Source organism: Oenanthe melanoleuca, chromosome 12, assembly GCF_029582105.1.
Source record: "Oenanthe melanoleuca isolate GR-GAL-2019-014 chromosome 12, OMel1.0, whole genome shotgun sequence".
Lineage (NCBI taxonomy): Eukaryota > Metazoa > Chordata > Aves > Passeriformes > Muscicapidae > Oenanthe > Oenanthe melanoleuca.
The window spans coordinates 9,788,328-9,860,416 of NC_079346.1; the positions used below are offsets into that span (position 1 = coordinate 9,788,328).

The window sequence follows — 72,089 nt, forward strand, 5'->3', positions numbered from 1 at the left end:
TCAATTTTCTCCCTGTTCCCTACCTCTGCCACCTGGATTTCAGCAGTGCCAAGAGACCTCATGTCCAACCAGCTTCAGTTTTGAGAGTGATATTAAAAATTCTCACTTTTTACTATCTCACTTAAGCAATTTAAATCGGCAATCTGTCGCCACTTTATCTCTTCTGAGCCCTGCAAACCTCAAGACTGGTGCTCAGCCCCACCAGCAGGAACCAGCAAAGCCCGTGCCCCACCTCCCGGCTGCCGGGCAGCACTGCGGGGATCCCGCTGCAAAAATCGGGACCTCAGCAAAGAGTCTCAGCTGCCATGACTTTACAAATTACCGACCTTTCTTGGGTGGGGAAGTAAAAAGAAAATATGTATTTATGGATATAAATGTAAAAAATGCATAATATATTTATTTATGTAATTTTTACATACAGATATAAATTAAATAATATATATATATAATACACAAAAAGATGTAAAATATATAAATATATTAAATATATAATTATATAAAATATATAAATACATAAAATATATAAAATACATAAAATATATAAATATATTTATAAATATTTAAAATATTTTATATTTATTATATTATATATATAAAATATATAGAAATATATGGAACATATAAAATATATAAAATATATGAAATATATGAAATATATAAAATATATAAAATATATAAAATGTAAATATATATATATACATATATAAAATATATAAAATACACAACGATATGTGAAATATATAAAATATATATACCTATACACACTCATATATATGTATATATAAATATATGTACTCACACTAGCATCCTCTGCAAAGATCAGTATTGCAGAAAATTGTTTGTCCTTCCAAAATTTAACAAATCTGAAGCACTATTAATTTCTTTATTTTATTTATAAGCTGGTTTTCAAGGTACCTCAGTGTGATGCTGTCATCAGAAAGTGTCTCAAGTGGAGAGGAAGCTCAAATTCTCCTGATGTGGGGTAGCTGATCCTCTCAGCATGAGGTGACATGGGGAAAAAGCTCTGTAGAGAAGCTGGCAGGTAGTGTAAGGAGATGGAAGGAATTACCCTTGGAAATGAAAGGAAGGAAGAGCAAGGTAAATATTTGTGTCAGGGAAAGAGGACAAGGAACACAAGTGATGTAAAACACAAGCAAATATTCAGACTTGACCATCACACCACACCAACCAGTGCACATCTTCCCAGGTCTACAGTTTTGCAGATTTTAGGACCTTCAGTGTAGACAGGCTCCACAGCGAGTTAATTACAAGTTTTCTTCTTTCACCTACCAAGAGATGATTCATTAATTTTCTCACAAATTGCAATGAGAAAATTAATTCTTAACTCTACTAATTTGTGTGTAAATGTGACAAAGGCAGCTGACCTTGCCTGCAGGAATAGCTAAATGTGCTCACAAGACAGTCTTGATGCCTTTAACCATCCTGTGATCCCAGCCTGCACTCACAGAAAAATAAACATATTTCAAGGAAACAATTGTGTGAGCACACAACATAATTTATCCTGCTATGGGTCATTAGAGTCCCAGCACAGTGACTAATGTGTCATTCCCTGTAAGTTATACTGAGTGAGCAACAATTGTGGAAAGTACCTATTCTAGGATAGAATAGTCCATATGGATCACAGGAACTTTCTTCTTATCACAAGCATTTCTCAGGAGTTTCCTACATTCTGTAATCTCTCAGTATGGACTATTTCAGGAAATCTGTAGGATTTTCTTTTAACATTAAAAAAAACCCAAACCCACAACACAGAAAAAACTCCCCAAAAATACACAAGAGCTATAAAATCAAAGCTTTTCAAAGTCCTTTCCAGTGTGACTTCATTCCAAGAGACACATGCTAGGAAAGGAGCAGTGTGAGTTTCTGTGTTTCATCATCATTCAGGAATTTTGTTCAGCAATAACATTCTTTCATTGTCCAACTCTAGTCTGAGTGCATCAGGGGCTTTTTCACATCCTACACAAGAGCAAACAGAGAACTCAGCTGTGGAAACACCTACAGGTCCAGCAGGGAGTGTCTGGTGTCTGCCTCACTGGGAAAACCCTTACTTGTTCTGACATTTCTCTTTCTGGGACCTGTAAACTTCCCTGGAATAATCTTCTTAGCCATAATTAAAAGGCAAGTTTAAGCATTTATTGTATAATGAAGTGACATTGTAAGCACAGCAACATCAGGTCTGTCAGCCAGGAACGCAGCTCTAGAGTACACAGGTATAGAGTCATATCTGACTTACTCACTGCTATGAGAGACCAAGCAGCATCTAAGAGGTCTTCACATCCCTTGGGTTCTCAAAGATCCAAATCTGTGCAGATTTTTATATCTGCTCTTTGCAAAGTCTTCAATCAATTACTATGATGTCAGCAGAAAAATGCTTTCTCTTCCTCAAGGATCTCAAAAACACTGGCTGGGCCAGACACTACCTTGAGGAAGTTTACATGGCAAAGATGAGAAATGGACAAGCAGAGCACTTCACCCTGGTAAATCTCAATGAAGAGAATTCAACCCCTCAAATCTAAACCATTGCAGTTACAGTTCATTTTGCTTCTGAATTCATAGACCAAAGTACACATATTTACACTAATAATGTGGACAGGGATATCACCTTTAAATCCCAGTTTATATTTTTTATGAATCCTGTGCCTTCTCCAAATAGAATTTTCTATCTGCCAAAAGGGCTTAAAAAAAAAAAAAAAAAAAAAAAAAAAAAAAAAAAGAATCTGTTTTGGCTCTCTCTTCACTTCTGATTCTTGTTCCTTGCTGGATGTATTCTGAAGGTGTCTCTAACAAGGGATTAATTTTCAGTGTCAACAACCTAAAAAAAAGCATATAAGACAAGGCACTAGCAGAAAGAAAAGCCTGCTTTACACTTGTTTCCTAAGCCAACAGCCTGTGACATGCCAGGGCCAGTAAGCATTGATTATAAACAAAAAGGTGCCATCTCAGATTCCCAGAGTGAGCCTGGCTCTCAGCATCCTCTGACAGTGTGACACTTCCTACCAGCAGCTCCTTTGTGTAGGGAGAGCAGAACAAGCAAACCAAACAAAACCACAGAAAAGCCTTGGAGGCAGCGACAGCATAATCCCACTTATTCATAGCTCAGCTGAAGTGCTGCCTATAAAACCCTCTGCAGTGATTTATTTCACTCTCATTTCCATATTGCCAAGAACCCTGCTTTCCTGCCACAAATCTGCCTCCCTTTTCCCACAGAATAACCCAAACAAATACAGAAACGCTGAGGCTAATAAATTCTGCCCTGGATTTAGGTGCATGTATTAAACTCGATGTATATTTTCCAGCTCCCTCCTGCAATGGCAAAGCTGGTTCCACCAGCAGATGTCACCCGGAGCAGGGAAATGCCCGGCAGAGCATCCCGGTTGTTCACAGTGTGTGCAAAGGCAGCTCCCCAAAAGCAGAGGTCTGGGGAGGAACCCGAGCAGAAGGATGGCAAAGCACTCGTGGTTCATCAGGGTTTCTGCAGGGGGACACGGTGACACCCCGAGCTCTGCACATCCATCACCGTGGGTCCCTGCAAACCTGTTCCTCAGGTGCTGCTCCCTACAGACCTCGGCAAAGGAGATTCCAAACAAAGGAGTTCCCAGATCCCTGCCACCTGCAGCCCTTGGCCCCGGTGATTATTCAAATTGTCTGTCACAATCATTCCTTTGGATAAGCAGGAGGCAATCCCCGAGTGGGTTTTGCATTTGGCTGCTCTGAGCTGAGTCCAGGATCACTGTGGTGGTTCCTGACAAAGCACTCATCAGGCTGGGCAGGGGCAATATGGAATTTCTGGGTGATTAAACATCAACATTCCTCCAAGAATGGGGGTTATAAAACAATTCTAAATGCCTTTAAAACCCACCCCCACCTGCAGAGAATCCAGCCCACACACCTTCACCTCTATGGTGCACAAACCCAAAACCAGTTAATGGCAGCAGAAATCTCAATGAAAAAATATTTTCTCCACCAGTGAATAAAATTCAGATATGAAGTTTAGGTGAGACAAATACTACACAAGAAAGACCATCAGCTGTACCAAATAGTTTAATGAATATATTTTGTTATGCCTCTTTACATCAGAACAAGAAAAAGAAAATTGAGACTAAAAATGCAAAGGTGAAACTCCAGGCTTTCAAGCTCCCTACCTACAAAAAGAGATGCATATTTCATCTTGAGTACTGCTTTCACCCACAGCATCCTTCTGAAAAATTATTCTGAATCTTTTATTTTGCTAGATCTTGGCTATTTTTATCTGGTACTATGTAAGTACCTGATAATTCTTGGGAAAACACCCAGAGGCTGTGACAAGTAAGTGAAACCTCGAAGATATAATTGATCAAAAGATATTTGCTTCCACAAAAATGTCTCTTTAATATCTTCATCTAAATTTAAGGTTCAATGAACAGCTTCAAATATGGATTCTTTTTTAAAAATGGAAGTTCTATGAAAAATACAGAAACAAGCAGGGAACTTTCACAAAAAACTCAACAAATTTAGTTTTGTGTGTTTAATGAGTAGGATGTAGAAGGAGCAGAGTACCAGGAAAATAGCTGGAAGGAGAATGGAGGAGAAATAAGTAAGTGCTACTGTGTCTAGTCTTTGTAATAAAATTCTTTTCAGAAACCCAACCTGCATCACATAAAGAAACCCCCTATTCAAAAGCCAGTTTGTTTGCACAGTCTAATTTGATAGAAGCATTTTGTGTGCATTTTATTATGAAAGGTTTGCTTTTTTTTCAATGGGCAGCAATCTCTGCTTTGGAAGCAGCTTTTGACTAAAGCAGGATGGGAAATCCTCCAGGTTTTGGCCAGAATAATAGCAGCTCTTGCAGGACTTGTACCCTGGCTCTGGATTTCACAAAAGGTTCCTTTCTTCCTTCCTTTCACTCCCAACAAAGCACCTCCAGAGATCTGCCACAAAGGGCTGCTCTGAAGTGTCTTTAGCACATGGTGGCAGGCTTAGCTGCTGGGATCAGTTCTTCTTCACTCTGAACTGATTCTTCCATTTCTGAATGCAGCAGCTCATTCACAATTCAATTCCTTGTTTTTCACAGCACTGCAAGTTCAACTAAATTTTTTACAGGTTCAAAAATCAATCAGGCAAACCCAAGACAGAAAAATCCATAAGGTGTCCCAGTTAAAGCTCAAGTAGCAGCAATCCTACAGTGCACTGGATGCTGTGAAGATGTACTGGAGGGCTGTCATGGAATGTTTTCCTGCTCTTTTCATTTCCTTTCTGTTGGGCTCTGGTGTGGCTCATTAGGGTTGCTCATACTTTACATTCTCATCAAGAAACATTCCAGGTGCCAATCGATGGCAGTGACCCCAGGAACAGCAGCTTTTCCTCCCTTTTGGTGTTTAAAGATGGATTTTCAAAGATGGATGAATGTGGTAAGGATATAAAAAGAGTGATATTTTATGAACACAATAAAACTGGACATAATTAAGTTTAAAACCTCATTTATCTGCATATGGATATCCTTGCAGAGTTTCAAATCAAGGTTCCCCACTAGGAACCTTGCCCCATTCCTGCTTTATTTTTCCTCCAAATGATGTTGTTATTTTCTTTTTTCAGCAGCTTATTCAATGCAGAAGTCAAAGGAGTGATTTATTCTGGGTTCTCCACAGTTAGTAGTCCAGTGCTATTGTGTATGGACAGCAAGCACTTCAGAGAAGTAAAAATAAATTTGTTTTTCTAAATAGAGGTAACCCAATAAAACATTTAAATATATATAAGAATGAGAAGGAATTTTTTTCCCAGCTTAGGTTTGGATCTAATTTATGAGCCCTGGTTTTTTTTCCTTTTACACAGAATTAATGTGGTTTGTTGTTTTGTTGGGGTTTTTTTGTTTTCTTTTTTTGGGGGGTGCACTTATTCCAGTTCAGAGGACACTGTGAAATGGCCAAAATTAAGGGATTCAAAATCCAGTGTTGAATCTTGTTGAAATTCAGGTTATCCGAAATTCCTTCAAGCAATAGATTTTGTTCCAGTCCTGCTTTCTGATGGAAGTATTTTGCAGGGGATAGAAACGGACAAAAAAAAACCAAAAAACAAAAAACAAAACAAAACAAAACAAAACAAAACAAAAAAAACAACAACAAAAAAAAACAAACAAGCAAGAAAAACAAACAACAACAAAAAAAAAACAAAAAAAAAAACAAAAAACAAAAAAAAAAAACCAAAAAAAAAGCTGAAGAAAAGGGAAGATACATGAGGTTAAGCATTTTTTTACACATTCCCACTTTCTAGCAGTTACCAATATCCAAGAAACATCTGTACATACCAGTGAGAAGCTTAGAGCATTAACTGCACAGCAAGATATAAAGATAATTTTTTAAAGCTTCTAAGACACCTTCAAAAGCAGTGAGGAAGCAACACTGGGGTGTTATCAAGAAGGCTCTCAGACAGCAAATTCTGCTAAATGTCCTAGAGCTTTATTGAACAGCTTGCACTGAAGATAAAGGAATCAAGACCATCTATGAAACAATCTTAAAGCTGATTTAGTAATTGCTGTGAATACAACTGAAGCCAGGCTGGATGAGGCTCAGGAGAGCTGAGACCGTCAGCTCCCCAAAGCAGGTCATGAATGGAGCTGTAAGAGATGCAGGCACTGCGTGTGCATCCCTCCCTGGGGAATCATTTTTTGCCACCTTGCCACAGGAGGAATCCATCAGCTGGTAATTTTGTTCCATTTGTGAGGCACTGAGAGCAACTTCAGCAGGCAACAACCAAGTTAACCCTAGAAAAGCAAAGCCCACCTCAGCTGAGATGGGGCAGTGTTTTACCATGAGCCTGCTGACCTGCACAGTGTGGGGCATCCTGAGCCTAAAACATCCCAGGCTGGGTTCTGGCTCTCTGGAAATGCCCAGCTTGAGCTGATCTCTTACCATTTCTTACCAGCAGAAGGTGTGGACATTTATCACTTAGAGTCCTGTGTTTCAGACTGCTGCATTCTGGTCCACAGCCAGAAGTTCACAAATGGACTTTTTGCCTCCTCACTCAGTGGCCTTGTCCCAGCAATGCTCCAGTCTCCCCATTTGCTACTGCAGGTATTTCTGAGCTCTTCTGTTTCTTTTGATCTGCTCCTCTTGATTCCTATTGCCAAGTACTTTCTCTTCATCTCTATGTTCAAAGCACAGAGCTGGAAATGCAGAAATTAATCACTTTGAGGCTTCTCTGTGAGGATGAGCACAGCCTGTGAGCACCAGCAGTCTGTGGTTCATTCCAGCACCATGGGCAGACTAATCTGCTGACCAGAAAAAACGGGAGGCTGCCCTGCACAAAGAGCCTGGAGCTGCTGCCAGAGGCACAGAGTGTTCCCTGGTGCCAGTGGTGCATCTCCACTGCAGCACAACCTCAAACGTGTGGCTGGGGGCAGGAAGAGAGAATGCACAAACTCAGCCAGCAGCTTCTCAGGTCTCCCTGCTGTGAGTGCCTGACAGAATCTAACTGGTGGGGAGCCTCACTCCAGCCTCCTGACAGGCACTGTCAGAACTGTGCTTGCTGGCTAGGGACAAAAAATGCCATTAGTCCAAAACCAGCTACCATTTGCATGGGCTGAGCACCTTCTGGGGAGGTCATGAATCAACAAGTCTGGAGATCAGAGGACAAACTGGCATCTACATGGCACAGCCTAACACAGTACCCCAAAGTACTAAATCTGCAGCAATGAAAAGCAGAAAACAAAACTTTTCTCAATTCTGTGAATACTTTCTAATGCATTTTTATCCAATATCAATTTTTTTAATAAAAAGTAGATTTTAACACCATTAAAGTCAAGATCCACATGTTCTTATCTACCCAGCTGCACTGCTGTGAATCTGCCAGCACAGCCAGGTCAGGGAGGCAAGGGACACACATCATCCATACAGAACAGGCAGGACCTTGTTTTGGGAGCATTCCCTAATTCCCACAAATCTGTGACGTAGCATTACTCCTCTGAAAACCCACAATATTCTAGAGATTGGATCAAGATTGAACAAACCAACATGTTAGAATGTATTTTGGAGGTAAGAGAGGGAGGGAAATGAGCATTGTTTAAGGAGTTGCCTTCCATCCCCTTTCCAGATAAAGCTGGAATCCTGACTGGCCCAGCCCATGTAATTGTGTCTAAACCACGACACACACACTCCCTTCACACATTTCTCAGGAAAACAAAAAACAAACAGAAACCCCAACCTTCCAAAACAGGAAGGGAAACTTGGGGTTTTACCAAACAGTAAACACCAGGCCATTACTATGATTTCAACTGAATAATTCATAAGGATGTTGATTCAGTTTCAAATGCAAGAGAACCAACCAAGAAGACCTGAGCAAAGGTCAAATATTTGCTGATACACCTTGTATGTAACACAGCTCTGACCATGGAAAATAGTATCTAATCAGTCATATTGGTTAAACTACATGTGGGTGGAATTTAGGTGGGATGTAAGCAACTACAGTGCAGAAATCAGATTAAGCCTGGGAGAAACTGCAGCGTGTGATTATCATGTAATAATTACTCAACATTTTGACAGAGCTCAAGACTGGGCTCAGCCCAGCCCTTGACAATGAGGAGGCAGCATAAACATCAGGATATGAAACTCCATCACTTCTGTTAATCTGCCAGCATTTCCTCTGTGGGAAATCCATGAGAAAGCCCAGGGCTGCAAATCCAAGAGAATCCCTGGGGTTCAGAGACAAGGTCTGGACCCTGGAGAAGGCAATGCCAAGTCAGCTGCAGCACAAATCTGTGTGGGTAACCTCTGGAACTGGGGCACCACCAACTGCCCATGGACGTGGAGTTCTCAGGGAAACCCATCTGCTCCTGGCATCCATCTGATCTGCTCTTCATGCTGTTACCACAGCAACTGACACTTAAATGAAAAATCTTTGAGCAAGCTGGATCTATAGGCAGCCCACCAAATCACAAGGCAGCAGAAGTGGATGTTGAGGCGGGGCTGGGAGGCATTTAGCTCTGTATTTACCAAATGGGGCTTCAGCTCTGTTTTCTGTTTGTGCTTTATCATTTGACAGAATAAGCATCAGCACACCAATTTCACTTTATCAACAAGTCCTCTGTAGGTCAGTCACAGCAATGATATCTTTCCATTTGGCCTGCTTAGCAGTCTAAATAGACCTTAAATATTTTGATTTCTTCATTGTTTTCATATCACACACAAATTGAACATTTCTTTGCTGTAAACACAACTGCTGAGAGAAGGAATAGTAGCCATGTGCTTTTTCAGAATTAAAAGATGCTTTACAAAACCATAAAATCCAACTGGATCTTCCCACTGGCATTTAGATTTATCATGTTGGATTTGACCCAAATTTCTTTAATACTTTAGGGACACAGACCTAACATTCAAGTTCTTTGCAGGATATTTTAATGTTTGGCAATACAGACGTTAAGACTCATTTTGTTTTGAGGGAGGCAGTCTATGTTTGTAGTAGAGGATATTACATGGGCTGAACTAACCAATATTAATATTCTCCCAGCTAACTCTGAAATGTGTTTTATTTCTGTCTCTGGCTTAAGCTCTCAGTCTCCACAGGACACAGAGCATGGGGGGACGTGGGAGCTGGTGGCTGAGGCAGGGGAGGTGACACTGGGGCTGGCTCTGGCTCACAACCCACACCCTGAGCCTCTGAGATCAGTGCTGAGCCTTGCCAGTGCAAAGTGAGCAGAGGAAAGGAACACAATTCTAATTCTTTATCTTATGCTTTGAATGCATCTTAGAAATTTCTTATCACTCTACAAGTCTACAATTGAGTGGGACTATGTTACATGTAAAATGCTCTGGTTTAGAGGTATTATGTCTTTCAAAAACCAAGAGGGAGGGGAGAAAGAGGAAACTGAAGGACACCACTGAGAGAAGTGAAGCCCCTACGACCTCTGAGCCTGAAATGGAGAAGCACATCTCTGTAAAACTTCACTGTTACACATTTAGCTCCCTAATTTCTTTCAATTAAAAGAACTGAAAGAAACTTCCTTGCACAAACCTCCTCCCAAATACTATATACACAACTTTTTTATTAAAAAAATCCCAAATTACTTGCATATTAACAAGTTAAATTTCTTTCAACTGGCTATTTAAAAATGTCAACAAAATTCATGTTATGTAGACTTCTGGTTGGGGAAAAGTCAGAGGGGCTTTTGTGTTAATGCTTCCAGCTGTAGGTGTTGGACTGACAGCCTTTCCCTCACCCAGCCCTTTCCTGCTCTGTCATTTGGTTGCCAAATTTAAAAAGAGGAGGAAAGTTAGAGCACCATGATTTACTCAATCAGGAGCAGAACAGCGACCCATAAAAATTTCTGGCACAAACCTCCCTGTGAACACATTTGCATATTTATTAGCTAAACTTTGCAGTCTGTGAGCACTCTTGTGAAAAAAAAACAAACCATTAGTACAAGAAATGGTAGAAAACACATTTTAAAGGCCAAGAAACCTAAAGTAAACTGAAAATCTTTATTGCTGGAAATGCTTGAGAATTGGCCTGTCCTTCAGAGAGTCTGAAGAGTCCCAAGGTACAAATTCTGTCAAAATATAAGTCTGAGTCTTCTCTTCTGAATTTGGACCAAATTTTGAAAATCCCAATTTGTAAAATATACTATAGGTTTTCTCTGTCAAATGGAAATATTCCAAGTAGGAGAAACAACCCAGCAGGAAGATATGATCTACAGACTATTGAAAAAAGCCCAAATTCTTAGATAAAGTTGAGACATTTCATGAATTTGGATGAAGCAACCCTATAAATACAGTTAAACTTTTTACTGTCCTCAGTAAGGTAAAAGCTATTGATATAATTAAGGAAGAAATCTCCAAACCTTAACTTGACCCTTTGCTTTCAGTGATTAATTTAATAATACTTACACAATAATATTGAAAATCTGATTTGGAAAAGCAATATTCCATGTCATGCCATGGCTGCCTCTCTTCCTCAGCAGTAAATCTCCACCCACCCTTTCAGTTTGTGAGGGCAGAGGACAATTATTCATATTCAATACCCTGTTAACAAATGTTTGTTCTTGTTCTTCTCTGGTGACTTCACAGAGCTTTAATTGACAGCACAGATGTCACAGCTCCAGCCCAAGCAATTGTTTGAAAATCTTGTGAGTTGTTTAGCTGCTGGTGTTGACAGGAAGCTGGACATTTCTGCTCTGATCAGGGCTTTGTTTTAAGGTCTCTCAGTCCACCTTACCTTGTCTCTTCCTATCTTACATGCCTAAAAATCCTGCTAATGGCTCTGCACAAAAGGCTTCCCACTTCAACATCACATTTGCATTTGCAGGAAGACTCTCAGGAATTTTTGAGATTGTCCCAGATTAGAGAGAGACCAAATCCATCACAGACAATCAGTTCTAATAGAGGCAGGATCACAGTCTCAGCTTCTCCCTGTGTGTTCCCACTGAGATCACAGTGCCTTCTGTTCTCCCAAAGTCAGCTATCAATACAAATTATATGCAGGGGAAAAAAAGGATCCCACCAGCAGTGTGCTGGACATTTGTATTCCCAACAAGATCCTGTTAAAGATCCTGTTAACAAACCTGGTGGATGCCAGTCTTCCCTCACATATTGATCTGAGGAGCAAGTTCAAGGCACGTAGACTTCTGGTCTGGATTAATTTGCACTATAACTCTTGGCTCAGGATCAGCTGGCAATGGTCTCCCCCATGTTTTAAATCAATTATCCAAGGTAGTAATTGTTTGTTATCAGTAAGGGGGATTTAATAAAGAAGTATACTTGATAAATCAATGTGCAGACAAATCCAGACATCCACATATAAATTAGTTTACTTTAGCTTACTAAAATGAGGCTGCTGGAATGGTAATGTTTCAAGACACAAAAATAACATTACCAGTTTGTATAAGTTGGCATGTTAAATACATCTCTGTCCATTCTTTTATCTTTAGACCTGATCCAGTATCCTAGGGAGGGGCTAGGCTGGAAAACCCAGATCATTGTCCTTTTTTCATATTGTCTTAATAGAATCAGCAAAATAAAATGATGAATTATGTTGCTATATCATCTGAACAGCTTATGCAATGTACCTCTGTTCCCACAAAATTGAAATTAAGTGTTTTAACAATGGACTTTACTCTTCCACTCACCTGTGAATGAGCACTACTGGAGCTACACTGAGCTCAGTTCTGCCCTTCTCACCAGCTAAATGTTTCCTCTTCTGTGAAATCACTGCTGCTTTACATCATTATGAATTAGGTCAGAAACAAACCCAGTGACTGCTCTTTCCAGCTAGTGAAACATATGAAGAGTGGCTGCAATGACAGATCTGTAATAATGCTTCTCATCTGCAGTCAATTAAATTTAGACCACGCAGAACTATAAGAAGTACACAGTGGAAAATTTTGGCAGGGTGACTGGCAAGCTGTAGCACATCTAACAAACTTGAAGACTTTTAAATTCATCTTCCCTCTGAACTTTAATCAAAGGCTATAAAAAAAAAAACTCCAGCTGAATACAATAAAAATTTAAGCAGTGAAAATCATTAAAGCAGACACTTCTCGTTACCTCACGGTGACTTGCAGGAAAACCTTGTCAACGTCAGCTGCTCATCCCCAGTGCTATAATCATAACTCACCTTGCTGGAACAAACAGCACAGGAATGTCTGCATCTGCTAAGCCTGTGTACCAAAGGAGATAGGAGAGGAGGCCAAGCTTGTTTTTTATAAGTTACAAAAGAGAACAATTACTGCTACCAGAGGGGTAAGAGCTTTTGAAATGTGCTTTTGGACATAGGAGTGTCTTTTGAGAACTACTGAATATATCTTCCAAATGAAAACTATAAATTAAGTGTAATTATTTCTGACAGCTTGCATGAGAAAAATAAAGCATTTATCCTGTCATTGAGGTTCCCTGTCTCAGTGCACTCTCAGGACTTTGGAATCATCCTTGTGGTGTATCCACACTGTCCTTAGCAGACTTCCTTTGATTTTTTTTCTCTATCATAATTTTGGGATTTTTTTAAAGTATGTGATCTTCCTCCAAAAACTTGTGGCTAAAATATTTGTCCATCCTTTGGCTGTTTTGGTTTTTGACAACTTCTCCAGCAAACCTCACCCCAGAGCTCAATTTCCCCCCTCAATCTGTACCCAGCAGCAATCATACCACATCATTCTCCCCTCCTCACAAACCCCAGACCTTTATGCCTCTGCCCTGCCTGTGCCTGTGTCTTTTTATTCCATTTATCCTCACTCTCTGCCCCAGAATTTCTCAGAATTCATCTGTTCCCCTCCTTGTGCTTGTCAGCCCAACCTTAGCTCTGGTGTTGTCTTTATGAAGTGCATTCCCCATCCCCTTGCCTTTTACCCAATCAGCCCCACAAGACAGATCCTTTCTGTAAATGATTCCTCTGCAAGATCTGCCTCACTAATTATAGACTTTGCATACATTTATCTGCTCCTACAGCAGGTTCCAGAGAGCAGGGGCTTTTCTTCTGTGCCTTGTCATTTAAAACACTGCCACTATCAGCCACTCCACAGTGACATCTCAGCACCACTTTGCTGCAATTAGGAGGGAAACTTGCCAGCAGAGGATGGGGTTTAAACTCTCCTTGACAAAGAAAACAACACGGAAACAATTGGCTGACTCTGTTTAAGAGCCCTAAGGGGTATCTGGGAACCCCAGGTGAATGTGGATTGTGTGGAAGGGATGGTTCAGTCTGGCAAACAACAGTGACAAGGAAATGTGCTCGTGTTCACTGTAAATTGTGCTCCATGTGAAACAAAGTGCACGGCCTCAATTTAGAGGCAGGTTGTTTTTAGAGAGATGACAATTTTTTTTTATTATTTTCTTGAAAGTGCTCTTAAATATTACATCTGAGACATAGTGACATATATTGCCCTATTTTGCTCCAAAAAACAAACACAAATTGTAAGGATGATATTAAAAGCTGGCAACACAAAGTCGTTACTAACCCACATTCCTGCAGTGTTGTTGCCATGAGATCAGTCTGTCAGATCACACAAAATCTAAGATAACATGTTTATAATCCAGCAAACACATTTTTCAGGAGCAGGTTTTCACAAAACAGCCAGAATGGACTCACCAGCAGACACCCAGCAGGAAAGAACCAAGGAGGAGCCTGGGCTGGTCAAGGAGTAGTTGGAGTTGTTCAGTGTAAAGGAATTTAGTGGAATAACTCTGAAATAAATAGAAAGTAGAGCCCAAAATCTGAGTCTAGAAGGCTCCAGAAACACCTTTTCCCACACCAGTATTTCTTTCTTGGAAGGGAGATCAGCTACCCTGCAGACCAAAACCGAGTAAGAATATTCTGATTAGAGAAAACCAGATACATTTATGAGTTTTAGATTGGACTGATTAGAGGACATTAACAGCAAAAAGAGTTATGCTGATATCACTTATGCTGATATTTTGCATTGTTTCTGACAGAATTTCAGAGGTTTTTCAGAGGCATTTGCCCCTCAGGGTTTCTACAAACAGGTTCCATGCAGTATTTCAGGTGGAGTAGGATGCACAAGGGGCTCTGGAAAGTTTCAGCAGGCATCAGCAAATGCATGTTAAGTTTGCACTTGAAAAACTAAATGCAAAATTCCTGTTTTTCAGATCACCAGCAGATTTGGTTGATAAGAAGATAATTTACTCTGAGTGTGGCCTTAGGTTTAGAGAGTTCAATACAACCAGTTATGGAACTCTGGTTACCATCTCTCCTTTGTGCAAGTCTCCTCACATTTATTGCACTGAGTTTCCAAGTATTTCCTCTAAGGAGGAGAATAGGTGGGTAAGAGACTCCAGGGGGCCTAATGACACAGAATAAAATTCAATACTGTTATCTGAGCTCTTTGTCAATGTTTTGAGGGTAGATAGCTTAAGAGATCAAAACTACATCTTTAGGACAGTAATCTGACCTGAATTAGGACAGCCAAATTAAAACTTTTCAATTAAGAAGTTCACCTATATTAAATTTCAGAGTGGGCTCTGCATAGGGTTTGCAGAAGCTTTTCTCCAGGAGAAAGTTGATGAAATAGTTTATGCAATACATGGAAATGGCAGCTGTAAACGTTTCAGGAGTGTATCAAATCAATCAGTTTTTATACAGGTATCTTTCACATGAACAAACTTAGAATGTATTCAGTTTCCCTTACCTTCAGGAGCACCATTTGCAGAGGTGAACTTTCACCTGATGTGTTAATTACTTCCTCAGCACAAGCTGAAGCTATCTTGCTTTTCATGAAAATCAGTTATGTGCTTAATTTAAAAAAATTAAAATCCCCTCTAATTTTTTTAAGTGTAATTCTGGTGTTTTAAAGAAAGTTTCACCATCTTATTGATTGCTTTCAGATCAATTTTATGAGCAAGCACAAGGAGGACAGTTGCCTTATCTCCATGTGGATTGCAACTCATCAACACTGCAGAACATTTTGCAAAATAAGTATCAATGATAATACTGGGGATTGAAATCACAAATTGACCAGCATTGGACCTAATTCAGCAAAAAAAAAGATGAAATAGCTGAAGAATTCTTAAAGCTGGAAGCCATGCTCCAAGGAGACTCTTGGCAGTTTATTTCACATGAGTTGTATCTAGCTGGGTGGAAAAGATGCATTAGTGTACAAGGAATTACCAATGCCAGTACTGGTGAGGAAATAATGAAAATGTGATTGGCATAAATCATTCAGAAATCTTATTACACAATCCTGATCCATATATTAGATTGCCTGGCATTCCAGAGCTGAGAAGTACTAAGGTCAGACTTACTCTGGAGTACTGTATTTCTTTACACATTTTATTGTAAATAGAAAGTGGAATTTTGATCCCACAGGAAATTCTAACATTTTGACATTTATTTTCGGTGCAAATAACAAACATACAGGGTTTGAATCATTGAAACCCTTACATGCAATAGTATAGGAATATCAAAATAATGTAAATATCATAGAAGTTGAAATTAAATGAATAAAATGCCAATATAAAATACTTCAACATTGCCAAAAAACAAATAAGGTAAAATTATTCATTTTGATATTTTCCCATCAAATTTAATCTAAATCAATGTATTCACTTAAGATGATTCATTTCTGATGAAATTGCATTGGCTGAGTAGAAAATTGGTTTTGTTTTTTTTTTTTTTTTCTCAGCTCAGTCTCATTATTAAAGATTGATCAGATTGTAAAAGTGTTGGGGAAAAAAACATTAGGAATTCAGCTTTTGCAAACTTACTATATTGAGGTAATTTTGATTAAAATTTCACAATCCCCAAGAAGGAAAAGCAAATAGTCACAGTAATTGTCAATCATATTCTAAGGACTTAGGGGTGGCTCTAAAGTGACTTCATCAGAGATAAGTAACTGAATTGCCAACATGAATACGACCATTTGAACACGAGTTCTGTCGTTTCCTCTGCAGGTCCTGTGGTTCTCCACCCTCAGCAGCAGCAGCTCCTGCTTTGGTCCCTTCTCCAGTGGAATCCTGCCTGAGAGAATTTAGAGCTGCTACGTTGTGCCAGCATGACACAGTCCAATTTTCTGTCCTGCAAAAAGGGAAATTTGTGTCTCTGACTTCCTTTTTACTAGCTCAGATTTAGCTCCTGCACCTTGTGTCTGTGGCTTCATGTATCACCTTGCTGCCTCTTCTCTTCTAGTTGTGATTCCTTCATTCACACCTCTCTTTAATCATCCCTCACCTCCTTCTTTAGCTTTTCTGTTTTCTTACAAAATACTCTACAGAATTCGTGTTGTCACAGCCTAGGAAAGTTCTTCCCTCTCCCCAGGAACAGTCTCCTAACTTATTGACCTGTCTCTCATCCTGCATTAAGCTTAAACACTTCGAGACTCTTTGGGGAAAGAAACTCCACATTTATATAAATGGTAAGACTTCAGCAGTACTCAGAAAACAAAGAATAAATGAGCAGAAACTTCCATTCCACAGGGAAGGCAGTTTAACTCTACTCCTAGCTAATTAAGGGAACTCATGAAGATAAGGGATGCCTTCTGTTCAGATGTTGCTGTATTTTATCTCCAGCCTGTGCAGTTTCTCTACAGACATGGTACATCCACTCCCCAGGTGCAAATGGAGATCAGACCTCAAGTGTTTCAGTGTCTTCATCTGATTGTTATAATGGTTCTTTCACTAATCCTGCAAAATGAGAGTAAAATTAGTCTGAAACAACAGATTATCCTGGAATTGCTAATAAAACAATAAGGAGAACAAATAAAAGAACTTAGTGCAACATTCTGGCTGTTGCCCAAATTTTGGTGCTGTTGTGCATGGAAAAAATCTGGCTTGGAAGCACAGTTGGACCTATTCATACATATTGAACCTTTCCTCATCTCATGCACCACAAACTTCTTGCAGATGCTTAAGTGACTTAAGCAAAGTACTCCAGAGAGTGAAAACATCATGAGAAGTGGCTTTAATCTGCAGTCAGAAGCAGCACATTTGGCCCTCAGATGCAGTGGCTCTGTGAATGATCCAGCACACTTCCCAAGCTGGAATGGGTGAGTTTCCCCTCCTGCAGGCTTATATGAAAATCTCTTACTACACAGTCAGCATTTCTCCAGTCAAATACAGCTTCAAAACTTCTCTCTCAAGGAAGTCTCTCCTCTCCTTGAGTCCATGTAATTAGTCCAGGGTGGCCCTGCCCTGCCTCGTTCCACCCTAAATTCCTGATGGTATTTCTCTACCATAATTGTGAACATTTATCACCAGCGGTTCTCTAGGCAGTCTTGTGACTTGGACAGCAGAATGTAACTGGTGTTTAACATTTGCTTTGTCCCAAGTGCTAAACAACCTTTCATTACCTGCACTTGGCAGCTGCCCAGGAACTTGGGTTTTTCAAGCCCATGTGAGTATGGGAACATTACTAGAATAGTCTTCTCAGATTCTTGGATTTTCATTTACTTCTGCTGCAACAAAAGTATTTCTTTATTTTTTCAGACAGCTAAAAACCCAGAAAGTTGGTGGCATAATTTCTCCCCCTTTATACAGGTCTGCTGATCATCTGGTGAGCTGGACATGTACAGCAAAACCTTCCAGACTCCTTTAGGTCAGTTCTAGAGCATGAGGTTGCCTAACAACTTAAAGCTTTTCATTTTGCATGTAATCTAAGTGTATTTTTTGTGGTTGTTTTTGAGTGAAGTAGCTGAATGTCACCTCAGGAAAAGAGATTCTTGTACTTTACTCATTAGGGAAGGCCACAGTCTGCACATTTCCAGAGATACAAGATAAGTCACAAATGGAGGGATTCAGTGATCTATCATTATGTTAGGTATTTTTCCCAACATAAATCACCACCCAGTCTATTGGGTGCTGCATCAGGAATGGGCTCAGCAGACAAACTGCAAGCCTTGGCACACTCAGTGCTTAAAAACCAAAACACAACAGCACACAGGAATACACAGAACAACAAAGGGCTGGGGAAATACCTGAAATGCTTCTTGGCTTGGTCTGTTTTTTTGGTTTCACACTGCTGTCTTCTCATGCTATGTGTGAAGTGTTGGTATCTATTATTGCTGTTAATGGCAATATATAACAGCAATGCCAGGATGAGCACACCAGAGAGAGGAAAGAAAATCTAAAAGACAATTGTCTCACAAAAAAGAGCAAGTCTAATAAATCAGCCATGACTTATTTCTCTTTAATTACAAATGGCTTTTAACCTTCAAAGCATAAGTATTTTTCTCCTAGTAAAAGCAGCACACACAATTCAACTTGTCCATTCATGTACTTACAGGATTTAAAATTTTAAAGTAGGGCTTTTTACCCTTTTATACTCTAATGAGCCCAATGATACTTCCATGTCCATTTAAAAAGGAATGCTGATAAAGCCAGTGCCTGGAAACAGTGAAAGGCCAAAATTCCCAGGTATTTGGGATGAAAAAAACACAGTTTGAATTGGAAAAAGCAAAAATGTGAACTTGCACTCTACAGCTCCTAGATTAAATCTTGGCCACTTGCACAGTTTCTTGCTCAGGACAAAATAACAAGAAATTCATCCTGGTCTTTAGGATATTTTCTAACACTCATTTCAACACAGCTGGTGTGCTTCTAGGAAACACTGAAGTTTTGACAAGTCCACGTCTTTTACTGCTAACTAGACTGTAAACCTAGTGCAAAATGTTCATCTTGCTCTAGTGAAAATCTCCTTAGTTCTGCCTCAAAGTTTTAATTTTTTGCTCTGCCACGAGCACACCTTTGGGGCAGTCATTTCATATCTTGCATACCCATGGTGTTGCATGATGCTGTGATTTTCCCTCTCCATAAACTTTTATAGAAAATGAGACTGTATCTCCTATCTTCATCTTCACATCTCAGAGTGGAACTGTAATAAAGCTCAGGAGTGCTCAGGACAAGAAAGCTGCCTGGAGAGATCTGCTCTGTTCTTGGATTGAGCACTAAAGGTAAAAACCTTTTCCATGTGCAATGATCCCGGGGATTGCACAACACAACGTTAACATCCCAACAGGGACACACCCATTCATCCAGAGCCACGGATAAGTCAGCAGAATAATAACCTTCCACATTCAGCTGGTCACGAAGGTGTAGTAAACCTCTGTGAACTTGAGCAGTGCACGTAGCCTGTGAGAGCAGTGGAGAGCCTGAGCACCCTGAATCATAAACTGCCTTTCAACAGCCACTCTGTGCTGCAGAATTGCTGCATTATTCATTCAAAGCCATGCTGCGAGCTCCTGTTATTGATTGGGGATTTAAAGGCAGCTCCAGCAAAGGGAAGGGTCAGATAACAATTGCTTTGGAGCCCCCACAAAGCTGTGTTAGATAACACAAGGAGTCATTCCCTGTACTTGCCCCTTAACCTCTGCCTGGGGCCACCACCACTCTCCCACCAGCTCTGGCAGCTAAACAGGGATTATTGCACCTCTGGCTGGATGAGTGTTGTGTGTACTTGTATAAGAAGGAAGGGGGTTGTGTTTTTCCTATTACTACACAGGTAGATCTCTCACCATTTTCTGGCAGAAAATACTTAAATCAATGGTGTGTCTGAAGATTAAATCCACAGGCAGAGGCTTGTGCAGTGCATTTTGAAATTAACCACTGCTTAAGAGCAATGACAAGCAATCATATAGATCTGCACTTGCAATCCACTTCTACATGCTCTCTTCAGTGAAAACAAGTAATTTAATAACATTCTCTTATAAACACCATTGCATCTCCTAGAGAATCCAGCTGGTATTTTGTAATTTCTCACATCCCATCAATACAATCCTTAAGCAGCTTTCAGGTGCAGAGCTGATCTCCACTGCCCTCTGATACACCTGCACACACCCTCTGAGACTTTAGGTGTTGCCAAATTCTTACTGAGGGCAGAGTACAAATTGCAGTGAGAGATGCCCTGGAATTTGACTGGCCCAATTTTCCCTTAGTGCCAAATCACCCTAAGCTGCCCTGGTCAGATTGAATAAGCCCCAACTGTGTGGATGACTTTTATTAATAAATCTAACAGGTAGAGTAGTTACTGAGAGGTAAAGACACATCTCAATAGTGGCACATCATAACAGAGCCACGTGCTAACAATACTTTGTTAATTTACCAAAGAAGTTTGAGAAATGAAACAACCTCTAAAATGCTATTCTAAACCAGATTTCACTTACTATATTCCTAGGGCAAAGTTATCAGTTTTCACCTTGGATTTATTCTGTTTGAGAAGCTGCATTACTTTTTCTTCCTTAGCTTTCCCTGGAGTCACATTAGATTTTAATATCTTAACCACAGAAGAACAGCAGCTTACTAATATTCATGAAGGGCACACAGGCCACCAGCACTCCATGTGACTCATCCTCTGCTGCCTATGTTTCATTCAAATCATCAGAGAGTCACAGAGTGGTTTTGGTTAGAAGGGAATTACAGACTATTCAGCTCCAGCACATGTGCCATGGGCAGAGGTATCTTCCACTAAACCAGGCTGCCCAGAGCCTTGTCCAGCTTGGCCTTGAACACTTCCAGGGAAGGGACATCCACAGCTTCCCTGAGAAATGTGTTCCAGACCCTCATCACCCTCACAAGGAAGAATTCATTCATAACATTTAATTTAAATATACTCTCTTTCAGTTTAAATCCTTTGTATCCCTTAGTCATAAACCCATATGCAGCAAGGATTTGGGACAGCCACCTAAACAGGCTTCAGTATGATATTTGCCCTGAGAAAACACACTTGCATTTTTTTTTTTTTCAGATTTATTTTTAAATACAAGTGGAAAGATTAATATTATAAATGTAGCCAAGAGTGAAGTCAGGCTTCCTAATTCCTAATGTCCATCTTAAAAGTAATTTTATAAATTCTACTATGATAGCCATGTGAATATTCTGTAATAAAGCAGAAAATGGAAGTAACAGAAAAGTAGAAAATGGAGATAATTCTACCAAGAGACAGAGGAATCCACACCCAACATCACTGTGAAATGCAGTGATGAAGGTTTTCTTCTGCAAGTTTCTGGTTCCAATCTCTGCTTTGAATCAATGGAAAAGGGATTTGACTCTGATTCCACCACCCATAGATCTGTACCAGAACCACGAGAACAGAATGATCAGAACCAGAGAGAGCAGATCTACCAGCCCTGGTTTGTTTTGACAACTTAGCTCCTGGGGAGGAAGAGGTGGAGGCTTCTTTACCTCAGATGGTTAATTAAAAGAAGTTTCTGTACTTGTGGAATGACTTTTGTTCCCTGGGAATGAAAGGTGCAGCTGAATGTGTCAGATAATCCATAACACATTAGCTTCTTTTCCACCTGCTCCACAACACTCCTGAATAAACCTCAGCAAAGGACCAGAATAAAACAACAGCTCAATGAAATGGAAATTGGTCAGTGAAAGACAGCCTCATTCTCAGTGCTCCAGCTCTTGATCTATAGGTCTGACACTGTAAAAAAGCAGGGACCCCACAGCTGGGTGCAGGGACAAGCACCAGAGCAGGTCACTTCACCATCCCCAGCCTTCCTGTCTGCTTGAACTGCACCTGGCAGCCCAGGGCACCTTCACCACAGAAACTCAGTGGAGGGCTAATCCAAGTTAATCCTGGGCATTGTGGATGGATGACACCTATTAACTGCTGTGCTGGTGCTTTAACTGAAATTCTGCAACTGGCTGAGCAGGCAGCAGAAGCAATCCTCTCCTGAAGGAGAGCAGGAATGCAGCAGCCTGGCTGCTGGAAAGGGACATGAGGATGTATTGTGACAGAGACAGCAGAAACTGTGGCCCATATTGTGAGTTTTGTAACAATTTGGTCTGCATTCTGCATCTTAAACGTGTTCCTTTTTGTATTTTTCCTGTTTGAGATACACAGGAGGTAATGGAATTTTTGCTCTGGGTCACTTGGTGATTCCCTAGAAACACATTAAACAGCCTTTGGTAATCAGCTCCACTGCAAAGCCAATGGAAATACCCAAGAGTCACTATTATATTACACAGGAAACAATTCACTAAAATTGGAATTATTGTATTAGACAGTAAAACAGAGTCTATTTGGAGATGCTACCTATTTTCAAATTCAGTGATTATCTGAATTGTTATTTTCTTTGTTACTTAGGAGAGACAATGTTCAAAGATGGCTGAAGAGAAGCAACTACTGCTCTTTCTTTTTTTCTCTTTTATTTTTAGCAAAAAACTCAAGTTCTCTTTTTCTTTCTTATGACTTCATTGTGGGAGAAATTATGAATACAGTCTAGAGATAAAAAGGAAATAAAACTAATAAGTTTGCTTGATTATTTGCAGCAGATAAGACCACTGGATGGCTGTGACTACAGCTCATGTAAATTCAGCTCCCTGATTAGCAGCATCCTCACAAGTTATTTTTGTTTTCTTAATTTAAAGTGCTTTCACATAACCCCAAACAAACTCTACAATACAAATGGACTCTGAACATATTGTGATGCTTCTATATCCCACAGCCACCTATGTAAATAAACAATTACACACTCAATTCTCTCTGCACCACACTGGGTGCTTCAGGAAGCAACACACATATTCCTTCACTGAAAATACAACCCATTTGTAATATGAGCTTTATAAATGCTGGATTTAAACTTGAAGCATATTCAGAACACAACTAAAACCCCATTAAAATGGAAATGAATTTTCTGCCTCCTATTTTTCCATCAAAATTTTTTTTTCAGTTTCCCTCATCTTCAGTGAGGTTCCAATTCAGCATTTTTAGCTTCCTATTCAGTCTAGGAGAATAAGCAGTATTAGCAAGGTGAAAGCTTATATTAAGGCATAAAAGCCTGGGTATTTTTAATAGTATTAGGAAGGGAAACATCAGGTTACATCAGCAGAGCTTTCTTTATAATCATGTCACAGCTTTTGCAGGATAACAGTTTCTATAACGTGAGGTTCATAAAAAAGGGATGTGAAATTTGGTTGATTTGAGGCTCTGAACACATCACTTGCCATAAACAGGTTCAGGTAACCAAGACTTACAGAAAAAGCAAACAGCACCAGAGAACCAACAACTCTTACCTGTTCAAGCACTCATTCACCTTCTCTGTCTTTATACTCCCCTGGCCCAGGTAAGATGAAGTGGTGATTTTGTATCTGATCCAGACTTTACAGGCTACCATCAAATACCAAGGACAGTGCAATCCTGTCTCCAGCTTCACCACATGCTGCTTGTATGGTTTCAAACTTCCCACCCCTTTTCCTTAGCAACATTTTCTACCCTCTTTCCCACAATATATGTGTAAACACAAACTACAGCAGAAGCAGGAGCATTTCAAGGCTTACCATAGCTCAAGCAAGATCATTTTCAGCAGATTTGTGTGTACTTTAAGTGAAGCAAACGCATGAAATGAACTTCAGAATCTCTTCCTGTTTTGTTTTCTGTGGCTTCTCTAATGTTTATTCCTATGGAAGGAAGAAAGCCAATATTGACATTGCAACCAGAAGCCACTGAAATATGTAAGATACGAATATAGATGTATCTTGTTATCTATATTCATATATACACACCCCCTCACCATCATCTCATCTGATTTCAGCTAAAATACTATTTGAAATTTTTCCTCTGCCAAGAAATTAAGAGAGATGGGACAGGAATCCTCAGCAACCAAAGGCAGAATTGGGACAAGCAGCATTTTGAGCAAGGGAAAGGGCAAAAGTAAAGCCAGGACCAGATGTGAATTGTTCCACTGGGGTGTTTGGACAGCAGGTTCATGGCTGGAGCAAGGACAGAGACACAGCTACCACATCTTGCCTGGGTGCAGAGGGAGCACTTATATCTTAGCTCAGTAAAAGGAAAAAAATAATGAGGGAAAATTATAAATTCAAGCTAAATTTTCATTAAAATTTTGTTAGAAATATTGCAGATGATGAAAGACCAGCTCCAGTTGGAGAAGTCCAGCTCCAGCCTTGATGGAAGATGTGCTTCTACCTGTAAGTGCTAAGAGGTTACTTTGTTGGTTGGGACTTTTCCCCCACATTTCAATTCTTTGACAAATCAATCCAAAACTTCAGAGCTTTACCCAGCTGCTCCTGTGGTCAGCTCCTTGCTGGAATACAATGTTCCAGTGTTTTCCTATTCCCACCAAATCCACAAACCTGCTGTCAGCCACCAGCAGCACTGCTCTGCTGGATTTCTCACTGCATTTTACCAACTCAGAGATGGGTAAAACCATTCAAATGCTTGGAGGCTGCAACGAGAACAGCACAGCAGCATCTCCTTTGTCAGGCATCAGCTCCTCTTCAACAGCAAGGGCCAGAGCACAGGCACAGAGGAAAAATCATGAGATAACTGTCACAGGCAGCCAACATCAATTACAATACACTGCAGGTTAAATTGCACATGACACTTTCTCAAAGCAAATCACCCTCTCCTCTAAAGAGGTTTTATGTCATTTTTAAATTCTAATGATTTGCTCAGAACTCAATATCAAGAGAAAAAAGAAAAAATCAATTATTTTCCACAGATGGCCACTGGACTCAGATGCAGCTGTGGCACGATAGGGCAATCACAATGACAGGGCTTTTTCCCTCCTGTTAGCAGAGATTATGCTGCATTAGATGGCATTGAGAGGGTGGAGAAAACTGAAATGCTTCTAAGACAGTGATGTACTGTAAAGCTGGATGAGCTAATTTTAGACCATTTAAACTCAGATATTGGCAGCAGTTTTTCTGAGAGCTCAGTTAAGGCTAATTTACCACAAATCATCCACTGAACGCATCCTGCAGATCACAAAAATGTAAAACTATCATGCACTTACAGGATAAAGAAAATACTGTGCTGGTTCCTGCAGGTTACATAAAAATGCTTTTAGAAGCAATAATGCCAAGAGGACATGACTTGCATTTTTATACTTATGAATGCTCTTCCACAGTAATTAAAAATGACATACCCCATTAAATCACTTAGTACATACCTTAAAGCATATGATGCAGAGGTTTCTTGAAAAAGCCAATTACACAGTGTAGCTCTGTACAAGGCCAATGCTTCGAAGCAATTTTCAGATTTTATGAGTTACATATGCTTCAGAAAGGGAGTTGTTTTTTTTTTGTTTTTTTTTTTTTTACTGGCAGGAAGATACACTGCAAATAAGACCCTACTTCATTTTTTCATTGCTGCTGTGAATTAGTCCATTGCATATCTGAGCTTCAGCACAAACAGCAACACATCACTGGAGAGGTCTTTTAATGGGAGAGGATCCTTTCCATGCTGAACTCTCATGTAAATAAAGCAGTAGTAATGATGAAATGATAGAGAGGAGTTTTAGCATTGCTGCCTACTCCCACCAAAGAACATTTCTGCCAGAATCCATGGGTGGGAGAAGCCTTGAGTCTTTGCCATGTGGCAGGTTACTGTATTCATCTTGCAAGGCTGCAGAGTCTAACTGTGCCTGCCATAGGAAACATTCAGATTTCTTTCCATCATTTCTGTTTATCCAACACTGCTTTGCTCTGATGACACTTCAAGAAAACGAGCTCTATTTGTCTTCATCAAGATATTTTTCTTACCCAGATTTGAAAGAGGAGTAGTTTCACTGAAAATTCCAGTTTTATTTGGTCAAAGCAGGGTTCTTTCCTTCTGTTTCAGAAATGAGAGACTCCCAGACAAGCCCCAAAGTTTCAAAACTTTGGGAGAAAGGCTCAAGTTCAGTAAAATCCTTCATGAAAGGCAGCAGATCCTGCTGGCAGCACAGCACCCAGCCCTGAGGGGGTCAGAGTCAAATAAAAACCCACCTGAAAATTAAAAGCAGAATAAATGTACCATTTATATTTATCCTGTGAGCTGAGGATGCAGCAGAGGCTGTCCCAAGCCTGACTGCAGGAGATGAACAGGGAATCTTACTCTGGCATTTTTAACCTGTAGTGAGCAGGGAGTATATAGCACCTCAAAAATCCAAATTTAATGCTGAAATTCACAAGTTTTATATAAATATTCTTCTTTCAGGGATGACCACCTGTCACTTGAAATTCAACCAAATGTCTCATCACTCACCAATACATGAAAACCCTTTGCTTTGTGTTCACTGATTTAATCTCATTGTTCCATCCAAGAATTCAAAGATTAAAAAAATTAAATATTTGAGTGGACAAGATTTGTGACAGCCTAGGTTTGCCTGTGACATGTGCAAACAGCCCATTTTACTCCAGCATTCTGCTGTTTTTAATAAAAAAACCCTAATAGATCACACAAGATTAATCCCCAGGAAGATAAAAAATAATTTCATCCAATTGTTTTCCTGAGAATAATACTAGAAAACAGGATAAAGAAAAAACTAATTTTTGTAATGACAAAAAAAAAAAAAAAAAAAAAAAAAAAAAAAAAAAAAAAAATAAATTGAAGTTGGCTCTTAGCCAGAGGGCTTTTTAAACCTCTAAAGAAGCTTTAAAAGACCCTTTTCCCTGATAAACTTCACTACAAAATGATATAGTCTTGACATTGCCTTTGACAGCAACAACCAGCTGTTACTGCTTATTAGCAAATGCAAAGTCAGGGCCAGCCCAAGAACATGAGCACCTCCCTTGCAAGTTTAAGGGCACAAGTTTAAGGAAGATTCTTGGGGGATGACAGGCAATTAAAAACACTGGCACCTCTTTTACGAGCAGTTGAGAAGATAATTGAAAAATATAAACATAGCTGAGTTAGAGTTTAGTTGGTGAGCAGGCACTGCCTGAGCTCTGTGACCTGCTGCTGTCCCAGAAAATGAATTTAGTACTCCTAAACTAAAGGCTAAAGTCTTTCACATTGTAATAATTACTGAATACATTTAAAGTACCATCATTCTAGTAAAGGATGACATAGGGAACCACAAACTGAAAAAACTCCAAAAATTTAGTGAAAGAATTACCCTGAAATTTTTATATTTCACTTTGCAAATCATTAAGTTTTAAAATGCATACTACTACTACTTTTAAGACTAGCTGGAAAAATTATTTTGATCTTCCAGGTACTGACCATCTGCTTACAGCACAGAAGTAATGGAAAAGCAGCAAGGAGAGCTCTCCACAGTGTAACCCACCAAGGCACCTCTGCCAGAGGAAGCAGTGATGGCTCCTGTAAGACATGGAGAAAGGCCACAGTCAGCCAGAGATGAACATATCCCATCTCTACTGCAAACTCTACTCCCCCTTCCTGACAAATCAAAAGATTTTGGGCGCAGCTATATTTAGATCAATTCTTATGCTTTCCCCTCCTTGTTTCCGTTTCCTTGAGCTATTAAATCAAAAAAACCCCAAAACAACCCCAAAACCAAACAACTCACCCCCTAAGACCCCAAGTGAAAAAGTGTAGCAGATATTTATAAAGGGATCCAAAACTGTGAGTAGTAATAATATCATTTGTTTATATTAGGTTTAGGGATGATAAAATGTTTTTTTTTTATCTTTTGTTATACATAAAAAGCACTAAAAATAAAATATTAGTGATGACATGTGGTGAAACCAATTATTTTTTTCTTTAGAACAGAAGAAAATAACCATGTAAGGAAAGTGTGCCCAAACTCTACGCAGGGAATCATCTTATCTTTAGAACTTTCTGAATTTTGGAATGTATTACTTTCTCAATGCCTGACAAATACATCTGTCTTTCCTACCATGCTGGAAGAAAGTAACTCAAGGCTCAAAAATCTTTTGCAGTATTCAGGAGCAATCTATGCTTGCTATCATATGCCACTAGGGTGAATTGCAAAAATAGTTTAATCCTTGATTACAAGTACAGACTCTTGGAATAGCAGAGCAATGCACAGATGGTATGATACTAAACACAACAGCTCTGCCCTATTCATGGCATTTTGTGAACAGCAGAAGGACCACAGGAGAAGTGCCAAGCCATAAATTCCCATCCCAAAAGCATTAGCTACTTATTTGTGCTTGGTATTTCAGAAGGGATTGAAGGCAGTAACGAAAAAAAAAAAAAAAAAAAAAAAAAAATGGAGGGAAGTTTGTGGACTGCTTTCCCCAGGAAGGACCCCAGACTGGAGCAGGGGCACCGTGTGGGGAAGGAGCAGTGGAGATGAAGTGTTGTGATCTATGACCTGACCACTGCCCTCCAACACTCATCTCCCTGTGCTCCTGGGGAGGCAGTGGAAGAGTAGGGAGTGAAGCTGAGCCAGGCAGGAAGGTTGATTTCATTTTAATTTCTGTCTTACTCCAGTATGGATTTGCAGTAAATTAAACTACGTATTCCCAAGTTGAGCCTGTTTTTCACAGTAACTGGTGAGTGGTCTATATCCTCATCTCCACCCAAAAACTTTCTCTTTATGTTTTCTTTCCCTGTCCAGAGAAGGCAGAATGAGAGAGCAGCTTGGTGGGCACCTGGTGCCATCTGAGGTTAACCCTCCTCACCTTGGCTTAAGGAATTTGCATGGGGAATTCTGGGAATTCAGCTTCTCAGGGCCCCCAACAAGACCTGAGACAACTGCAGGCCCTCAGCCAGAAACAGTTCCGTGTCAAATAGATCCTGTTGGTGACATTGCCCTTAACACATCTCACTTCAGAACTCTAAAGTGCTGTGCAAACACCAACTAATCCTCTCACTCATGCAATATAAGCCTATCCTCAGAGATGTTAAGTAACCAAGCCAGTCACACCACAGGTGCGAGACAAAGCAAAGCTTTAACCTCTGCTGTCACAGCCCACATTAGCAAACCTGAGTACAAGGCACAAACACTTTAAAAGTCTGCATTTCCTGCTGATTGAGGTCAGGATCAGCGAGATGAACTTCAGCCCCTGTAGAGTGCAAGATAAATTAAATGTGATCATCTCAACAGCAGAATCTTAGGCTTCCTAATTTAGAAACTCATCTCCTTTAATAAGAGGGAGAGACAAACCAGAGCCTGAAGGGAAGGGGCTGTTTAATGATGTTTCATCCAACGTGGGAAGCAGCTGGCCTGGTTCCCAAGCTTTTTTCCTCCACCTCCCTGGCCCAGCAGAGACCTTGAATGTTATGGAGATGCCAATCTGGCAATCAAGGAGCACTTTTCATCACCTTCGAGAGGAATAATCCTTTTCAAGCTTGCCCCTCAGCTGGCAGGAGGGCAGGGATTGGCAAAGGTCAATAAAATTAACATTCAAGAGCAATAGAAATGCAATTGGGCTGTAATCAAAAGCCTGGAAAGTGACAGAGGAAGAGGAACAGAATTAAAGTAGGGGGTGTTTGCTCCAGGGAAAGGTGTGGGGCCTCTTTTCTTGGGGAGAGAGTAGGAAGATCTCATATCCCACAGGTGAGGCAGTGATCTTGTCAAGGGGACAGATGAGTAGAGGAACAGAATGAATCAAGCTGAGGGAAGTTCTCCCTGCAAAGGAATGGAACTGCACAGTCAAGTCTATTTCCCAATCTGCTCACTGGACTCTACCTACACCTAGAAAAGATGGAACATGCAGACACATCACCTGAAAACAAACTTGGCTGATAGACTCAGCAAACCTTTTTTGAATCAGGCTGCTACAGCCTCCATCATGATTTTTGATCCTGCTTGAGCAAGGGAGGAAAAGGAGGAGTGAAAAAAATCACAGGTAAAACCAATCCTTCCCCTTCCACCAATTTTTTCCTCTTTTGCCCAGCCTGTTCCAGTGTGGGCCCCTGCCCTCCCAGTGCACAATTCCAGCCCCATGACTTGCACTCCACCACGGCTGCCATAGCCCAGACCCCATCCCTGCCCTGAACTGCCCTCGCCCACACACCATGCAAGCCCCAAGTCAGAGCACATCCAAGGCAAGGTTACATAAGGGAGTCAGTGCCAGGTTTCCAAGAGTCACATTTTTACAAGACAAGGCAATGGTGAACCCTGCCAGCATCTACCCACAGCCATCAGCTCTGTGAACAGCAAACAGCAGAGCAAGTACTGCTTAAAGGGAGTTTCTTGTGCATCTCTTGGGTTCACTGAGTGCTCAGCCCATGCAGTCACAGCTCAGGGGCACCTGCAGTGGCAGACATGGAGCAGCAGCACAAATAGGGCAAATCCATCTCAGCAGGGTGTAGTGGGAAAGAGAGACAATTCCAAACTCCTTACACACCACAGTGCACACACAACCCAAAACTCTTGTATTTCAGAAAAGTGCAGTAGCAATTTTTAACCAAGTTCACTAAAGAAATAACACTTCTGTCCTCTCAATGGTCAAAACCACAAAGCTGCTAAATGGCTCCAAATCCTGCAAATAAATTTTCCAAATAATCTTTTTTTTTTTTTTAAGACAACTTTTTCTATGTAAAAACTAGAAGTCTTTAGATTTTCACCACTATAATGTTTGAACTTTACACATTGTAAGAATGGCAAATTATTTAAAGAAAAGTTAGTAAAAACTACTACAGGTCAAAAAACTTCAAACTTTGCTATCTCTACTTGAACCTCTAGGTAAGAGTCACTTTTTTCTTTTCTATTCATATCCATCTGCTGCAGACAATTTTACAGCTGATTTTGGTAATTTGAGTATTTCTCCCCTTACAGAGCAAGAACCACAATGCACATGACATTCAATAGATTCACTACTATTTTTAGGTAAAATGCTTGATTCTTCCTTCCTCTGCTGTTCCCAACTCTAAGGCATATCCTGAAATTTTCCCTTGCCAATATTCAGGGAAGCTTGACATGTACTTTTAGCTTCAGTTTAGAGCAAAAGAAAAAAAACTATTTTTCAATTTTCTGCCAGTATGAGATGTGCTGAAAAAGGGTAAACACATCAAGTCTTTGTCAAAAGCAGCTCCAAGGGGAATTGTGAGAATCAGAAGCTTTAAACAGTTCAGTTACCCAGGAAAAGGCTTTTGTGTCTAATTTTGGCATTTCATGGCTTATTACAGAATATTCAGCTCCCCCTTTTGTGTCTTACTTGCCCCCACAGCTCTTGCACAGGCCAACTTTAGCTGCTTTGTTACTCAAGACAAATTACAGTGCTCACGATATAATTAAAACTTAAGCTATGTGGAAAGCCATTAGCAATTTGATGATTGTCTTCCATGTTTACAATAACTATAATCATAACCACTTCTGGACCTGAAATGGATAAATTTCATCAATAAGTTAAAAAAGCACACAGCTTTGCTGTTCATCCATTGTTTCAAGAGCTCCAGTCTAGACACAGAGTGCCATAATTATCAGTAATCTAGATAAGTAGCTAAGCACAGATTCAGTCACAACTGAGCATTTTCAACTACAACTTATAAAACGTTCCTGGTATTAGAGCATGAATAAATACCAGTGTTTTAAGAACACAGAACAGCTCTTCAGAATTTGTTGAGCAATGTTTATGACAACAGAAACATAAGCACCATTTTGCCATTAATGCCATTGCTGGAGTGTCCTTACTATCCAAATTCAGGATGTTTATTTTGTTGTTACAGGTTCCACCTCTCAGATCTTACCTTCTTCTCTAATACCTACTGTCCAGCTTAACATTTTGGCTTTGATCTGTTGTCTTGTCACTGCACATTTTATTTTACATGTGAACCTTCTGAAACAAGTGGCATGTTCACTTCCTCCAGCTATAAGCTACTTACTGGGTATTTTAACTGGAGAGTTGAAGGTTTAGAAGAATAACTGTATGAAAGTCCTTGGTGCCACCAGCTCTCTGTATCACCTAGAGCTGGCAGCTGGGGCAAGCATGACATAAGGAACATCTGCAATTAGGACACTGTTACAGATATGCAAGTGGTAATTATTGATCAATTAACCTGAACCTGCAAATCAAATCTCCATTTGAAATAAAACGCAATTAGTGTTTACTAATAGCAAATTCAGGAATTAGCACTCACTGACTCAGCTTCCTCCCTCCCTTCCTCTCAAACATGGCTATACCAGGTAAACTCTGCTATTCCCAGTCAGTTTGTCATCATTTCTGTGGGACCAGAAGTAACTTCCCAGAGATCTGCAGCACAGCAGCACCTGCAGCTCAGCCAGCATCTCCCCTGTCAAGTGAAGGTATTTTGCAGTACTTTGAGTAAAACTCCAAAGACTCCATGAGTTACTGAACTTGAACACCAGCAAAATTTGCTGCTAACACTCTAACTAGATTGTACTGAGCATCTTTGAGGTGTGCTACAGTTAAACAATACAACTTTAAGGTATTCAGAAATAGTATAAAACTGTTCTTCCAAGTTTGAACTTGCCTAAGTTCAATTCTGCATACCTGAAGAAAAGCACGTTTGCTATCTTGAGCAAGGCCCCCAGGGATTACAAGACAATTTGTTTCTCCATTTAAAAGATTACAATATGCACAAATCCATAGAGGTTTTAGTACTGTATAGGATACACAACATAACTGAAGCCAAATAAAGTCTCAGGCAACATAAACCACGAGGTCAGACACCACAGAGTGTTGTATGCATTGTTTATTGAACTTCAAATTCCACAGTAGGTCACAGATTAAATAGTTAAAAACTGGTCACTATCATACAATGTTCAGAACAGTCTTTCAAAACACCTCTTTGGACAAAACTAAAAGCCAGATTCAAGCACAATTCCCCCAGGACAGAATGCTAGGGGTGGAAGAAAGCTTCAAAGTACTGACAGTACACAACACTACACAAACACAGCAGGTCATTGCCCTGGGCTGCCACATGATTCAGAGCAGCTCTGTACAACACCTGCCTCCATGGGCAGACACCTACTGTGTTAGTGGGACAGTCTGCTTCTCCAGGACTTCAGCATTCTATACAACAGCACTGACAATTCTGGCTTCTGTGAGGTTTTAAGTTACAGAGATGAAACCAGACATAAGCAAATTGACATGGTCTTGCCCTTACGTTCTTTAGCCCTGACACACAAGAATGTCTACACCTCAAATTTTGATTTTAAACACATGATGTCACCTGAGGTCAAAAATCTGTGAATGTGAACAACAGTGGTGTCTTAAGTTACTTACTCTGATGTTTTAGACTGATTGGGATGGGAGACTAGTGCTTGAACTGCACTGCTCAACACTGCACTCTATTTATGCCATCTTGGCTCAACTGAACATACAATTAAGTATAACAAAATGCATCAAAAAGATAAATCAGTCAACTGTAAACTGTTGGCAAGTATCACTCAATTATATGTTTGTCTTCTATTTCAAGCATTTGTACAAGACACTGGAACTAGAAGCATTAGCTTTAATTTGTGCAATGTAAGAATTTCCTTCAGGAGGAGTTCAGTCATTGACTAGACAAGAGGCTCCCAGCCTTGCCTGGCAGCCATCAGTCACAGCTCACCTTGCAGGAAGGTTCCGAGCTATGACGTCAAGAAAGCACCGCAGTGCTAATTCCAGGCAAAGTCAGGATTTACAGTCCCAGATTTCCCTGCTGCATTACTGCTCCCATGTGAAACAACTCACGCTGAGGAAGCCTCTCCAAGGCACCACTCCCAGCTGCAGCACGTACAGTGGTACTGATGCAAAAGTTTACTTTGCTGCAAAGCACTTGGATGTATTAGAGCTTCCACAGGACCAAGAGTGCACAACATGGAAACATGTAAAACAGCAGGCTTAACCTCAGCAGCCCTTCTGAGTGATGTCCTGCCCAGAAGATTTGGTAATATCCATTGTAGTGAACACCTGCAAGAGACCAAAAGAAGAGTTTATTTACTGTTGCCTGCATCATCATCTACACGGATACTGATTTTCTCTTGGCAGAGCAGGTTTTAAATCAGGCTGTGCCTTCCCCCTTTCTTACCTCTGCACAAGTAGGATGGATACCAATTGTTTCATCAAGTAATTCTTTGGTGAGACCACATTTGATTGCAGCAGCAAAACCCTGGGTAACTTCACCAGCATTGGGTCCAAGAATATGCAGTCCTATCACACGATTCTTTAGAACAGATGAGAGAAAAACGTGAGTCAGTACCAGACAAAGTTTGACAAAACTTTAGTGTGTAACTCCCACTACACTAAAAATGTTATGCAAACAGGTCAACAGCAGAGTCTTTAAGAAAAAATTAACTACTTCAAATAAAGTAACTCTGCAGTTCTTTCCATTTCAAGAACACCCTCAGCATATCCATTCCAGCCTGCTACTTACATTGTCCTGTTTATTGCAGATAATCTTTGCATAACAGGTATTGTTATCTCTGCCTGGCACTGTCCATTCAAGTGGCCAGAACAAAGTGTGATAAACCTGGGAGGAAAACAAGAAAATGAGCATTAGAATTTCACTGATTCAGTAAGGCACAATTCTACTTTTTAGTATCTTTATTAATAGGTGGTTTGACATTTAACCCACTATATTCTTGTCTATAACAAACTAGACAAGAGTAATTTTTTCCTACTAAGCCAAGAGAGTCCATCCTCCAAAATTCAGCAGAGGAAGACTTGACTTCAACCATGCAGCTCTGATTTAAATACTTGATAAAAACAGCAACAGCTACCATATAGACTAGTTGCAAATCAAACTTTCAGAAAGATAAGTACAAAATTACTTACAGTTACTATAAGTTTAAACCTATTATGCAAAACAGTTAACAGCAGAAGCTCAATGTCAAGTGATTTTGAAAGATGCAAGGAATTAAACACAAGGCTTGCAAGCAGCTTCAACATAACTCCTCAGAGATGTGCCAGAAATTACCATAAAATGGGGAAGTTATACCCAATACTCTTATAGACATATGTTAAGGTCAGCAAAAAATAAATTCACAATTCAAGTACAGTGAACCAGCAGAAAATAGTTCATCCCAGGAGTTTCGTACACTTCAGCAATAAAATACTAATTGATGACAACAAAACTCCTACAACCCAAGTCTGGCCTCCTGAAGTCAAATGATTCTCAGCCACCTGTAAATAGTTATGCACAATTCTAATGACATTAAGTCCAGTCCTGGGTTTCTGTGAGTCCAGTACCTTGCTGGCCAGATGAAAACACAGCCACAACAGTTCTACCCATTTAAACTTCTAATCTTGTTAACACTATGCCTTGAGAATAAAGCATCAAGGCCCAAGAAAAACACCCTCAAGCTACAAGTTAATTGACTCTTGGGTGTTCTTACCTCCAAGTTTTGTTTTCCATATACATCTATGGCTTTTTCTTCAGGATACCCACAGCTGCCATACTCTAAAGGAGTAAACACTGTTGTTGGTACATTGATATAGTCACACTAAAAATGAAAATAAAAAATCATATTTAGACTATGCAAGTTCTACACAGCATATAACAAAGTTACATAAGAACTTTTCTACTTAACAGAACACTTGCAGAGCTCACAGACAAGTGGATAAGTTAACTCATATTACTGCAAATTTAAGGCAAAAAGCATAGAATTAAGTTGAAGTTGTATGCTTATAGCTTTACCTTTCTGGAACTACCCCCATACAGCCTTTGGGCCAGCAGCCTCCCTGCCTGAATGGCAACTGGAGTAAGTTCAAGCTTTCCTTCCAAGATATCCCCAATTGCATAAACATAAGGCACATTGGTTTGCTCTTCATCATTTACAGGGACTTTCCCATTCCTTTAAAACAAACAGAAGACCACAGAATTCAGCATCACAACTTTCCTCAGATCTCTGCAAAATACAGGGGAGAAACTCTATTCTAACTACTGAGCTCATTTCATTAAATATACTTAGGCTTTTTTTACTTCAACTGCAAACTTCAGAGCATCAGTCACCCTGAACTCTGACACACAGCTGTAGTCTGTATTCAGTGGGCCAGTTCTGACATGAACAACAGTGCCTGGCTGATGACAGATGCTCAGACATCTTTGGGCTCAATCTTTCACCTGATTATTATACAGCTTTATGCTTGCAGCACAACGACCAACGAGTACGTATTCACTCAGAATAATTGATCATAAAGTACATACTATAGAAATTATGTTAATGGACAACTGCACTCAAATTCAGGTCAAAAAAGGTTTCAAAAGGTTCACATAATTGCCATACATAACAGTGAGAATTTAAAGAACATCAGTACCCTGAGGTATTTTTACAGAGATAAAAAAAATCCTTGCATTCAGTGGTTTTAGGGAGTTCAGCAATACTCACTTCTCATTGATTTTGACACCAATTGTCTGTAAACCAATATTCCTGGTACATGCATCACGACCAATGGCTAGCAAAACCTAAAAAAACCCAAAATTAAATGCAATAACTTTATGCAAGACAAGTTTAAAATAAGATTTTCCTCAGTCTTTTGGTGAAAAAATGGAAGCATATGAATAATATGACTTCCAAATCGTTCTTTCCAAAATTTGAAAGAGCCACAAACAACTTTCTTCCATGTACAGTGTTTCAGAGATGCAACAAACAGAAAAGCCAAACCAAAAACAGAAACAACCACACTGTTTATATGAACTAACTTCCAGGCACAAAAAGTTTCACCCATTTTGCTAATAGCATTCAACTAACGACAAATACTGAAATTTCACTTTTTTTTCCCCTGCCAGCAATTTACATGAACAACTTTTTAAATTGTTCAAGAAAAAGTATTTCAATATTTTTCATGTGCATCTATAGCCATTTATTTCAAATCCAGAAATGCTTACAGTGTTATATTCTTCTTCAAGGATTTCTGGTCCCTCAGTAGACTTTGCTGTCACTTTCAGTCTTCCTGGCATTCCTTGTTCCAGCTGCTCAACCTGTGTAAATTATTGTAAGCTCAGAATGACCTGAAGCAGCAAAGCTCATTTCCATTGTCATTCAAGCACTGACCTACTAATCTATCATTAAGCAGTAAAAAAAGCTCAGTCTCATAAAACATTTATTTCTGCATAGAGCCAAAGCCTTCCCAGACAACACCTGCATTTCACATGTACAGTTTAAAGTAATGATGTGTTAAGAGAAGAACGCTGAAGGAAGCACTTGCCTGAACAGGTACAAACTTCCTGATGAACTTCACACCGTGTGTTTCCATGTAGGCACCGACTCTTTCTGCCATTTCTTGGTCAAAACCCCGCAGAAGAATGGACCTCACCATCACTGTGACATCCAGGCCCAGGCCAGCCAGAAACCCTGCACACTCCAGAGCCACGTAGGAAGCACCCACAACCAGAGTCTTGCCAGGGCAGTAAGGCAGGGAGAAGAGGTCATCACTGAAAAGAGAAGGAGTCTAAGTTACAAGGTTCTTCCAACACAAGCTTGTTTGTCTTGGCAAACAATAAAGCAGACAAGTTCAGTCTTCTGTGCCTTTTCACCTCACCTTGTAATGCAGAATTCTTTATCTCCAGGGATACCCAGGTATCTTGGCCTTTCTCCTGTTGCCACGACAAAAGTCTCTGCTGTGTGATAGGTTACTTGTCCTTTTCTGTTAGTTGCCTGTTGATGAAGGCACAGTTAAGACAGACATTTTCATATGCTTTAAGATAAAAGCTATGCAATCCTTTCCTGAATTATTTCCTGAATAAGCAGTTGGAAACAAACTAGAGATGCCATGCAGGTCACTGAAGACCAACAGGTTTAAATCACAGACTATCAGGCTTTTCTTCCATTAGATCACTTAAAAACCCTTACTCTGAATCCTGCCCATTTTAACTACTGATTTAGATTGAATTATTCATAACAATTTGACTTCTGAGTTATAAAAAGTCACAACAAATTAAGACAATCCCCTTATCCCCCCCAGTAAAAGGCCAACACAATGAGAGGGACAGCATAACATAAATTAGTTCTTAGGCTAATGTAAAAATTAAAAAAAAAAATTAAAAAGCTAAGTAGTTACATGATTTCAGTTCAGAGTGCCTAAGACTCAACCTTCCATAAATTCTAACTAATTTGACCTCTAGAGACCCTTGATCTTTGGAAATTTCATCTTGCCATCTCTCCCAAAATCTGACCTTCATTCTTGCTCTTTGTTAGTTTTCGATCACAGATGAAAGAAAATTTTCTCCCCATTGAGTCAACAGGTAATTCAGGTTGGAAGGGATCTCAGGAGGTCATCTAGTCCAGCCTCCTGCTGGGAAGTCTCTCTTTCTACTTCATTTATTGATTAGGGACACTTAAGTGGCCTGGACACTTGAACAAGTGGCAGATGAGGTAAATTGAATTTACTATTGTCTTTCAGTCCCAGGCTCTGTTTAAAACATCAGTAATTCAGCCTTGATATTGAAAACAGACAATTACATCCCACTGAGTGCAACAGTTAACTTCAATATGCACTTCTAGGTTAACCTTGCTTCAGTATGATCAGTTACAGCAAGATTGCCAGAACAAGCTTTGTCTTGCAAAACTGACACTTTAATTTGTATGCTGATACAGCACAAGGTTCTAGCAGAGCTCTTATGCAAGCACTTAATCTAACTTTAATTTCTATAGCTTTTAAGCTTTAGTATGAGGATTTTCCAAGTCGCAAAATCATACATCTAGAGTTTCCTTTCTTTCCCTATCTCCTCACTCAGGCTGCTGAAATCAGTCATGAAGGTAGAAACTGAGACCATCTTCCTCTATTCTTACAAGACACAGGTTTACACATATCCACATCACTCTTGCATAACTAGGTTTGCAAACACAGTGGCAGGTACTAAAGTACAATAATTACTTTAATCAGTAACTTCACAAATGAGTTATTAACTTCAGTTGACCTAACTTGGCAATGTTAAGATAAAGCCTTTCTGGTGCTGAATTTTATAAGGCAGTTCTAGAACATGAGTTTTCCCCCCCAGCTAAGTATTTTAAATGCAGATCATACCTTAATTTTGTGTGGTTCCACGAATTCTCCATAAGAATTGAGGTATGTCACAGACTTCTCTCTCAAGGACACTCGATATCCCCAGTTTAAAGAACCAATGTAGTTCTGGATTGCTTCTACCATGACCTCCCAGTTGTGTTTAACTGAAACAAGACACTGATTTCATATTTAAAGAAATAAAAGTGCAATGTGTCCCTGAAGAAAAACTTAACTTAGCCATTGTACATCATGCTAAGAAAACACCATTATCAGTAATGAGGATACATATTAAGGTCTTGTTCTACTATGTTAATATTTATGTGACTTGTTACTATCTGAACTAAGCCCATTCTAGAAGTTCTGTCATTTATTTCCGTTAATACAGGGAACAAAGCACAATTAAATTTCAACCCCGAAGGTTTCTATGACTCAAGCCTTCTGATTCACCTAAGAAAGTTAGGTGAACTGAACTCTGCCTCTAATTTATTAAGTCCAAAGTACAAGAACAGTTGAGTTCAGTGTCTCATCTGTACAGTCTTGGTCTGCCCTCTGTGTTCTTACCAACCTTGTTCTTCATACTGCCACCCATATTTCCTTGAATCTTGGAGTGCCTGACCCAGAAGTGCTGCTTGATGCATCAGCTTCTTAGGAATGCAGCCTACATTTACACACGTGCCACCAAGTCCTAAGATGGAAAGAACCACATTATTGCTTCCATGAACAGAATTTACACTTTCTCTATCACATGCTTTGAATAATCACTCATATCACTCAGGGAGGTTTGCTGTAGTCATACCAGTAACATGAAATTTCTGTTGCAAGGGACATTTTAAATACAATGAACACACTAAGCTTGTATTTGGTTTAAGATGTTATTAGACTCACTGACCCAAGACAGGTACAGCATGTCAAACACAGAGCCTGGTTATTTACTCCACAAGGCTTCAGACTTCAGACAGGCTGTCAAGTAAGCAAGGCAAAAAGCCCAGAGTTCCTACAATTTAATATCATCTATAAGGTGGCATTGGAAATATGCCTGTGCTTGAAATACTATCTACAAGAGCACATTCATTCCTTGACTCCATAGAAGTTACACTGAAGTTCCTTACTCATTCTCAGTGCCAGTGGTCAGCAGCTATCCTTAATTAGGGAAAGGTGAGACATACATAGCCATGGAGACACTGCTCTAAAGGAAGCCTAGCAGTTGTCTACGAAACAGAACTGGATGAACTAAAAGGCAAAATATCCGCACAAACATTAGAATGTGAACAGGCACACACACACGACCCAGACATGGTTTGACAGTGATCAAAGCTAGAAAAAATTTTAACAAAGAACGGAGTTAGCAATGCCCAAAACAGAAATAACCATCTAGAAAAGCAGCAGGCATGGCAGGAAAATAACTCTTGTTATCTGTGTATCAGGATTACAAGAATTCAGCCTCAACTCCTAAGAACACAAATCCATAATATATAACATCTCAGTATGTATCACTGGTACTCAAACATCATCAAATAGAAGATAAAAAAAGCTTACCCCATGAGGTTCCAAGAGGTGTTGGAACAACATAATCTAACACCATTACTTTCTTTCCCAAGGCAGCAGCTTCCTATAAAAGATGGAGATGACCAGTCAGCATTACTGAACCAAGCAAGCTTGTCTACCCGTTCATGGTCATAATACACTTAGCACTAATAGAAGCTTTCCTTGCTACCCTTACTAGTCAGTCATTATCATATATGGCTCTTCTATCTTCTTCCCTAGACAAAAATTGAAATCCCCCAAGAACTGACTTTTTTCCAAACCTTGAATGGCTCCTTGCATGTTCAATGCTGCATCCAGACCCTCCTATACTGTCAAAAGCCATGGTGTGGAAAAGGTATGAGAAGGGCTCAGTAGCCTATGATTCTCTTCTACCTCACCTAAAGCAATATTTATGCTTTTAGCTCTCCTTTTGTTTCAGAAGGGCAGAACTGACTTGGCATGTTCACGGATGGAAAAGAGGGTGACAAAATGGAGACATTTCAATGGAGCACTACCATGATGTTTGGGGGCTAGAGCACACACCATATGAGAAGGCATAGTTAACATCAATTAACAAGTTGAACAGTAATACTCATCAAAATATAGACTGTTTTATACCAATATAATTAACTGAGAGAATAATTCTTGAAGCAGTTTCACATACCACCTGCTCTTTAATGCCATTTTCACATCATACCTTAGAACATGCAAGTCCACCTGAGCCACCACCAATAATAATGAGATCATATTCATAGGGCTCTGGAATTTGGTTGTCCCCAAGGAGTTTCTGCAGTGATCCATCCTGGTAAGCCTGAGAGAGAAAGAAAAAAATAATCAAATTAGCACACATTTCTGAGCAAATAACTGATAACATCGCCTCCTCTGACCGACGTCATCCAGTCTACTGGGTCACACAAAATTTAACTATGATCAAACAGCAAATTCACTCAGTCTTGCCTACTTCCAGCTGATTTTTAAAGCCATGGTACCTGATATGTGGCATCACAGCCACCAATGTGAGTTCCATTCACAAATACATTAGGCACTGTCCTCTGGTTGGTCATCTCTGCCAATACTTGCTGAATACTGGCTCCATCATCTAAGAATAAAAGAAATGTGTACATTATAAATAGATTTCAGGAACAGAGCAACTAGAACAACCTGAAGTATTAAAAGTTTGGACTGTGATATACTATAGGCCTGCCAAGACAACAATTTTACTATAAACACACAGTTTGTAGGTTTCCTGGACATAAGCAAGTCTTTAGAAACTACTTCTCAAGGGAGCAGGCTTAAATACAGAAATTAAATTGGTATTTCAAGGCACAATTCTACAGAAGGGAGTAACAGAGAAGTAGTACGAGTTTAGTTCTTATACTTCAAGCATTTTTATCTGTCTCTGACAGTGTCACATTTGATACTACACAAAAATTCTTTTCCAGTTATCAGAGATGATCACATCTTTTCTTTCATGAGACCTATTTTATTTTGGAGTATATTCTGTGCACAGGCATATAATTTTGCCCAGCAGCTTTGTATTATGAGATGATGGGTAAGGGAAGTATGAACATGCTTTTCTACTTACCCTAAAGCTACCTTCCTACTTTTTCTACCCACCACACTGTCAGAAACTTTCTAATTTTGAAATTATCATTGCTTGACCTGACTGTCATCTGAATCATCAGCACCTACACACAGGCTCAATTTGGATCTCTCGGCAGTAAATCTGGGACTGGGACTTTACAGTAATCACTTTGACTAAACTCTTTTCATTCTAAGATTGTATCTATTTAGCATCAGTAATCAGAGCAATGGCAAGGGAAATATATTATTAATTAGAAGTAATTCCAGGAAAAAAAAAGGCTGTGCATTGTACTTTACATATATTGAGCTATAATTAATTCACAATATGACAACTTGAATAAGAAGTAAAAGTAACTAAGAAGAGAGGAATAAAAGCTACATTTCTACCAAACATTGCTTAGGAAAAAAAGAAAGGCATTAGAACTTTAAAAAAAGCATTGAAAACTTTAATTTTGTACAGAAAAAAATAAATAATAGACACTTAACAGCTTACCAAAAATGCATTTAAGAGCTTAGGAAGAACCATATAAGAAACTATTTTTTCCTAAAACTACATTAAAAGCTACATGCATTATGTCCATATACAGATAAGGCACTGCACATGTCTTAAAACTAAAACAGCTGTGACTTTAAGGGAAAAAACAACTTGAAACTAGCAGCAGCCAAGTTACTGGAATCTACCCTTCCTTCCAGTGACTCAGCACCTTTCCCAAAGAAGGTCACCCATAGACCAAGTCAAATATTAACAGTTCATCTCAAGCCACAAGAGAACCAGAAATAGGAAAAAAACCCCAGGCTTTCCCTTCAGAAATCATAGCTCCTTGGAGAGAAATCAGATCTCACATCTTCTATCACCTATAGATTTTTACAGAGTCAAAGCCTTCAGTTATATTAAAAACAAATCCTGTATAAAATCCACATTAAAGCCTATTCGCCTTTATCTCTGCATATATTAAAACGTATTTTACTTGTTTCACACATTCCCCAATTAGTTCAAGACAGCTTAAGGAAGTCACTCATTTTTAGTTACATGAAGCAGCAGAAGGTGATACATTTTTTTTCTCCTACTCACCAGTTACATCCAGCTCCAGAGCATAGTACTCCACACGCATGGAGCGGAAGAGTTCCTTCACCTGCAACAGGAACAGACAGTGCAAGGCTTCCTCACTCAGGGTAAAACTCCACTGCTGGACACACACAGCAGACCTCTAAGGCTCATTACTGTGCTCTGAGGCACAGGCTCCACTCAGCTCTGGCAGTTTGGCACTTCTATGCTTTGTGTGTTCCTCACATAAGCCAGAGCATTTAACCTTCCAATACAAGTCCCATTACCTTAAGAAAAAGCTTCTAGATACAATTTGCTTAGCTGCTGACTTCCAAAGCCATGGAAGTGACTGCCATATAAAACACAGAGATAAAGCAGCAGCAAGATTCTTTGGTAATACTAAGAAAAAAAAACAAAAAAAAAAAAAGGAAGGGAAAAAAGGGAGTAGATGATAACATGTAAAACAAAACACTGTCAAGGAAATTTAAAAAAAAAAAAAGAACATTATAAAAAGCTGCAGAAGGAAGTAATGCTTTCCAAATGTACCCAGCACTCAGCTGGGTGTTTTTGTAACCTCAGTTCTGGATGGACAAAGTGTACCATTACCTGATTGAAATCGGGCAGCCTTTTAGAAACAAGGATTTCTAAAGTAACATTTTTTGTTAAACTAGCATGTGAAAACAGCTCTAGCAAGAATCACTGAATGCCTGTAGGATGGACCCACTTGCTAGCATGGAGTCTGAACATTTTTCAACCATCTTTCTGACAAACCTCAAATTTATTGAAAGAGCTTCACTAAGAGTATATTGAGTCACATCTACTAAGTTTAAAGATGTCTAGCACATGAGTAATAAAATGTTCTTAATATTACTCTGATTCACACTGTTACTATGCTGAATACCAAGTATTCCAGTGTTTTCTGATTAAATTTCAGCTTTATGCAGACAAATGAGAAATTTTGCATTCCGTACCAGCTACAAATTAAGTTTCTCACCACATCATATATAAACTGTAATATTCAAGAAAAAGCTTTGCCTCTGTAATTGATTATATTGCTTCTACAGCTTTAGAATAGTGGAAGTTATAAGGGACCTTTTTGTCTGCATGAACTTCCATCTCAAAGCAGAGCCAAATGTGAAGGCTGATGACATTGCTCAAGCACTGGCCTCTCATTTGGAATATCCACAAGGACAGAGACCTGGGCTGGCTCAACGTTTGACCATCCTCACATAAAGAACTTCCATTTTATCCCATTGGAGAGTCTGTCATTGCAACTTATGTTTGTTGGTTCTCCTTTCACTCTGCAACTCGAATAACAGTCTGGTTGTCTTCCCACTTGTCAGCTGAAGGCAGCAACTAAAACCTTGAACTTATCAAGGTTCAACAAATCGAGCTCCTCCTTCACACATTCGGGGTGTGTGAGACTCCAGTCCTCTAACCATCCAAATGATCCTTGATATTTTTTGTCCTAAGCTCACCATTACTCTCAGGCTTGTCTCATAAATGATTATGGCTAAAGGCAGAATGAAAGGGAACCTGCAGTGGAACCACTCCAGACCTCCTGCTCTGCATCTGCTGTTACAAATCCCAAGCTAAATGTCATGAAAGATCTAGAAAGAAAAGCTTAAAGTGATTGCTACTAGGAAGTATTAAGAATACAGAGGCAAATCAGAAAATTAGCTGCTTGGCTGCTGTTTAGTTTGCAGCAAAGCAGCAGAGTAACAGGCAAGTGTTCATTAGTTTTTGTTTTCTTTTTTAAAAAATTCTGCCAAAACATTGCAACAGCCCCTGGCAGGAGGGAGGACAGAATATTACTAAACCAAGAAAGATTACACTCAAGAAAGGACAGATTTAAGGCATTTAGACCACCTTTACTCTTTACTGAAGATACTCAGAAAGAAAAAATACCAGACAAATGTCAGCATCCTAATTAGAGGTAACTATTTCACTTTACACTTATGAACAAATCATACTTGTGTTGTGCTAATGCAACTGAAAGAAGGATCATAGCAAGCACATGAGCAGTTACAAAATCTTCAATGCAGGCAAGAGATGATAGATTACCTCACTTTGGAGAAGGAAATGATTAGGAGGAGTAGAAAGATAACACACTAATCATGAGTAATATCTAGATAACCTGAACAGGAAATGATTTCTCAGAAATACTCACTGGAGCACTCAGTAGTAACTGCATTTACCAGAAAACAATTTTGAAATTAAAAGGAAGTAAACTTCCCTAGGGAACACACAACCAGAAAGCTTGTTGTAAAGCTTACAAAGTTGTAAAGCTTACAAAGTCATTGGAAAAGCCAAAATTAAAATGAGATCAAAGGAGTTATTAGACCAATTAATGAAAAAGAAGATCCACTGAAAACTTTGAACCCAATAAAACTAATATAGATTCAGGTCAAGAAATTCCTGTGTCACACACACCACTGGAAACTTCAGCAGTTTCATTCACGGAGATTTTCTTCCTTGTACCCCAAAGCCAAAACTGTAATTTCTCCAAATGTTTGGGATGAGATATAAGGCTGCAGGGTCACTGCTCATTTACTTCCCTTTTTACCAATGCAATGGCCTCAGCTACATACTAAATCCCTTCAGTTTTCACAAGAAGTGATGGACTAGAAATACTTCCAAACATTATTAAACAACAGATAATTCCTCTAAAACCAAGAAATTGGTTCAACTTCAGGAAATTCTTCCCAGAGACACTTCCTGTCACTAGGATAGTTAAGCAAGTTTGAAATAAGCTTTATACCATAAAATAATAAAAGTATGTCCTAGATCTGCTTTTTCAAGTATCAGCTAACACCCCATAATAGCTACAGCTGAATTGGCCAGAACCGCCTGAGGATAGAGAATGTAATCTGTAATAGAATAAAATATAACTAAAATAACCAGTAACTTCTATGCAATCACAGCTGTTGCTCTTAAAATTTCAATGTATCACAATGTTCAGCCTTGCCATTTTTTCATTCTAAACCACTATGTTTTCCTCATGCATTTCTATCTTTCTTATTATCTTTTCTGGTTGCTAAGAAATTGAAGACACAGCCAGGTTAAGTTATGACAAGGAAGTAATTCTACCACCACCCCCTCTCCACCACTGCCCTGTTAAAGCAGTCGAACAACAAATTGCATTTGCAGAAGGACAACAGCACAATTGCCAAGTCATGCTATTAGCTAACCTGAATACAATCACCTACTTAATTCACTTAGGGAATTTATTTGCAGTTCTGTTGCTGAAGAAAAGTGTAATTTCAATTTTCTTTTAGCATGGCTACCTCCATTTGAAACAGAGAATTCTTTCCCCAAATTAGGTCCTTTCAGAGCATGAGCACTAAACATCTTTAGTTTTTCAAGTAATCCTACCAAAAGCACATTGCTGACAACCATATACATTAAATACAATACAATGCACACTATTTGTATCTGTCTAAGAACTCAGAAATGTGCGATTACAGCCTAAATACCCAACCTGTAACTACACTTTCAAATTATATCCACTTCATTAATTCTATAGACTGGATCAGCTAACAAGAATCCTGCATTACCCATTGTTTTCCTATTCCTTTCACTAGTTTCTAAGTCTTTGGTAGGAGGAATTGTTAATACCCTTAGTGTTACAGATACTCCTTTGTTTTATCACTTGATTTCTCATGTGAAGCTTCCTTCTTCCATAAACTTTATTCTTCTAATTCTCTATCTGCAATCTATACCCCTTCTCCACATTTTCTTTGTTATATTACCTTTCTCTTCTGTTCCAAACAGGAAAATAAGCCAAGCAGGCTACCAGGGCAGTCAGCTCTGCTTCCCCCAGCCTTATTTATGACCTGTTTCTTCATAAAAATTCATGCAGTGTTCTTCAACCCCCCTTCCCAGAAAGGGCCATGACAGAAGGCCCTCTTACTCCTTGTATTCATTCTTCCCCTTTGCAAGACAATAAGGAGAACATTCTTCATATCTGATTGCCTCCCTGAAGCAAGCCATCTGCCTAATGGAGAAGCTACGAACAAATGCAGGAAAGAACAACCTGGAATTTAATTACTGGACTAAAATCAAGTGTTTTCTTCCCTTCTTGTCGTAGTCTAGATCCTCTGCAACACCACAAACAGATGAAGGAAAAAGGCACATGGTTTAAAAAGCTTCCGTGCCATCATGTGATCTCAAACTCACTGAACCGAGTGCCATGAGCATCAGCATTTACAATCACAAGTGTTAAAAGCACACAGAGCAATACTGACAGGCATGACTAACTATTTCTCAATGGGAAACTCTGAAGTTCCCAAGAAATTATTTCTCCTCAGCAAAAGATAACACTTTTGTCAACTGGACTAGACTGGAGCAAGACTCCAACTCTTCATTTACTGAAAGTTAGAGTAAGTTGTTAAGAAGGATTTGAGCTATGTACTATGCTCTACTACCTGCCAAAAGGTTCTTAGAAGGCATTGGTTTGGTTGATCCTCCCAAAAACAGAAGTTTCCTTTCTCAAAACCTCAATTAAGTTGCAAGTGAGATAGGATAAGTTACGTTTTCTGCAAGGGGGTCATAGTATCTCTTTCCTCCCCAGTTCCCAGAACTAAACCTAACCTAGAAGTGGGAGTGAGGCTTCTGAGTATTTTCCTGGCTATCAGTTCTATTGAGGAACACCAGGACTTGATTCAACAGTTCCAATTATGTTCTTCCTACCATGGCCATAACAAATATGGTAGTGTGAGCTTTAAATAAAATTTCATAACATACCTTTTGTAAAGAAAGCCAAGGCCTACAAATCCTCAGATCTTGTGTGAACTATGACCAGTTTGTTGGTATCATAAATGGTATCTAATGAAGGCCATGAGTTTTTTAATGAGTTTGGCTTACTAGTTATAGCCAGCCTGTGACACTGATGCACAATCAGGACTAAAAAGGTATTTTTCTCTAAACATCCCATTAACCAGGAGTGCTCTTCTCTACTTTTAAACACACACTGCAGCCAGGATTTAAAACTTACACACTTGCTACTGAATCAACCTTCCTTAAATTTAGAAAGGGAAGAAAACTTGACTCATCCCTCCCGTGGCGAGCAACTTTGTCCAAGCCGAACACCAACGTGGTACCCAAATTTCCAGCGAGAAAGGAACACAGGCAGCACCCTGAGCTTTGAACAGCTGTAGAGCTGAGGAACAAGCAGCTGTGCAGAACTCCCAGCGTGGCAAAGGGAAAGAACTACCACGATCCACACGGATCTTCGCCGGGTTTCAAGCCTGGCACGTGGTGCTGGAGCGGGACGGACACAGCGTCCCTTCAGCACGCTCCAAGGCCCGCAGGTGCCCTTCCCGCACCGCCCCCCTCAGCCCCGCTGCCTGCGCCCTGCCCGGGCCGAGCGGGGCCCGCGGGCACAGCTCTGCCCAGGTACCCTCCAGGGGAGGGCCGGGGCACCGCGCCGAGCGGGCTCTCGCCGCCGCCTCACCTTGTTGCAGTAGGGGCAGTAGCTCTTGCTGAAGATCATGACGCGGTGGGAGGCGATGAGGGTCTGCACGCGGAGCTTCAGCCCGTCCCAGTCCGGCAGCCGGGTCTGTCCCGGCGGCGGCGCCATGGCGGTAGCGGCGCCCTCCCCGCGGCGGCCGCGCTGACCCTCAGCCCCGGCCGCGCCCGCCCCTTCCGCAGCGGGCAGCGTGACGGGCCGGGCCGGCCTATTCCGAGAGAGAGGGGGGGACAGCGGGCCTAGGAGGGCGCTTCGCCCTGCATTTCAGCCACAAGCACTATGAATCGTTGTAAAACAATAAAAAGTCTTTTATACCACAGAAAAAAGTGTCACTCTCTACCTAAAGGCTATGTAGAGAAGGACAAACGTGCGCTGTTTAAGCCTGTCTCCCCTGTGCGAGGGGGCGCGCAGTGAGCAAGCAGGAGGCGGGCGGGAGCGCGCATGGGCGGCGGGAGGGCGGCGCCGGGCGGGGCGCGGGGCGGGGCGGGCGGTGCCGCCTCAGAGCCCGCCCGGCCCGTCTGAGGGCGGACAGAGCCGGGGGTGGGCTCCGGGCTGTTCTTTTCCTCCTCACCGAGCTGGCTGCGATTGCTGCGGCCTGCAGCGATCGGCCGATGTCCCGGGCCGGCCGGGTTTGACCTGCCTCGGTGCCTTCTAACTGAGGGTGAGGCATGGGGGAAAGCTGCCCCGTCTGCCTTCGCCTGTCCCTTGTGTCTCCTGCACAGGGGGGAGAACGGATACAAGTGGGGCGTCTCCTATAATAAAATGGATTATTAGCTAAGTTTCATTTTCTTACACATTCCGGGTTAAAGAAGGGCGTTATGAGACATCGCTTATTACAACACCTCCGATGAGATGGGCTGCTCGCTTCCCACGGACTGCGGGGCTGAGGGGTGGAAAGGACCGTGGAACACCCGGGATTTGCCAATTTGCCCATTGCAAACACCCGGCGTTTGCAGCTGTCTGTGAACAGTCCTAAGGGGTTGTCCTGGTTTAACATCTAAGAACTTCGCTAAATCAAGCCCTGCGAGCTTCTGAGTGACAGGAGTTATTTTCTCTAGGTGAGGAAAGCACGGTGATTTCATAAGATTCAATAAGGAGTTTTTAACAACGTAGGTAATGAAGTCCATTGCTGCCTCCCACACCTGCCACAGACCAGCCCTACTGCTATTTACTAACGCTAAAAATAGCCACATGTAATAGCTGTGATGCCACCGGTGATGAAAATGGGCCTGGTGGGAGACAACTGAATTAACTTGCTTAATTCCTTTTTGGATCACGTGTACCTATGATGTTCACTGCCCAGTGAGCTTGAAAAAATGTATGTTTATTGGAATGTTGGCAATGAAAAAGTTCTAGACTAGATTTTCTACACTCCCCACAGAGAAAAACAAATCTAAGTTTTGCAGCCTTTTATTTCAATATCATCGTGTAGGAAAGTGGATACAGTACTTGCAGCTACCCGGGTTTGACATAACATGCATGGGCCAGAACTACCCACTGGACTTTGTTCATAGTCCAAACAAAACTGCTTGTTTGGTTCCTAGCTTTGGCTAATTGTTCCCTCTCAGACTCCTTTTACCTTGTGAGAAACAGTGTTGCCTTTACCATTATTACAGCAATTAATATCCCTAGTTCAAAGGTTTGTGCCACTGTCTGAAGGCTGGTAGGTTTTCATATTAAACTTGGTCTGTTTTGTTCCATATAAACATCCATCAGCTCTAGAAAAGTCTGAGAAAGGAATAAATATTCAAAAGATCTTTTTCTGTTGGCATGCTCAACACTGATGGCAATGTGCCAGGTCCCATGAGGAATAAATGTCCAGGGCAAATTAAGTCACTTGAGGGTTTATTTTCCACTCTGCACACTCTGCTGTTGGTTTTTATTACCACTGTTGCCTTAGAGCAAGAATGCAGTAATGGTTTTAAACTAAAGGAGTGGACTCAGATTAGCTATAAGGAAGAATGTTTTTACAATGAGAGTGGTAAAACATTGGACCAGGTTGCCAGAGATGCTCCATCCCTGAAAACATTCCAGTCCAGGCTGGATGGATCTCTGATCAACCTGACCTAGCTAAAGATGTCCCTGCTCATTGCAGGGGGTTGGAGTAGATGATCTTTAAAGGTCCCTTCCAACCTAAACCATTCTGTAATTATATGATTCCATGGGGAATGGACGAGGGGGACAATATCAACTTGCAACACCTAGGGGTGGTCTGCAAGCACTGTGATAGCAGTTTCTTGCTTAGCTTTGCTTTCAGTCACTGTAGGTGGTTGTCAGGAAAGGAGAGGATTGAACTCTGGAGAAAGAGAAAGAAATTATTGCTCAGTCTTAGAGATGAATGGACTGCCACATTAGCATCCTGTCTCTGTACCCCAGTAAGGACTCTGATTATTGTTAACAGATGACACCCTGAATCTGTCTTCTGAGAGGTTTCTTTCTCCACAGAATACCAGATCATACTCAGCTCTCAGGATCTTACTCTTCAGGTGGGCTGGGGAGAGATGTAAGAGGTTTAAGACTTTTCGGGCAACCATTCCACTCACTAAGAGATTATGTCAAAATATTTAAACAGCAGTTATAAATGAAGTGGTTTGCAAGAAGAGATTTTGAAGAAGGGGCAAGCGACTTGTGGAAAGGATCAGGAAATTGTTTTAAGGATATGAGTGCAAGAGACTTGTTTAATAAAGGTTTAAACATGCTTGCATGAACTGTGGCTCCCTGCAGGCGAGTCAGCAGCTGTACAAAGTGCTTACAGGATGATGATAAGCTTCCCCACCTTCCACATGAAAGGCCTTGGTCTGCTTTCTGTAATATAAACTCTCTCATTATGACAGTTCTCTCCTAGGCATTACTCAGCTTAGTCTGAGGATTAGTAATAAACCAACAACATAAAATAATTCTTAATGATGTAGCATTGTGTTCTATGTGAAGGCATTGAGGTAGAAACTGGTAGGAGAGGTTTATGAATAGAATAGAATAGAATAGAATAGAATAGAATAGAATAGAATAGAATAGAATAGAATAGAATAGAATATGCATAATTTGCTCAGATCTTGCACAGGGCTAGAGGGCCCTTGGCATTATAGAAGTCTGATCTCATATTTGAAAAAGTAAAGCTACACACTATTCTGAAAACGTGGAGTAAGACAATCTTTGCCATAAAGGGAAATGCTCCAAAAGACAAGTCCATGCAGACAGCAGATGCTGGAAGCATTTTTAAATGAAGTTGTTTGCAAAAAGATATTTGAAGGAAATAGTAAATGGCTCATAGAAAAGAACCAGTAAAGTGTGTAAAACATAACTGTGAAAATCTTTAGCCATTCTTTTATCTAAAACCAAATTAATTTCTCACTGGGTCTTGCTCCCATTCCTCATGTGAAGTTAGATAGCCATGAGCCTTGATTGCTGAAGGCAGTCAATTTAACAGCAAGGAATAATCAGAGTTCCCTTTAGCCATATCCCTTTGTTCCCTGACACAGCCTCATGTCACAGGACAGGAAAAGAAAAAGCATGACCTATGTTCATCTTCATATGCCATTGATAATCTCTCTTTGAAGGGATATCCTCTAAGGTTGCTCCCTCCCTCTTTTATTTATCCAGAGTGCCTAACACAGATAAGAAAGTGCAGAGAACATACCTTAAAGACCAAGAAGGTGACAAAAAGCCTAAACTATGGCCCACAATATTCCAGTGCCTTCACTCTTCTGGGAACTTCACCTATCTGCATCAGGAGATGAATAAGGGTGCTGCATTTTAGAACTGCATTTCCTGTTTTGGAGAAGGAGCTCAGATCTCCCCAAAGCCATAACTGTTTCATGGGTAAAAAAAAAAAGAAAAGATACGCTGGTTATTTATTCAGGAAAAAAAAGTGTCTCTTCTTAGATTACTGTAGAAATTGGTCACAAGCCAGGAGACAACCAAAGTCCTTAGCCACGAGCATGGCTACGCCCTTTGTCAACACCAACAATGGAGAGTCAGTGGAGCCTGAGCTACGCTGGAGGCTGTTGACAGCCTGATTTGTTTGCCAGCCTTTTGGGTGACATGTGGATGGCCTGAAGCTCAGACTTTATGGATTAGTGTTCATGGCAAATGATACCAAAAGTCTTCTGGCACATTCAGAAATTCTGGCACCATTAAGTCGGCTCGTTGGAGTGCTGATGGTGAGCATTATCCAGAGTGTGTAATAACCCTGGGCTCCAGGCTGAGATAAGGAGAGTGTCTCTGATCACACAAGACTTTGGCCAGGTAGCAAGGGGGAGTTAAAAGGAAAATAAGCTCTTCAGCTGAGTAGCAGCACTCTCCAGGAAGGGCCAGATACGGCAATAACTTCTGTTAGCAGTAGTACAACTAAAATGCAGTGAGCATACACACAGCAGAGGGCAATCACATCTTCATTGCCTTAAAAATTCAGCATCCCACCCAGAAAAGCTTGTCTGGACAGTGGAGGAGTGTTGGAATGAGGCCTGGATGTTAGCAGCTAGGGAGAAGTCAATGGGGGGAGCTCAAGACCCACCAGGAATAATTTTTCTTCAAGATCTTGAATAAATAGTGAGAAGCTGTTGGGCTCCTTTTAAAAAGGCATCAGAAACAAGGCAGTTAAAAGGAAATATCAAAGTGGTAGAGTTAGGACCTGCATCTGCTAATGATGTACACGTGTAATTTTTCCGTGCAAAACTCATGCTTGTGAAGTTGTAAAAAACAGAGTGGGTGCTTCAAGTTCACTTTCCTGGTTTTGCAAACCATCTGCTAGTTTGTGCCTGCATGTGAGATATGACTGTGTATCTGCTTTTCTGCAAACGTGATGTTGGTAGTTCTCTGTTTCAAAATTTTGCTCTGGTGGTCTGCTGAATATGTCTCATCTAATCTTACCTGTCATACTTTCAGTCTAAAATGTATGGTTAATGTCACTTGAACAGTGTTTTACTTTTTATATAGTATCATTGTTATGAAGTTCTGAGGTGAGCATGAGATTTTCTGAACGTGCCTTTATTAGATTGCTAACACTTAGGCTCAGAGAATGTGTCCTTCTATGGGCTTAGGGCACAGAGTTTCCTGATGATGTTCCATCATCAACAAGATGTTATTTCACAATAAATAGTACTTTAGAGAGTGCCAGGCCTTCTTCCTCAGGTCTGAGGAAGGAGGCTCCCAGGATTTGTGCAGACCAGGGTCTCCCTTTGTCCAGTTGAAACATTAATGAAGTGAGAGAGACTCAGGCTGGATATAAACCTTTGGAATAATGGCCTCCACAATTCAGTTGTGTTAAGTGCTGCAAGCCAGAAGCTTTTCTACAGCTGACAGAAAAATGTTGGTGCTCACCTGCTTTACAGGATAAGCCCTTTATTTATCTGCTTTAATGAACATCATGGTGTCCATCTGCCATGCACTAAAGTCACCTTTCCTTTCTGGGATTCTTATGAAGGCTTTTTAAAGGAGAAAGGAAAAGAAAAGAAATGCAGACATAAAGGATAAAAAAAGTCCTTAGTCCTTCAGAAATATGGGAACTTGGCTGTATTTCTAAGCAGAACCAATTCCTTTAAGTAGTCATATGCTGCACATTTCCCAGAAGAGTGTTTTAATGAAGGTTGTTTTGTGGTTTGGGTTTTTTAATTCTAATCAGTTTTAGCAAGACAACTCTTGCACTTCCAGTACAGGGGTCTTGGCTGGGGTCTACTCTTTTTTGCAGTCCTCTTTTCCAGAGAAATTCCTGGTATCTTCATCTGTCCACTGTGCTGTTCTCCACCTGACAGAGAGATGGTCAAAACTATCACAGGTTAATATTTCAGAACAGGGAATATTCAAATGTTTCCTACAGTTCCCTTAGCTAGTGCAATTTATTTTATCCTGCAGCTGCATGGGAGTGCTCAGCAGGAAGGTCAGATAATAAATTCAAAAGCACAGATTTCCACACTGCCTTTTGTCATAGATTTATTATCAATTGTGTCTCTTAAAGTCTATTTACATGCTTTTTTCTTTAAGTAATTAAATATTGTGCTGAACAGAGATTCTCTCAGCTTTTCACCCTTGGGGTAGCTATGTGAGAGAGATCTTTCTCTGTTTGTAAATTCCCACACAGTTTGTAGTCTCCCACTCAGTTTTGACTTCCATTCTGTGGACAAGCAGGCTGGACATTTTTGAATCTTTGGAGTTGAGGTCTCTGCCCTTTGTGCATTTTGGTTCCTGCTCTGCTCCCTGCTGATCAGAATAATGTTGCTGACTCCATGTGTCAAAAAAAGCCATCCTTTTAGGATTTTTGCTGCTTCAGTGAAATTAGTTGATTTTCATAGTACCTGGAGCTGATAAGCTGAATTTCTGGCTCCCTTCAAGGTTTCACATCTGCTCAGTAAGGTGGTTCCTTCAGTAAAAACAGGCCCGCCCAAGCAGCTCACAATATTTTTCTGCTCCTGGGTGGTGATCTCAAGGAACAATCTTCCTTGTGGTTGTTCAGTGCTTCCAGGCCTGGCTGGGACCCAGGAAGATGCAGAAAGCATAGGAGAAGATATTGTGGAAAGGAGAAGACTTAACAGACTGGTGTTTTCTAAAGGTTCAGAGATGGATGAAGCTCAAATTTCAGGGAGGGTTCAAATAAACATGTATTTGTTCTCAAATAGAATTTTTGACCTTGCTGAACAGCAGCACATCCCAGGCACAAACCCAGACTGCTGTCAAATCTCATGATTTTAAAACCCTCTCAAGTTCTGTATTTTGCTAAAGAGAGTGATGGGGAAAGAAACTTTATCATCTTTTTAAGCTCCTTGTGCAAACAATAGTTTGGAAACATGAGTCTGACAATCTTGAGGACCAGGCCAACTGTGCAACAAACTCAACATTTCTTAATAGTAAAGTTTTAGAGCCAATTGATTTTTGTAGGCTTTGGTGGCAAGACTCAACCCTCAGGTCTTTAGAGATTGTCATCTTGTAATCTCTTGATGCAGTTTTCAGGTGGTCCCTTTTCTTCTACCAGAAGAAATCAGAATGAAATGTTCCCAAACACTGGTGTTTGGGTCTGTGACAGGGTCTGAAATGTTTTTATTCTTCACCCACAGCACTAGCAAGGTGTTGCTTTAAAATGCTAATGCCTGTGCATTCCCTGAATCCCTGTGTTCAGAGGTGCCTTACATTGCCAAGACAATATTCACAGTGTGCCTAGCTAATTTAAAATTATTGACTTTATAATTGGTGAATCTGTGAACGAAAGCCTTAGTACTGCTCAGTGAAGGCCTAAACTCCAAACCAAGACAAATGCAGTTATTGATTTTAATTAACTGAGCCTGAAGTGATAGTAGCTCAAAGTAAGAATTGCTGAAGTACATTGTTGGCCTGGAGTTTTCCAAGGCTGTTTTGTGTTTGTCCTTGTTTTTGTGATATTCCACAAAGATCCCTGCCCCCTGGAATACCAGCTGCTAGCACTGCTGCCAAAATGAAGAGTAAGATGACAGAAATGACTTATTCCCAGCCCACCCTTCTCCCCTGAGAGGGTGAGGGTTACCCAGCATCAGGACTGTGAAGGCAGCATGGGCTTTGGTCTTGCATCTTCATGTCCTTGGCTTGTCCACACAGATCTGAGTGTTCAGAGGATGTGGTGGACGGGGTTGAGGGTGGTGGGAAGAACAAAGCAATGAGAGTATAGGAACTGTTTATTTAGCTTAAATCACTGGGTTTGGAGTTCTGCTTGGAAAGTAGGGCCAGCCAGGCTCAGGCAGGGAGCTGCTAGCACTGCTGCATTTCCTGCCTGATTTTTCAATTGCTTTCACTGTCCCTTGTACGGAATTCATTTTGTTATTTTGACTTTTCTCTGGCTAAAGTGTTTTATGTAGTACTTTGGATGTTACTGAGTCATTGATAAGTGCTAACAAACCATCTGCTTATCTCAATTTGAGCCAGAGGATAGGCTGCAGAGCATGGCTGGGTTGTTTTTTGTTGTTTTTTTTTTTTTTTTAATTCTTGTTTCATTTTTTTTCCCTTCTTTTAATATGTTGGAGAAAACTGCAGCAGAGGGCACTGTGTGGTTAGGTTTCAGGGGAACACTTACTGAATTGTGCTGGGTGGCTGAGAACATCCTCCTCCTGAATGCCTGTACAACTAAATAACAGAATATTAAAAGCAATTTCTCTGAACATGAGAGTTTTAGGGTTTAGAAGCAGGCTTTTTTATATTGTAAGGATTTGGCTGTTTTAATTTTTAGAGTACCTGGGAAGTGCTGGCATCAGAATCTTTTTCTATTCTGTTCAGGATTTGAGAGACAGCCTCATTAAAGAAGCAGCATAGAGCACAGATGACATCGAGTAGGCAGGCTACCTATAGTAATGTCATGTTTTGTCATTTATAATAGATAGTTCTTCCAAACCTTTGGGATTCCCACAGCACTTGGCAAATTAAATATTTGAACGTTGTTAAAGGGAAACCTGTTCAAAGAGACCAGGCAGCTGTGAAGTGGGACAGCGATGCCACTGCAGGAAGAGGTGGAGTGCTGAAACTCCATTTAAGGAAAGTCCCCATTCACACAAAGCATGTCAAGGGACATTTTTAAGTGTCTCTTCAATAAATATGGCCTCGTTTGAGTCATGATTGGAGAGAACTGGGTACAGTAAATAACATGCAGTGTTTTCAGAGCCCTGCTGCAGGGCTCATGGCACAGCAAGCTGTGTGCAGCCCCCCTTGCCTTCAGCTGACAGTGGGGAGGTGGATCTAACATGTCTGGAAATGAAATCCATGCTTTAAAGAGTCTCTGTTTGTTCAGACTGGAGTCTGGCAGTGCAAAGCCATCTCCCCATGCCAGCCTTTGCTGTCAAGATTATGTTGAAGATAATGTTAATTATTTCTGTATCCTCAGGTCAGTGGTGAAGGTTTCTCTGGCAGACACTGCTGGGATAAATACTGTATATCCCTGAGCTCCCTCTGGAGCAGGGCTTTGGTGCCACGGACTGTACCAATTCACAGTGAAGCATGAGCTCACAAAGGAAGCTCATGATTGTTCTGGTGCTTGAAGTTAAGCATGTGCTTAGAAATATAGTAATGGGTTATATTTTTTTATTTTCCAAAGCTGGATGTCTGGAAGAGGGAAAGATATCAAGGACAAGGATGGACTACTCTGACATCCAGTGTGGCAGGACATGCTAAGGTGAGGAGCACCTAGAGAAGGAGCCCTAAAGAATGCAGTGATCCCACAAGAGCAGGAGGTGCAGTCTGTCTTGTTTTGGGTCAAAACTAGAATGTCTTATTTCAGCATAAGTTTTTGACTTTCCTATGGGTTATTAAAGAAAGTGGAAAGTGAAGAAGCATCTATAAAAGTGAACAGCATTAAAATCTCAAAAATTAGAAGAGGAATAAAAGGAATGAGCTGAAAGCCTTCCACTTTCTCCATCACATAAATGATGTCCTTATTCTAGTAATGGTGACAGGAGGTGTTCAGGTGGCATTATTTAGCTGAATGGCCTGCGTCTCCATGTGTGCTCAGATAAAGTTCAAAATGACCTTTAAAAAAATCCATTTTTAAAGATTCTTTTTACTTCAGAAAGGTCTAACTTTAGTAGCTTAAATTTAATTTTGTTCTTGAGGGAATTGGCTGTGGGGAGGGAAGGCAGCACCACAGATACTCTCGGTAAACTAATAGCAGGTAAAATGTCATTTTAAAAGAGTGAGTGGAAAGAGGCAATTAATGAATGCTTTTCCCCTAATTCCTGTCCTCCAGTTTGATTTCTGATGTCTTTTCTGACTGCCACTGCCTCTGTTTATGTTAACACGAACTGATTAGCTGGCTCATTGGTTAGGCTGAGCCCAGGGTCACAGCACAGGGACTCTGCAGTGGCCAGCTGCCCACACAGGCACAGGCGTGAGGACACAAGTGTCTGCAGCTCGAGGAACACACAGCTCACAGGGCAACCCCCACTGCTCCTTGGTAAGCACAGACTGTGCTTCCTTCCCCTGTAAATCTCCAACAGAAGGATAAATTGAGTGCAAGCACTTTCACAGCTGTACCCTGCAAGGAACAGCAGTGACATGTTGTACATGGCCAGGGACTTCATCACTTCTTAAGAAGCAGTTGCACTCCTTAGTTCCTACACTACAGAAATCTGTCTTCAGGTTAGTAGTGAAGCCAGGCCAAGGAGAGATTGCTGGGAAACTCCTGTCAGCACTGACTGGATGAGGCATTCTGGCACTGGCACAGGAGTGGAGCCACCTGTCTGATCCTAAGTTGGCCTTTGCTTTAATGGAAATTTGATTTTGAGTTCCTTTTAGTGTTTACTGTTCTTACGTAGAAAATAAAAGTTATGCCAATTTTCCTCAGAAGGAATTTCAAAATGCACCATTGCAGCAGCTATTAAGCAAAGAAAGGAGTGGCCGAATGTGTTTTACCATCAGCAAAAAAAAAAAGTGCCATCTCAGCCATTGGAGTGGAGAGCAAAATCCTCTACACTTATCATTGCTTTTCACAGAAAAACATCCTCTCTTCATCTCATACTTCCTCTGCTGCCTGGAAGATGCTGTCTGAATGCTGGGGACAGCTCAACACATTCATCCTGTGAGTTTGAGGTCCACAACACATGGATTCCTGTCTGAGAATTCCTAATGTCCAGCGAAGAAATGTTGCAGAGCTTCCAGGACATTTACCTTCTTGCCCTTGAAGTGTCCAGCTGCCTCTTGAAGTGAAGCTGGATTTATCTGTGCTGATAGCATTGGTTTGGCTTGTCCTTTGGTTAAGCCTGTGACAAGCTAATTCACACCTTTTCATCTCCCCTGGAGATGCCAGCCCTCTCCTGGGCTTGTTCAGAAGAACAAAAGAGGTTGGGCTAGGGATGGCCAAACCTGAGTAAAACCATGTGTAAAACCAGCATGGACTGGCCAATGTGGGAGGGTCATGCAAGGCTGGCTGGGTCTGTTGCTGCCCTGGGATGCAGGGATAAGCAGCTCCTTGTGCACTGGGGGCTCTGTGGTGCATTGGCTGAGTTTTTGCACGTTGTCCCTGTGTGCCTGGATCTCCCTGCAGGGTGTTGCCAGGGCTTGGCTGTGTTGGCAAGGCAGCAGCAGCCTGGCCCCTGCTCCCACCCTGGTGTGTCTCACAGATAATGGCCAACAGGACATCCAATTAGAAGCTTGACCGGCTAACCAGAAACAGCAGCTGGAAGCTGAAGTTGGTGTGCCTGCTGTGGATAAAATAGAAAACTCTACCTGCAAATCCATCTATTGGAAATTACTGTGTCTCGGTTCTTTATTGCTGAGGAATAGCCTATCTGCTTCCAGGCCTCTGATGCAATGACTCATTCACAGGAGTTCAGTAACTCTTAGTTTTCTCTCTTCCTGCCACCAAACACAGTAGATCTCCCTCCAACAGCATGTTGTGCTGGTGCTTATTGTCTGCTGAACCATTATTATGGAAAACAAAAAATTAAAATATAATCCCATTGGTCTCTCCCTGCAGGAAGAGCTTGGACCTCAATGTACTGCTTTCCTGGGAGCATCTGCAAGCTCAACTTTTTTTTTTTTTTTAGTATTAGGTAGCTGAGAGTCTGGGCTTTCTGGATGACCCCAGGCAGATAGTCAAAGATGACTTTAAAGGCTGGATAATGTATTTCACAACAGTGTAATCCTGCAGTAGCCTGAGGGTTTAGAGTTGTTTTGTACTGTTTTTGATGTAGAGTTTATTTTAAGTTTCATTAAGAGATGTTACTTTCTGAACTAACCCTGCAGTAGCTTAGGAGCTGTCCTGCGTAGGACCCACTTGCTTTAGGCTCTCTGCATGAAACCCAGGTCTTTTGTGGGGGCTGTGTTCAGACATGTGCATCACATGCACTGCTGCTGCCACATGGAAAAAGATCTTTATCTCCCAATGTCAGATTTATATATATGTGCAAACACATGCTTGTACATGCAGAGAGGGAACTGTGTGTCCTCACAGGCACGTGCAGAAACAAACTCATACATTCATACAGTTCAGTTGAGGCCTCTTTTTAATATTTGTTCATGTAGTAGTTGTGCTTTTATTATTATCTGCATCCTGATTCTCCTCAGATCCCTCATAAGTGTTGGTTTCATCTTTGCTGTGGAGTACATGAACTAAGGATGAAATCTAGAGAAAAAATAGAACATTATAGGAGTCCATTTTAAGCTATTTTCCTCACCCTTTCCCCCAACCCCTTCTAGACTAGTCATAAGAGGTGCTCCTGTTGTTTTTCTCCTCCAACATCTTTCCTTACAAACTTTAATAAGTAATCAGGTGTGATCAATTCCAGCTACTACTCTCCTGCTCCTCCACTTTCTCTTCTAGTGCAGAGCGATTGTGTGAAAAGGACCTCCTGGGGATCCTGCATTGATTTGTTCTCAGCTGATCTGAAGCTTCAGCCATTTTCCTTCCAACACTGTCCCTGGCAGAGCCTGTTCTGGGAAGAGAAGGATGCTCTGAATGCAGCCTCTGGTGAGTGATCTGGATCTGAAGCCTCAGACAGTCCCTCTGGTGCCAAGAGTGCAGCAGGGCAGATGTGGCTCAGCTTCAGGCAGGGAAATGAGAGGGAGGCTCAAAGGAGGCATTTAAACCTTCTCTTTCTCCACCTATTTGGAAGCCACTAGTAAAAAGGAATCATGTGTTTTCCTGACCTGAGGGCTCACAAGGGAAGTGGTATGAAATAAGAAGGAAATTAGGAAAGTGAAGCTCTCTTCACTCATCTTCAGCACTGGAGTTTTACCAGTGCAGTGTGAGAGATAGAGCACAAGGGGTATCAAAAACCATCTAACCCTGATACCTGGTGTTGACCAGTAATGGTGGTGGAGCCTGGAAAAAGAAAATAAGAAAGAGGCCAAATGGATAAAATGGTCTCTTCTGCAGCTCCTCCCCAGCAGCTGGCAGGCAGCAGTTCAAGGGACAGTCCTGGAACCCAGCATGTGTTCTACTGAAGGAATTTTGCAAACAAGCTGGGTTTGCTGCCCCAGCTGAAGATGGAGCTCAACAAAGAGGTCTCAAGGCAGAAGCACATGCAGCCCTGGAGGGGCCAGAGCAGCAGTCCAGGTTTTGGTCCTCCTGGAGCTGCAAGCACAGATACAAATAATCTGCAGTTAAGTCTGCCAGCCACTCAGAGAGAATTAGCCCAGCTGCACCATCCTTGCTCTTTCCACATTTAGAGAAATTAAACTCAGGGGCTGTACATCTATGCTCATGGTGCCAATGTTGACCTTCTCTTCTTTCCACTGAGAAAAATGAAAGAAGGAGGGTTTGGATGCAATCAGAAAGCACCATAACTCTGGCAACAATGACAACAGTGACAACGCTCCCCCTGCCAAATCAAAGGGGTTTGGGTTAAAGCCTTGACATCAGGGCTGTGTAAGAAACAGGATCACAGGATATGTGAGGTTAACAGAAAGTTAAAGCCCCAAGTATCAGAATGCCTGTGTTTTCAGCACATCTGTGTTTTCAGTTTGGATTAAGTGCTACAACACCCTTTGATACAGGAGTCACCTTACAGGCTGCCTGTAGCTGTAACCAACAGCGGCTGCTGCTTTTTGCTGCCTCTTCCCTTTTGTGCACAGCCCATTGCATCACTGGAGCAGGATGAGGACAGGGAAACCCTTTGACCCCAGTGTGCACCCCTGGTGCATCTGGGAGAATAAAATCTGCTTCTCCCCTCAAGCAATTATGAGTGATAACTATTTTTGCTATTCAAGGACTGTGATTTCAACACTCGAGGGGTTAATGCACTGGGGAGGCAGCTGAGGCTTTCCTGCTGGTGCTGTATCAAACAACACAGTTTCCAGGAAGATGAATATCCGTAACCAAGTAGCACAGCAGAGCCCAAAGCCTGTTCAAAAGAATTCTTTTTGATGATCTGGCTTTATTACTTTCAATGAACTGGAGTCTCCAAGGTACCAGTGAATAAGGGATGCTGTAAAGCCGCATCTTGTATACATGTTTCAAGCTGTGTCTGCTGGTGCTGAAAAGGATGAAAGAGAAGCTGCTTAGCAATGACCCAAGGGCCCAAACCCAGCTCGAGCTTCCATGGGGCATTTGCTGAGATAAAAAGAAGATCTTAACCATTTGCACTGGGACATGACAACTGGGACACAGCCTACATCATTTGCTGGCCCCACTGGGAAAACTAATCCATTTCCAAGACAGAGCATGTGGCATGTGTTATGTGTTTCATAAAAGCTCTTTGCCAGCTGGAAATGAAAAATATGAAATGTCAAATCAGGAGCAGGTAGATGTGAATTATAGGGCTCTGTGCTATCTGGAAAATCTAGGGGATTTTTTGTGAGACACTGCAGTATTCAGAAGCCCTCTAGGGAAATGCAGTGCTTAACTTCACCAGTCTTGTTTTGTCTGTACAGAATGTGTGGATTTGAGTATAAAACACACCTTAGACCATGAGCACATGGACCAGCTGGGAATGTGGTTCAACATAACCCCCCTAGATATGTAAAGGGAGAAAAAAAATGAGTGAAACTTGATCAGAATCAGCAGAAGGAGCACCCAGCCATGGTTTCTTCTTTGAGCACCATCTTGTCATTTCTGTAACAGCACCAAGAAGTTTTATATCTGTAGGCTGGAGCTCAACTTCTGAATGGACAAACTCTAAGCTATGCAGAAATGTGGAATGGAAGTAAAGGAGGTCAGCTTATCAGTAAAGGAGGTCACCTAGTGCCCATTGTTCCTAAGCTCTGCATACACCCTTATAACAGTATTAGCCCATGCACTGCCTCTCAGTGATCTTGCTTTGGAATTCAAATCATGTGTGTGTTTTATAAAAGGCTCTCTAGTGTGAGCCTCAGAAATACATATGCACACTCCAATGGTGTGGGTTTTCTCTTTCCTGCCTGGTGCACAAATTACTCATTGTAACATGATGAATGAATGGGGCTGTGTAACCTTCTTTGTAGCTCACAGTTTTTGTAGTGCTTTGCCACCATATGTTAAAAATTCATGAAGCAGTTGTAGCGTGTAACAGGTTTTTTAGTTATTTGCTAATTCTTATAGCTGTATATAGATGTAGGGATGTGTGTAATGTATATAGATATTTGCCTGGTGTGCTGAAGATTAGGAGAAAAGATCAGCTGCATCTGGAGAGCACTTGGGGAGCAGAAAACAAGAAGGATAAAAGTATTGCCTTGATATCTGGTGAGAAGTGAGGAGATTGAATAGACAGTCACTTCACAGGGAAAATTCACATTTCATGGTCTGCAACATTTTGGGACAATTTCTGCTAAAGTCAGCTATATTGTACAGTCAAGGAAATACAGAATATAAAATTGTGTTATGGAAAGCCTGGGGAATCTTCATGTGATCTGCAGCTTGCAGAGAAAGTACAGAAGTGGTGAGCCAAGGAATGAAGAAAAACAGAGTTTTGAATAAACTTCTGGGATTTCTGACAGGCATTGTTATAGGATCCTACAGGAATGGAAGTTGGGGGAAGGAGCTGGAAGAAGTGTCTGATGAGGAGAGCGTCTGGATTCCCATGGATGAATGTGAAATCTTTTGCTTCAAGCTGCAGTGCAGTAATCTTCTCTAAAAACCCCCACATAACTCATGAACTTCTGTGTGGTGCAATCACAGGAGGAACAAACCCAGCTGGTCCTTCAGGGGAAGTATGCTGGGAAGGTACTTTTGTGAGCTGGGCTTTCTTCTTGCCAATTATTCTGTTCCCCTTCGTGCTGTCGTGTGACTTCCCAGCAGGTACTGTTTGCTTAGGCCTATCTGTTTGATTCATCAGTTGTGAATAGGGAATTATATTCATGGAGTACCAAGACAGGTTGATTAAATTTTCCCATGTTTCCTGGTGGGAAATGAAGCTGGTATTTTAGTGGAAATCCCCAGATATTAAGACAACTTGCAGTCAAGGCCAGGCAGAAGGAGTACATATAAGTGCCTATACATCTGTATCTGTGTAGGGTGCATTGTTTGCACATGCACAAGCACATGCATAGGTGTGTATATGTGTGATCAAGTGTATTTACTCTGTGCCTGGCCAGTTTCAGTATCTCTCTCAGCAATTCCACGAGCATTCCCATGTGTCTCACTCTTTAATGGAGTTGGACAGGATGTGTTTGCACTTTATTTAAGAAACACTGTAAAAACAAAGGGATCTTAATCATCGCTAACCATGGTAGCTGCAAATTAAATATCTGATCTCTTGGAAGCTCATTCATCATTAAATATCATAAATGTCTCTAGGCAAGGACTTAAGGAATCATTGTTAGTTCACCTGAGGGAGACTATTAGGAGGACATATATAGTGTAAGTAAAACAGAATAACATCTGTAATGATGGATCTGGTACTTCTAGTGAAAACAGCTCCTAGTTTTTGGATGTTTTATTTTACTTATATATCTTTCTCATTTAGAAAACAGCCTTAAGACCAGACTCATGCCATAGCTTCCAAACTTAGGAATGCAGAAGGGAATCAGGGAAACTACACAGGAAAGGCTCAAACAGCATGGGGGATAAAGGTTGTCATAAAATAACAACAATAATTTTCAATATCCTTTCTCTGGCCTCACCAGATGAACCATGGGGCCCTTTTGTCTGGTAGAAATTACAATGTAGCTGATGATTCAGAGAAAAAACACTAGCTTAATTAGTAGCTCCATTAAGCCAATTTTCTAATAGCTCAGAGTGAAGAAGAATTCTTTGCTCTCCTAGAAGGGTAAATTATGATGAGTATTTTCCCATCAGGCTGTTTTATTTACCTACTGATGTTACATTTGTGCGTGTATTCTGGAATAAAGCTAAACCTGAACTCTGGATCCAACACTACTGCATTTTGGCAGATGGAAGATTTATGCACTGTCTTGGAGTACAAACTTGGCTTCCCCATTGTGCTGACAGGCTGAAGAGACCTCTCTGTAGGTTTAATACAAACCATGCTTCAGCAGAATTGTGTGGCTCCCAGCCCTTGATGTTACACCAGACTCTGGTACTCAGCCCCTCCTGGGGAGTCCAACCTCTTCATGAGGCTCCTGAACAAGGCTTTGAGGGCTTGCTTCACCTTCTGCTTTCAAAACTGAGAAATTCAGAATTTCCTATTTGTCTGCATAAGGATTTAATTGAGGAGGATGTTCCCAGTAAGCTGCAGATGTACAAGCTGTGGATATTGACTTCATCAGGACGATGCAAGTGTGTACAAACTGCACCCAAAATAGAACAAAACTTTTATCTTCAGAGGGGCTGAGGTTTACATGCTGTTCTGCAGCATGGTGTTGGGAAATAGACAGCAGCAGTTGGGAACTTTTAAAGAAACATGCAGGACTGCTTTAGCCATCTGGAAAAGCAACCTTGATACTGCAGAAATGCTTTGCAAGGTTTTTTTGATAGGCAGCTGGGAAAAGATATGGGGGAAATATATAAAGCTCCTCAAGTTAACATAGCAGCTCATTGGCTTGCACTTTACCCAAAATGAAAGCAAATCACTTGTTTGCTCTAGAAAGGGTCACCATCTCCCAGATATTATTGTTCAGAGATGCTATCCACCAGCAGTGATGCAGCACCCAGTCTGTACCAGGGGAAGCTGGTGTTGAGGTCCAGGGTGAGCTTGTGCATGTGAGAGCAGCTGAGTGCTGGAAGAGGGGAGAGAGGAGGGAACTCACTCTTAAAGAAGCTTAGAGAAAAAGGAGATTTTAAAAAAATTACTCTCTCCATCCTTTCTCTGTAAATTGATTGAGAAAGATTAAGCAATTCATTGAATCACTGCCAATCCAATGAAACATTTGCAAGCACTGCCCCAAAGAGATCCTCAGAACAACAGTGGAGATTCCTCAGCTTAGATAGGACTTGAAAGGTTCAGGGCTACGCTTAAAAGTTGTCTTGAAGGCAAGTTCTGGATTGTGTTTTTGCCCGAGGAGTGCTGATGTGCACACCTTGTCCTTCATCACTCCTTAAATGAATGTTTGCAGAGCTGCAGGATTTCACAACTGCCTTCTGCTAGGGATGTAATCTGATGGGGGGTCCTGGGGGCCACAGTAGTTCTGTGGTTGGTGAGATAATGGCTGTGATGTTGGTCTGCACTGTGGTGTACAGCAGAGGCAGATCTGGAACCAGCCCCACCGGTGGTTGTGTTGGGTCTCTGGGCTGTGCTAAGGAATTTAGCAAGACAGAATCTGTTCATGCAGGGATCTCTAGGCTTGTTTACACCCAGCCTTTGTAGGGCACCTCACCAGCCTGCTTGGCTCTGTCTCCATTTATTCACTGAAGGCAAGCAGAACTTTGCCCTCACCCATCTGCTCCAAAGGAATTCACACTGCCTGTCTCTAGACAGACTTTCTTCTAAAGACAACACGTGGCACTGCTCCTTCTCATTGTTTTGTTCCCCATTTTGCTTCAGTCAGATCTGGATTTCAAGACAAAATCTTGGGAGCAAGAACAAAGTAGAAATGGACATTACTTGTGAGCAGATTTTAGATCTACAGGCACCAATTGTAATTAATATAGCCTAAGGTCCTCATTGAGCCATAGAGTCCCACTCAGTAATTCCTGAAGAATTCCTCTGATTGCTTTGATGTTATTTGACTTCCCCTTCAGCAAGTCCAGGTCTCCTGTAAGGTTCAATCTCACAATTGCCTGCACTCCCACTGTTAAGTATGGAACAGTCCTGACTCCCATTGAGTCTGTTGAAATCAGCTCTGGGCACGATCAAGCCACGAGTCTGTTCTGCCTCCTCCCCTCCTCCTCCCCTGCACATCCAGTTTTGTTGCTTGCTACCTTGTCAAGTCCTGCCTTTGAGAGGCCCTGGGTCCTGCATTTGTGCTGTGTCTCCCCACTTCCCTCCCCTCTGAGGTGAGCCTGTGTTAAACTGGCAGATCCTGTGCCACAAAATGCCTCATGCCAGGGACACCAAATGCCACTGTCAGGTGAGAGGAAGCTGACATTGGTAGTACATGCAAATTCAGCCAGAGACCCACATCCCAAACTGCCATGTAAATCCACATGTTGACATCTGCAGGCACATGCCCTTGGTTCAGGGCTTGAACAGTGTCAGAGGAGGTGGCTGCCAGGCATTGACTTCTGAATCTGATTTACAAGGAAAACTTGCACTGTGGTGGCATAACCTTTTCACTGCCTTTGCTCTGAGCAGAAAAATGAATTGTTTCAGACAACTCAGGACATGCTTCCAGGACCACAAGTGATAAACTGAGACACGAGTGGCCATCAGCAGAACCACAGTTTCTGCCCGTGCAGCTGCTCTTAAACCCTCCCCACAGGCAAGAGGAAATGGTGTTGTTTCAGCTCTCAGGTTTGTGTAGTCAACAGAGAGAATCAGGTTGGGCCAGAAGAGTGATGTGGGACTTAGGAAATCCTGGTTTCCCATCAGGCTGCTGATTCCATGTGTGGCGTGGGCATTTGCACCTTGATAGCCAAACTGCTGCAGAGCACGTGGACTTTGGTAGGACACAGCCATGGGGAGGTTTGTTGTGCTCTTCCCATCCTCTGCAGACAGACATGGTCAGGCTCTGGCCACATCTACCCCTGGGTCCATGAGTCCAGGGAAGGCTTCTCAAGCGTCCTTCTCTGTGCCAGGGTAGAGCAGCTCCTATCCTAATAAAGATTAGGAAGGCAAACAGCCTCATGCTGTACCAGGCAGCATCAGCGGGCTCAGACCTTCTCCCTGCCCCTGGAGAGATCTGTGCTATTTATCTTGTTTTGAATCTCTGTCTTAATATCTGCAGCTTCTTGTTTCAAATGATTAGTGATCTGATGACTGGCATTAACAGTGATTAACAGAAACTCTGCAGAGGAAGAAGCACTGCCTGTGTATACACCATCTGAACTGGGGCTGTCAGTAAGTAGACTCAAGAGAGATTTATTCTGCATCACTCCCAGCCCTAAAAGAATGATGCTAAACTCTATCCTTGCTTTATGAAGCCTCTTATGGCACCCCACTGCTAGATTCAACAAACCATTTTGCATATATTTACTGTCTTCCTAGCCCATAAAAGCTGGCTTTCCTTTATTAACTACGGTTTACTGCCACTCTCAGCAGAAGCAAATAATGGAAATGAAACTGTATTCATTCTGAAGACCCCAGTACACTTCCAGATGTTGTTCACATTGGCAGTGTCTTGTCAAACTGTAATTGCATGTATTGTGATTATAAAATGGTTAATAAACACGAGTCTGACAGATATTATCACTTCCTGCACCCCATATTACCACTGCAATGCATGAATGCTTCTGAGGCTCCTATTGTTTCTATATCCCTGACTTATCTAATGCCTCAGTGCCAGTAGCTGCTGAGCGCCCAACAGTGGTCTTCTCCTCCCTGCAGGAGCTAAGAATACCTGGAGGAAAAACTGGGAACACTTCTTAGGAGTATGGTTAGGGTAGAGGAGAAGGAGTGAGCATCAGAGCAGGTTTGTCAGGCCAATGCCATGACCATCACTGTGGCTGTTCACATTACTTGCTTCACCTTGGGCTGTTGCAGGCTGAGCTATAATGAACTTCCCTTGAGTTAAAGTGGTCACATTAAAGGTGTTTTCAGGCTTTACCTCTCCACAGATCCAAACATTAATTCAGATCATAATAATGTGCTCGACATCATGGGTAACTGACTATAGAAAGAACGTCAGGAGGATGATTTGCTCAATCCTTTGGTGGCCACTTGACCTCGTACATCCTTGTGTTATTATTTGGGGGTGGTAGATCAGGGCTGCAAACATTTGTGACTGCACCTTTCCATAGCAGCCAAAATTACATTGGGTGGCTGAGAGTCGGGATGCAATTCTGAAGACTTGCAAGTGGCACCTCTCAACCCAGTCTGCCAGAGGAGACCTCATGAAAAATCATGTCTGGAATGTAGAAAAGAACCAGCCTACCCAGAGTCTCATTCAAGCTAAAATGGCCTCACTGAGCTCTTCCATCCCAGAGCAGAGTGAGGATTCAGTTCAGTCTCCTGTGCTGAATAAAACAACTATATTCACCTCCACCCAATATTGTTGTGATGGGTCATGGGAGGTGGCTTTCAATGCTCTCACGACCCCAAAGAACTACTAAGGAGCTTTCTGTTTCCTCAAGCAGCCTCCTAAACTTGATGAAGTTTGCTGGTTGCTCTTTTTCCAAACAGCCTTGAGGGCACTAATGTGGGTCATGTCTGTCCCTTGGTTGGAAGTGTGTTTTGCTCTGCTTGAAAGCACAGCACACAGTTGTTGGCAGCACTCTGAGTAAATCCAGCTGCACTGTTTAGCAGTTTAATTATAATCTCTCTGCCTATGGCACGTTCCGTCCAAGAATCACAGAGCTCTTTACAAGCATTAATTCATTTTCAAAGGTAATCTGGTGAAGTAGCTAAGAATCCTGTCCATTTTCTAAATATGTGGAGGGAGAGGGAAAAGGTTGTGAAGGCTCAGGGGGATAAAGGGTACAAGATTCATCCATTCACGTGATCATTTATGACTCCAAATGTACAGGTGTAATTTTTTAGCTAGGTTGCACACCCCAGTGCAGGTGTAGGCTTGGTAGGGATCCCCCACCTCCCTGTACTCCACCACTGCAATTTTTGGCCAAGGTGGGGATGCAGTTGTGTGTGCATTTTCACACATGGAACTGCACTATTGGAAAAATCCTGACCCAGCCAGCCTGACAGTTATCAAAAGCTGTTAGCAGAGCTGGGACCAGAATCTGTGTATCTCACCTCTTACCAGCCTGTCTTTGCACTTCTCCTTCCTGCTCTGAGTGAAGGCTCCTGAGGGTGTTGCTGCTGTGGTGTTGCGTGACTTGTCTTGGTGCCAGTGGCTCTAATGCATATTTGAAACTAGTTTGGCACCTCAGAGGAGAAAATCAAAGCAGATCTTTGCACTGCATCTACTGTACCATGTGTGTGGTCACTCTGATGATGAGTTCTGACAGCATAATCTTATTAAAGTTCATTCCTGACAAACGATATAGATATGGGTATAGGGGAAAATCACATGGTGTTAGTAGTGACAAGGTAACCTTTATCAGGGTACAGTCCCTAGTAATTGCTGGAAAATTCCTGCTTTAGAGAGGTTCATTGGATTCACAGTTGGCTCTGCCTCCACTTGCTTTTGTTCTGGTTTAACTTCAACACTATAATTAATTTGCTCTCCTTGCCTTCCCTTGAGGCCATTGCCTCTGTCAGTCCACAAAGCATTTCTCAGCAATATTTCAGGAGGAGCTCATAGGCTTGATAAACCTATCTAGCACTGGATTCCAAAATCTGGGCCTGTTTCCTCTCCTTCTGTGCTCTTGGCCTCAAGAAATAAAATGGGTTTTATGATTTAGTGTCTGATTTCTGTGCTGAGGCAAGAATGATGCAATCACTACCATTTGTTTGTGGTAGCATCGTTTGTACAAACGCATCCCTGATGATTCATAGGCAATTGTGGTTGGTAGGTACCAGGATGTATGCACTGAATGGGTTTTTAGTAATGTATTCACTAGAAATTAAGCTGAAACCTAGCTGCTCATTTTCCAGATGCCACTGATGCAACTGTCAGACAGGAACAACTCCCAGTGCCTGCTTGCCTGAGCCAGAATTGAACTGGAGAGTTGCAAGTAAAAAGCTTCGGCTTGCAATTTCAATTGCCAGTAGAATTTTTTTTGGCATTCAGCTTTACCAAAAGTGCTGAAAATCTACTGTCTGTAAATGAGGTCACCTTAACTTTTCTCACATTGGACACCCATAAGACACCAGCAGGAGGTTGGGGAAATATTTATTTTTGTTTCCAGCTGTGAAACAGTTGAGGATGCCGTGTCTCCTGCTTTTATGGATGTGGTGAAGCTGGCTGCTCCTAATGGAGAGCCTGTCCTCTGAAGCACCTTACAGGCTCTCAATGAAAGGAAAAATCTGTGCCCAGAACAGCACAATGCCCAGAGCACACTTACAGTCTCAGGGTTAGAGGGGAAAGCACAGAGAGATAAAAGGTAAAGACTTCTGAGCCAGCCATCTGCATTTAGGGCCAGTGCCCAGACTGAGGAGTGTGTCCCCCTGAAAATCAGAGACCTCCAAGCTGTCCTGATGGTTTGATGAATTTGCTCGAGGTTGCCCAGGGCATGCAGAGCAGAGGTAGGAGCCATGTCCAGAACTCAGAACTTCTTGGCCAAAACCTAAACCACTCTGTTCCTTCTCCACAACATCCCTACCCCCACAGTCTCAAATGGAGAGGGATATGTGCTCAGGCAACATAGCTTCTTTTTTCCTTTCTTATTTTTTTTCTGTCTGCAGAGAAGATAATATTAATTACTCTGTATTCTGGAAAGCGATAAATAAATAAATAGATGGAAATCCAGAGGAAAAAAAATCTGTAAATAGGAAACTGATGATTTATGAGGCACCACCTGAGGAAAATTCTCCATCTCTTTTATGCTTCGCTGTTTCAGTGCTGCATTCTCAGGCTGGGAGAATGAATCCTAATATGCAGATGAGGCTGTGATAATGATTTTGTGCTGCCTGGATTACAGAATCATATTTTTGATGCAGATGTATTTAAGACATCTAAGCAGGGCTCTGAGTTCCCTGCATAATTTGATGAGCAATAAGTAAGACACAGG

General features: G+C 41.2%; 1 protein-coding gene and 1 long non-coding RNA gene across 2 annotated transcripts; both read right to left on the reverse strand.

The window, feature by feature from the left end:
- Positions 1–6,835: 6,835 nt before the first annotated feature.
- On the reverse strand, positions 6,836–27,476 carry LOC130258209 (uncharacterized). Its single transcript, XR_008841452.1, has 5 exons — positions 27,390–27,476; positions 23,712–23,831; positions 16,352–17,114; positions 14,068–14,264; positions 6,836–7,159 (listed from the first exon to the last, which is right to left on the reverse strand). It is a non-coding gene; the product is annotated as an uncharacterized LOC130258209 (long non-coding RNA).
- A 5,254-nt stretch (positions 27,477–32,730) lies between these two features.
- On the reverse strand, positions 32,731–48,993 carry TXNRD3 (thioredoxin reductase 3). The gene is made up of 16 exons (XM_056501374.1): positions 48,590–48,993; positions 43,162–43,222; positions 41,495–41,604; positions 41,203–41,316; positions 40,518–40,590; positions 39,547–39,666; positions 39,003–39,145; positions 37,518–37,633; positions 37,185–37,410; positions 36,865–36,957; positions 36,365–36,441; positions 35,674–35,830; positions 35,372–35,479; positions 34,411–34,506; positions 34,066–34,200; positions 32,731–33,947 (listed from the first exon to the last, which is right to left on the reverse strand). The coding sequence occupies exons 1-16, from the start codon at positions 48,713–48,715 to the stop codon at positions 33,885–33,887; spliced, it is 1,818 nt and encodes a 605-aa protein (XP_056357349.1). The 5' UTR covers positions 48,716–48,993; the 3' UTR covers positions 32,731–33,884.
- Positions 48,994–72,089: the final 23,096 nt, after the last annotated feature.

What these genes read in the sequence shown, in the direction of transcription:
- TXNRD3 (XM_056501374.1), bottom strand. Translation starts at nt 48,715, where the DNA reads ATGGCGCCGCCGCCGGGACAGACCCGGCTGCCGGACTGGGACGGGCTG. An exon ending in GTGGACTTGCATGTTCTAAG is followed by an intron (nt 40,591 to 41,202) that starts GTATGATGTGAA and finishes CATCTTTTATAG; the next exon opens with GAAGCTGCTGCCTTGGGAAA. An exon ending in GGTGTCAAAATCAATGAGAA is followed by an intron (nt 35,831 to 36,364) that starts GTGAGTATTGCT and finishes TTTGTTTTAAAG; the next exon opens with GAATGGGAAAGTCCCTGTAA.